The sequence below is a fragment of the Diadema setosum genome, chromosome 11, assembly GCF_964275005.1.
Source record: "Diadema setosum chromosome 11, eeDiaSeto1, whole genome shotgun sequence".
NCBI classification, from domain to species: domain Eukaryota; kingdom Metazoa; phylum Echinodermata; class Echinoidea; order Diadematoida; family Diadematidae; genus Diadema; species Diadema setosum.
In genome coordinates this window covers 3,503,567-3,575,655 of record NC_092695.1, presented here as the reverse complement: position 1 = coordinate 3,575,655, position 72,089 = coordinate 3,503,567, and the positions used below count along the sequence as shown (strand labels likewise).

At 38.5% G+C, this 72,089-nt stretch overlaps 1 protein-coding gene across 1 annotated transcript; it reads left to right on the top strand.

Moving 5' to 3' along the window:
• The first annotated feature begins 13,435 nt into the window (after window positions 1-13,435).
• LOC140235218 (sushi, von Willebrand factor type A, EGF and pentraxin domain-containing protein 1-like) lies at window positions 13,436-67,045 on the top strand. The gene is made up of 30 exons (XM_072315250.1): window positions 13,436-13,893; window positions 14,814-15,034; window positions 15,636-15,788; window positions 18,709-18,861; window positions 20,581-20,769; window positions 21,982-22,188; window positions 24,208-24,402; window positions 43,630-43,872; window positions 44,965-45,210; window positions 48,566-48,775; window positions 49,668-49,972; window positions 50,720-50,903; window positions 52,108-52,263; window positions 52,964-53,125; window positions 53,779-53,940; window positions 54,313-54,567; window positions 54,884-55,038; window positions 55,619-55,898; window positions 56,582-56,852; window positions 57,455-57,665; window positions 58,251-58,401; window positions 59,160-59,366; window positions 59,985-60,113; window positions 60,834-60,956; window positions 61,786-61,823; window positions 62,695-62,793; window positions 63,681-63,732; window positions 64,404-64,923; window positions 65,649-65,953; window positions 66,861-67,045. Exons 1-30 carry the CDS (start codon window positions 13,436-13,438, stop codon window positions 67,043-67,045), a joined length of 6,225 nt encoding a protein of 2,074 aa, XP_072171351.1.
• The last annotated feature ends 5,044 nt before the right edge of the window (window positions 67,046-72,089 follow it).

Here is a 72,089-nt window from a genome sequence, read left to right as displayed (position 1 = left end):
TGTAGTTATTTTTCCTATTTACATGGACTACGCAATACTCTGCTCATTATATTGATCCATAATTAAAATCATCATTAGAAAATGGGCTTTAGAAAATGTGCTGCTCATTATATCTTTTACTGATATGCCTCTGGTATACTACATGTTTTGCGTAAATTAGATCTATCTTTAATTGGCCAAGAGATGAACACAAGACATAACCATTTGCAGATGAAACAAAAACCCAGCGTTAGTGCTTCAAAATAGTTCTAAAATGTGAGTTAGGGATAGAAAAAACCAAACAAAAATTTGAACCAATATAATCGATGTTAAGTATTGTTGATATAAAAAAATGTGTAAGATAGTTACAATAAAAAAAAATATAGACTAAACCGCCTACATTTATGGCTTATAGAGAAACAGTGATATCTCATTATATTTTAGGCTTTATTGCAAAAATTTAATATGGTAGGATGTTTTGTGATACAACTGATCTACAAGTATGAATTGAAAAGTGATATATTGATGAAAGATAAATGGGAACTTCATATCAAAGGAAAAGGTTAAGATATCATCCTTGCATTTGTTTATCTGGCTGTCTGTTTAGCGTGGATATTGTAATAAAATGCATCAATAGAAATATCAGCTTGCCATGCGTTCATTGTTTAATTGATTTTCACAGCATATAGAGAGAAAGAGAAGAGAGAGAGAGAGAGAGAGAAGGGGGGAGACAGACAGAGAGAAAGACACACACACACATAGAGATAAAATAACCTTTTCTGGAATTTGATGGTCCGACATCAATTTTCACTGGCCCCGGGCCACCGGAGCCGCCGTTTATGTCGAGCCTTCCAATATTATCATACGAATACTCTCATCACTTGTGCAGTAGACGCCCGTTATAACGAAGTGCTCGGGACCAGCAGTTTTCTTTCGTTGTATCGAAATTTTGTTACAAACAAACAAATAAAAAAATTTTAAAAAGAGCTGATAATGTTAGAGTCTAAATTTCTACTTAGTTTTAAACGAATATTCGTTATAGCCGTGTTTGTTAGAATGGGAGTGCACTGTAATCGCAAAGAGCTTCTAGCCATGTGTACTGGCAGAATATCCTTCTCATATTCTGCGTAGAGTATTTGGATTTGTCAAACAGAATGATTTTACCACCATAACTTTTGGCAACCGCACTAATAAAAAGTACAAACTTTTCCAACTTTTTTTTTTTTTTTTGGGGGGGGGGGGGGAGGGGGGCAGGTGTCCCGGAAATGTTCTATAGGGTACATCAATAGACCCATGCTTTTGGCCAAGTAATGTCATGATTATTCTCACTTTTGTTTTTATGATATAACCCATTGTTCATTTGGCATTTAGCAAGTTACTTTACAATCCACGGATTATGATGGTCTTCACAGAATCCAGCAATTAATACACCGAAATATTGATGACACTAGCGCCATTGTTTGTTTGTGTTTTTTTTTTTCTTTTATATAAGAGTGGCGTAGTCAACTGTTTTTGGGAGCATGATACATTGTAATAACTGTGAATTAAAGAAAGTGCATCTCTACAGTCGAAATAACAGTATACACTGGAGAAAATAGTGCATTTTCCGGAGCATCTCTATATTATTCAAAACAGACAAAACTATCAATTATAGAGAAAAAAAGAAAGAAATAAAGGGATTCGGGTCTACCATTACTTCCCCACAGTCTAAAAGTGAAGTGGAAGAATGGTTGAGGAGGCGAAACTAGAAAATTCCAAATCACTTTGGATCTTTTAAACAGCGTAATGTTCATGTCAAGGAAATGTGCGTTTTTTTTTGTTTTTTTTTAAATGACATAACTGTAAAATATTGTTCTTATTGCATACATCTTGTATGCACAAGTATGTTTATGGAGAACATGGCATAATGTTAAACCTATTGCACAAAAACAGCAGATACAACACAGCTTAAGTATTCTATGCGCGCGCATTGACATCCCTGAGAAAAACACAAAAACTGGGAGGAAAAAAACCCACAAGCTTACAATGACGTCGTAAATTGTAATGCCTCATGTAAGTTAGTGTTTTCACCTCCACGAAACCATGAAACACAGGGTCTCCTTGTGCAACGTGCTTCACTTCTGACAACATAAAGATCCTTACTATATGAGTGCCCTAATCTTGCTTTTTCATCAATAACGATTTCTGTGAACCTCTTGGTCGGTCTTGGCGAACGTTTTACCTAGGGGGCAAAACCCCATTTTGGGGGGAAATCAGACATGGGCTGTTGTAAAAGGTTGTTGGGTGTCAGAATGTTCGGGGGATCATTCTTTACAACTTCTAGGTGGACTACCTGAAAATTATGCTGCTGGTTAAAAATGGCGGCCATTTTTTCAAAATGGCCGCCATGTGTAAGTAATACTGATATATTTAGCAAATAACTTTTGAAAAATAACTTTAATCAACATGTGTGTGGTATCAAATTAAAGAGAATTAAATTATCTACAAGAATATACCCCATTTGAGTGGTTTCAAGGCAGTTTGCATAAAAATTTCTCTACCAAAATCATTTTTTTTACTAATTTTTCCACATTATGTAAATTTTGCAAAATTACTATTTTGTTCATATTCCAAATATTATAGCAACTACAGATCTCAAAGTTGGTAGAAAACTGTCTTTATATATGGTTAACAATGTGTGAAAATTACAATTTCATCGCTTTCCTAGGTGAAAAGTTATGATGTTCCAAAGTGGACACTTTATATAAGATAAAATGGCAATTTTCTAGGTTTTCTGTTGCATATGCATACAGTGTATGTACAACTTTCGTTGGCCTTTGGATATCGAATAAAATGTGCCTGCAGTGATCCGCTCCATTAAGAAATAAATATTTTGAGCTCTGACTGTAATTAACATGGCCAAGATAGTATTATGTCAAGAAGTATGTATTTCACGAAACCATTAGTGTAACATGGTCTACGTAAGTGTGCACAATATGAGGGTGATCAGGCATGTACAATATACATAATGTTCAGCTGAAATCGGAACCTAATTTGCCCAGTTCAGATGTTATCTGAGCAAAGGGTCGTTATTTCACAAAATGATCTATGTATCGTGGTCCATATGTGTGCAATATATGGGGGTAATGTATTCTCAAAGATATCTTAGCGATGTATTTCTGACCTTTGACCCACATTTGCACAGCCAAGATGACTTCTGAGCAATAACTAGTTATCTAATAAAATCATTATGGGTCTATATAAATGTATGTGTGTAAAATATGAAGGGGATCATATTTACCAAGATAACAGATATAATATCTGTGACCTTTGACCCAAATTTCGACTGCCCATATGATGTCCTAGCAAATTGTTGTTATTTCAGCTGACGATCCATGTATCATGGTCTATATGTGTGTAAAATATGGGGTGATACGTATCATATACTGACGAAGACAAAGAATGAAGTATTAATTGACCTTTTACCATTCTTTGCACTGCCAGGATGGCATCTAAGAAAAAAAAGTTTTTATTTTGTGAAATGATTCTTGCAACCATGGTCTTTGCTCGTGCAAAAATATGGGAGAAATAAGGCATGTATTTACCAAGATACAGGATAAAACATTTTTTGACCTTTGACCCTAATTCATACAGCCAAGATGGTATCCGATGAAGTAAAAGTAGTTGTTATCTCATAAGATGATGTACATGTATATGACATGGACAGTGTACAAGCCATGCAGCAGGTTCAAACTGATGGTGTGCAGGCCTACATTTCAGAGACCATGAACAAATACTGCACATTTCCCCATGTAGATGTATTTGGATTGGACAATCAGGGTTATCCAACAAGACCGACATTCATGAGTCATACAGCCCACGAGTCCTACACTAGGCAAATAAAGCTCATGAGAGTGACACTTATAGGTAAAAACAGCTCACGAGTTCGACAGACACAACACAAAGTTTAATGGGTCAGTCTCGTGGGCCTTGTTTGCTAGTGTAATTCATGGACTGTATGACTTCTGGGCGGTATAACTTGTAGGCTGTATGACTCTGTGGGCTGTATAACTCTAGGTTGTATGACTCGTGAGTGTCGGTCTTGTGATGAGCACCATGACAATCTTGACTGGAAGAAAAAGACATTTTAGAGGGTGGGAGTTTTAATGCCACTACTGCCATTGTCACTGAAAACCAGGACAAACACTCAGAGAATGTCCGGGAAGGTACTAAACTGTCCAATCCGCATTCACACAAAAGAAAGACACTCTTTGATGATGAAGAGCAACCCTTTTACAAATGCCATATCTCAGGTAAAGACATCTAGGTCACTTCAACATATAGAGAAACTGGAGAGTTTGATGACATCTTCAGATATGCAGGTCGATAGAGTTTTGCTTGTGTGGCGCCTCGGAGGAATGAACACATCTTTGCGATTATGAACTGGTACAGACGAATGGAGAAGTAGAACTTCCTGGTTTTTCTGCCTTCTGCGCTGATCTCTATCCACAAAGAATATAAAGTACTATTGGCTATCTACCTTTGACCCCATCTTTCCGAATGGATCCGGCTGTTCTAAAGGAGAAAATGACGCGACTTGTCAGGTATCACAATCGGCCATCAACATTTAATAATCACAGGATATCAGGCTACAAATGTGTATATATGAACTTGCAGTCGCCATCACAATCAAGCATCGTGGATAGTTCTTGCTACTGGGCGGCTTTCATCTAGCTCACAACTACGTGAAAGCAGTTTGCAAGATAATCAGGGAAGCAGATGTAGAAGATCTTCTTAATTGCTGCTGGTCTATGCCAGGAAGAGACCCGCAAGAAGATGTTTGGTGAAGAAGCTGACTATTACCAGGCCATACATGCCCTGAGAATCCTGAGCGAAGCTATGTGGTGTTTGTACTGGGAAGCATTCGAAGCATGGATGCATGATAGGGAAACCAGCCACAGGTAGAATCTATCCTGAAGATGCTGTTTGACAAGGACTTTGCAACCTCCAAGAAGTTAGACATGATTTAGAAATCCAAAGAGCAGTAATAAGCCCTGCAGGAACAGATGTTTTTCCAAGAAGCCGTGATTGAACAACCAACTGCAATCTTCTGGACCACCTTCTCGGAGATGTTAGACATTCTTCACAGGTTTAAGCCCAATCTGCTACCAGCGAGAGACTGACTGGGTAGGACATCTCTGTGAATCATCACAAATGCTACCTTACCACCAAGGAGCAAGGCACTACAAATATGAACATGGTCTTTGTCTCTCTATCAGAATATATCTGACTGAGAGGAAGAAACTACCTGTAACAGCCTCAGATGTTAATAAAGCATTAATGGTATAGGTGCATCATTTGTAGCCTCAGATGTTAATAAAGCATTAATGGTAGGTGCATCATTTGTAGGGAGGAGAATGGGTGCAAGTCACAATAGTGTATCTCATGTCATGCTTCTGGAACAACCCTCAGTGCACATGCCAAGGAAGGAAGTGTCTGAATGGCATCACACTAAGCCATGCAGCACAGATGAGTGGGTTTACACAAAACCATTCATTAATTGCTGTCTCTGAAGAGCTGAAATCTATGCTATACATCTTCATTCTTACAGCCCCCACCACGAATCAAGTGTAAATCAAGTTTAATGGATGAAGACCTGGCGATCAAGGTAATGGCAGCAGTTGAGACAAATCTGTTCAGTGCAATTACAACTTCCCGGTATAACAAAGCGTAACAACTGGACAATGCACCGATTCCAACGTAAAGGACAGTCTGGTTAGAGTGAAACAAATTGGTCTAGAGGCATTTTCTCAATCACTGACTAGTGATGAGAAGAAAACAAGTATTATGAAGCTGAGCACATTCAACACATATAACAAGACTCCAAAGAAGTCTGTGGATAAAACAGCAGCATCAGGTCAGAGTAACGAAATAAGTGACCATTTGCTTTAATACATATGATTCTGCATTATTGTCAGTGGCTGAGAATTAAGACTTTGTTGACTTCATTGGGAATCACGAATGGAGTGAATACCCACTATCTCTCTTCAAGGATGATAGCAGCACGAGAACAGGCACCAAGTCAAGCCGTGTCAAAGTTCTAATAAAGGACACTGTAGTGACCAGCAGTGCCCCAACTCGACAGAAAGACAGCAGTAGTCTTTGATGCCACGTATGCCATTTGACGTTGGTCTTTTCATAAAGATGACATTTTCAGAACCATTGCTGACAGAACGATACAAATTCCTGCTGCTGAATGATGTACCTGCTGGTACCGAATTCATACACTTCTGCTGTGACAAATGCAGTGGGCCATTACCACCTTTAAGTCTGCTGAGCAAGAACACAGGTCAAAACCTGCTGAGACATAGGAAATCAATGATCATTACATGGTCCCTGACACACAAGATTTCTTTGTAGTGGCAGCAAATGAGGCTAAACTCCTAAATTTCCTTTGTGAGAAATGGTCTTCACTCTGCTGTTAGCCCGCCTCATATCTACCTAGGTGGTGGCTAAGTTCACAGAAGAAGCGAGAAGCATGTTAATCGCAAAAGAGTCTGTTATGAATGTCCCTGCTCTGGAATCAACACAAAAGGATGCTGATACAATTAAGGGTAATACTGCACACTTTGTACAGTGCCCCGAATGACAGAGTTAAAAGAGTTGTTATCCATGTGAATGATACAGACATTATAATTTCTAATAGTATATGTCTACACTCTGGTGCAAAATATGTAAAAGATCTACCTAAACTATGGATGAGGACAACTCAGGATGCATATTTACAGATCTATGATTTGGTATTTATGGCACTTGGAACTTCACAGTGTTGTGCAATGCCTGTCATCCATAGTCTAAAGGTATAACCTTGAAAGCCAGTGCAAATAAATCATGTGGCGGAGCAAGGCCTGTCTGTATAAAGGTAGAAAATGCCCTTGTGGCTGATATGAAAGTGCTAACTTCAGAGCATTATAATTTTTCAATGAGATATGCAATGAACCTGTAATTTTAACAGAATACTGCCCATATGTATGGACTGTTTTCCAGAAAGTTTGAATTCTCTAGGACAGATGATTTTTGAAATATGACAATTTGCAGTTTTGCAGAATTCAAATTCTTCGAAAAAATTGTAATAAAAATTATATTTTGGCCGCAAATTTTTATGTAAAATATTACCAAACCAATCAAGTGAGGTATCATCCTGTAGCAAATTCAATTATCTTTAATATGATACCTCGCACATGGTGGTTAAATGTAAGAATCAAAAGTTATTTGTAAAAAATATGAATATTAGTTAAACATGGAGGCCATTTTGAAAAAATGGCCGCCATTTTTTTCCAGCAGCATATTGTCAAGGTAGTCCACCTAGAAGTTGTTCAGGAGGGTCTTCTGAACACATTGATACCAAACAACCTTTTACAACAGCCCATGTCTGGTAAACCTGTCTTGCCCCCTGGGTATTTTACAATACGTCAAAAAGGAAGGAAGCTTATTCTGTTCCTTTTCCTGTTATACAGTCGTGCCAAATTTACAGAGGAAAAGGAAAGAATTACACCCAACCATGGATAATGATTTATCTGTTTATGTACAATAACGGAAATTTTGCTCCGACATAATTGGTCAACACGCAGCCATTTCATCTGCGGTTTCCTGATTCTGGTTATCCTCTGTGTCGGTATAGTTTACTTAAGGGTAAATGAGAAAAATGCAACTGCCATTTAGCTTATCGACATTGCGCTGAGCATTGGTGAATATAACATACTGGCTATTCCGTCGTTAAAAGTCTGTTTATTTTCATGTATACACATATTGCTGAGAATAACACCTCTGATTAATATATTGTACAAAATTTAATGTTTGTATGATGTTATTGCTGTTAATTATGATACAACCTAGCTACTGGCAAATGCAAGAAAAGCCATAGAACCATCTTACTGTAGTACTAATAACGTACACATCGCTGCCTCATCATTAAAGAATAAACAAAAACTTTTGTTATCCTATGACTGCTGCGCCTGCTGCTATTTCATACTTCGCCTATCCTGCATTGATTGCCTTTTGGCCAATTAGTAATGGCACAGGCATGTGACAGGACTCGTTATAGACGAGCATCCAATCTACCAAATCAAAGAACCTACTGTTAAAAAAAAGAGAGAGAGAAAAAAAAAACAGAAAAGAGAAATAAAAATTGTGCATTTTCTGAAGCATCTATATATTCAAAATAGACAAAACTGTATTACAGATAATAAAAAAAAAAGAAGAAGAAAGAACTTAGATAGAGGGATTAGGTCTAACATTACTTCCCCACAATCTATAACTCAAGACTGGTTGGGCAGGCAAACTAGGCAATTCCAAATCCTCTTTGTCTCCCTTTAAACAGCGTGATGTTCACATCAAGAAAACGTGCCCTTTTGTTTATTAATGGCATAACTGTAAAATATCTTTCTTATTACATGCAACTTGTCTGCACGAGTATGTTTGAAGAGAACATGGCATAATGTATAACCTCTTGCACAAAAACCGCAGATACAACACATCATAAAATGTATTCTATGCGCTGCGCGCGCATTGACATACCTGAGAAAAAAAAAAACCCACAAAAACTGGGAGGAAAAAAGAAACACAAGCTTACTAATGACGTCATAAATTGTAATGCCTCATGTAAGTTAGTGTTTTCACCTTCACGAAACCATGAAACACAGGGTCTCCTTGTGCAATATGTGCCCCACATCTGACAACATAAAGATCCTATACCTTATGGCCCGAATTCTCAAAGGTGGAATAACTTTATTGCACCGCTTATTCCGCCGATTTATTACGCCTCTTATGCAAATCAGGCCCTCGTGACGTAAAATGACGCGATTTATTCCCCGGAATCTATTCTCAAAGGTGGAATAACTTATTCCCCGGACATTGCCGGAATAACTATTCCGCGGAATAGTTATTCCAGCTTTGAGAATTCGGGCCTACGAGTACAATGTATCCTAATCTCCCTCTTTCATAATAATGATTTCTGTGAAGAAGCTCTTGGTCTGTCTTGGCGAACGTTCTGCAAAAAGGAAGGAAACTTATTCTGTTCCTCTCTTATTATACAATCGTGCCAAATTTACAGAGGAAAAGGAAAGAACATACAACCATGGAGAAGGATTTATCTGTTTATGTACAATAACGGAAATTTTGCTCCGACATATTCTTGGTCGATAACACGCAGCCATTTCATCTGCAGTTTCCCTATTCTGGTTATCCTGTGTGTTGGCAGTTTACTTAAAGGTTAATGAGAAAAATGCAACTACCATTTTATTTCAGCTCATCGACATTGCACTGAGCATTGGTGAATGTAATATACCGGCTGTTCCCTCATTAAAAGTCTGTTTATTTTCACGTGTGTGCGCATATTGCTGAGAATAACACCTCGAATTAGATATGTTGTACAAAATTTAATGCTTGTATGATGTTATTGCTGTTAACTATGATACAACCTAGCTGGTGGCAAATGCAAGAAAAGCCATAGAACTATATATTACTGTAGTCCTGATAACGTACACATCACTGCATCATCATTAAATCATTTAAATCTTCATTTCTATGATGACTGGAGTGACTTTGGGAGTAAGAAATCTGATAGTATCAGTTTATTCATTGTGCATTGTCTTTAAATGAGCATTTTGTTTCATTTTACTTATGGAAATTAATGTGTGATGATTTCAGAATTGTATGTGTCATATAACATATATTTTAATGATGTATTACTTATTATGTTAAAAAATATGTAACCTAATTGTTATCAATGTGTAATCATTGAAAGCAGTAACTGACGAGGCTACCCTGATTAAATAAAAATAAATAAATATAAATAAAGAATAAACAAAAACTTTTCATCCTAGTGCTGCGCCTGCTGCTATTTCATACTTCTCCTATCCTGCAGCGATGACCTTTTTGGGTTGGTAGTATAATGCAGTGGCGGATCCAGTGGGGGGCGCAACCGGCGCACCCCCCTTATTTTTCGTTAAAAACAAAAGAAATATAGGTTTCCCGGCCATTTTCGCACTTTTGTCAGTCCATTTGATAAAAGGTTCATTCAATTTAGCGAAAATCCTTGTCACTGCACATTCTGTCATTAAAAATTGCAACTTGTTCATTCAATTTAGCGTTTCGAGCAATGAAATTCGCACATGTGTCTTTCGAATTCGTAAAGCGGGCATTCAAATTGGCACGTGCTCTTCAGTCATTCAAATTCGCCCGCACTGGCGGAAAATGGTATTTCTGTCATTCAATTTCGCGTATGGGCAGTCAAATTCAAAACATGTTCATTCAAATTGGCGTAATGTTATTTTTATTTTGAAAATGTGAGAACCGTGATTTATACGTATTTAAATGTGAATTTTTGTTTCATCCACAAACTGTTAAGTCTATAGTAAAGGTATCTTTGACCATGAATGACTCAGGTTGGTTGTTCTGTAACGCCCCTCTTCTTTCATACATGTTATCAGAACTATACATGCACCAGTACCATATATTCACTTCACTTTCTTATGTCCAGTCATGGCAGCACGAGTTAGATACAGGCGTATCTCTCAAGAAGACAGGGAAAGAATCATAGAAGCATTTGAGGGTAATAACCTTGACAAATTGATGGCCAGAGCTGATCCAAGAACTTTATTCCTAATGACGATTACCGCAATATAGCACCCACCAAATGAAAATAATGAAACCTATAGATGAAAGAAATAATCACGATGTAAATTGAAACCTCCTTCTCCCAATTAATGTCAAAACAAACTTAAGATTATTGTATCTGTGAATGAAATAATGCTATCGAACATTTTAAACAGATACACATACATCCTATTTTGAAATTGCTGTTGCAAAGATGATATCAGAATAAAGAATGGATACGAAAATATGAAATGTTATGCTGCTTGCAAACAATACCTATGATGAATGAAAATCAAAAAAAAAAAAAAGGAATGAAAGCATATACGTGTCTGCTAAATTGACTGCAGTAAATGCAAAATGGGATGCTCAAGAATGAATTCGAATGAACGAGCGCAGCGTTTACGTGATCACGTGACTACATGTATATCATGCTAAATTGAATGAACGATTTTCGAAATGGTGCTTGTCTTACGAATTTGAACTGAAAAAGTACTGATTTGAATGATGTTAAAGGTAATTTGAATGCTCCCAAATGAATTTGAATGAAAAGATTATAAAAATTGAAATACCCAACAGGACATCTAAGCTAAATTGTGCTAAATTGAATGCAGCAATTAGGAATTGGACTGAAAAAAGTGCGAAATTGGCCGGGAAAAATTATAAAAAGAAAAAAAAAATGAAATGAAACCCGGAGGTGGCACCAGAAATATCAGTTGCTCATCCCTCCCCCCCCCCCCCTTTACAGAATTCCTGGATCCGCCCCTGTAATGGCACATGATTCGTTGTGACGAGCATCAAATCTACCAAATCAAAGAACCCGCTGTTAAAACAAGGGAAAAAGAAAGAAAAACAACAAAAAGAGACAGGATATCACTGTATGGTAACACTGTATAGTAGTGTCGTGTGCGTGTGTGTGTATGTGTGTGTAGGCCTACATATTTGTGAGTTTTGTGTCCAATTGTTTCAATGGGCAAACTTTTTACATAATCACCGACTTGCACACATGTACTTGCGTAATCAGGGTTCAAATCGAAGTCAATTTGTCGATAACATCCGCTTGCTGTATAGGATTTTCCCTATTCCCTCCCCAAAAGAGGTGTCTATAAGTCCATATAGTTAAAACCCACCGCCCTTTGCTCTATGATGTGTTACGTAATTGCCAATAAGAGAAAAAGTTGAATGAGTTGAATTACATGATGCGTCTACGACACAGCTACGCATTTTAAGGTCATTAATCTTGCTCTCCAGATGCTCTACCACCATGCTGACCAGTTTATCCGTTTTTACGTGCGCATAACTTGCATTTATCGGTTTAGTTCATTATTCCGAAAGTTCGTTATAGTTCGAAAATCAAATGAGGTTTATCATTCCCAAGGTTTGTTAATCCGAAAATTAAATAAAGTTCGTAAATCTGAACAAAAATGTGCATATTAATGAACCTTCCGCATTTCTAGCTTTATTTCTTTTTCGGATTGACGAACCTTCAGAATAGAAGAACATTATTTCATTTTCGGACTGACGAACCTTTGGGATAACGGAACTTCGGAATAACGAACTGTAACCGCATTTATGACCACTGATACTCCGTCACTCTTTAAATGCTGAAAACTAACTGTTACCGTAGAACTGTGCATTTGTAAGTTATTACACGGCAGGGGATAATACTTCAACATTCAATAAAGGAATAGGATTGCAGTTACAATACCATTGCCTTTTCTCTCGGATTCTCTTTTCGCATTCTCTTTACCTTTCTTGTAGAAAAGCAGGGAAAAAAAAAACTGGCAGAGGGTAACCTGTCAAACCGAGATTATTTTTGTGCCACAGTAGGAAGGAAATCAAAGATCGCAGCGTAAATCCTAATCATTTACACACACACAAAAAAAGGAAATTATCTGAGTTGTTACCTCCGATCACGAGATTTTTCAAGTATATTTCCGTCTTTGCCGTTTGTGTAAAGTTAATGCGAGAGAGTAATACAAAATTTTTACAATTTCTCCGGAGTAAGTCTTAACTTGTGAATTTGATTTGCAAGTCATGGTTCCCCAACTCATTTTGCTCTGACTCCCGTTCTATATGATACTACCCCTTCCATTATCCAGCATCTTGTTTTACAATTAATGGAAGCATCATTCTAATTGAGATAGCATTGCTAGAATGCATTCAAAGGCCTTTGCAAAAGTCATTGTTCCTCGTAGAGGGACTATTTTTAGGTATTAGAATATCTCTTCTGCTTCCCGAAAAAAAGCCCGAAGTATGTCTGACGCCTGCTGGAGACCTGTGGCTTAAACGACCAATGAAAATCCATATTAAAATTAAAGAGTATGCAAAAGTTCAAGGCTTCTTGTTTTATTTTTTGAAACAGCCAAAGATCTCGCCAATACAACAAGGAAGGAAATGAGCACTTTCACAGTTATCACAATTGTTTTTGTCTGTCACAGTGTATCCGTATTGCTATGGTACGTACCGGGATGCATTTGCAAGAGTACAAGAGTACGACCTCTGATCATATGCATGTATAAATAAACATGTTATAGAGAGCTTGCAGCATTCCCAGCTCAACTTTTTGGTAATGCTAGTAAGATTTTTCGGCAGCACATCAAAACATCGCCCAATGTCGAGTCGGCTAGATGCATTCTGACCGATGTCTGCCTGTACTGTAGCCAGACTCTGAGAGGTCTCACGAAGTATTGGCTGAGGGGTAACAGCTTTTCTATTCATTTGAATGGTTGAATCTACAGAAGAGGCAAGTTAAGATTATCTTGGCACAGATAAAAAAGGAGGTTCTTTTAAAAGTTTCAGTTTAGCTGGAAGCACGTTGATCATGCTACCCCGCGGTGTAATAGTCTTTGCATGCTTCCACTTGATAGCTCATTATCATGTGGCAGGGAACCAGGATCAGGTTACAAGAGAAGGGACAAGATTCCGAGATATGATGTTGTCGACCATTGGTGACGACCCCACCGATCTCGTCATCGTGCTCGACTCTTCTGGAAGCGTCGGAGTGACGGACTACGGCAGATCCGTCGAATTCGTCAAGACAGCTTCCCTGATATTACCAATACAACCAGCAAAGACAAGGGTTGCCATTGTTTCGTATTCGTCGTGTAATAAGATCCACACTTACGTCGATTACATCACGAGCCCAGTGGGCAAGCATAAATGCATCCTCGTCCAAGACATTCACTCAACTGTTCGGTATGATGGCGGTGGCACATGCACCAATAATGCTTTACAGACAGCGGGACAAGTACTATCCCAAGGACGTGGTGGTGTTAAGAAGTAAGCCTATACCAATAACAAATTCCCATTGTGTTATACATGCAGACCTTATACATTGTGTATTCAATAGTTTTAAACATGTATTATTTGTATCTATAGACCTAGGTGGGTTTTTTTTTTCACAAAATGGGTTTACTGCAGCAAGTTCCAACATTATGTTTTAACGTAGAGTGATCGGATCGCGGGGAAGGACAATCGAGGAGGGCTTGTGCCGAAAGGGTGGGTTGGGTGGTGGCGCGTCGCGTTAATGGGAACACCACCCTTCGTCCAAAGCCCCCCCCCCCCGGTTTTGCCGAAAGGGTGCGTTGGGAGCGTTGCCGGTCGCGTCGCGTTGACTGGAACCCCACCCTTCGTCCAAAGCCCCCCCCCCCCCCCCGGTTTTGCCGAAAGGGTGCGTTGGTACTTGTTCTCATGTAATATTAAAAGACGAGTTTTGAATTTATATTTAACCTTCAAACAACCATTTCAAAGAGGCTATCTTCCGGATCGGTTTACGCTCTATTACCACTTGGTCTACAGCCAGTTGGTCTAATAGACTGTTTAATATCAGTTGGTTTAATAACCAGTTGGTCTAGTCATCATTTCGTCCAATTACTGTTTGGTCTAATTGTTATTTGGTTTAATTACTATTTGCTCTACAGTCAATTCGTCTAATAATATGATAGCCAGAATCTTATTTGATTTTCGGACTATCGCAACTGCGAATAACGCCATAATTTTTTTTTTTTTTAAACAGTCAAATGTTTAGGGAAATTAAAGCTTTGTATTATGTTTTGTCTTTTTCGTTTGATGGAATAACTATGATTGAATGGAAGTGAGATGAATTGAATTGAACTTAGAATGTCTCGCCACTTGAATCAATTTTTTGTCACCTCTCCCCTCAACTCCCCCCCCCCCTCATTTTGTTTAAAAATTCTCAGGGTTATTATGCTGTCAACTGATGGAGCCTCAAATGACGGCGGATCTCCATTAGGCACGGCCCAGGGGCTAAAGGACCAAGGTATCACCATCTTTTCCATTGGACTGGGATCAGGTATTAACAAGGCAGAGCTGGAGGCAATAGCGACCTCTGTCGAGGACCATCTCTTCTATCTTGACAATCTTGGAGACGTGTCGAGATTCGGTGAAGTGATCAAGTCAGGTAATTAAACTTTCTCATGTCCACAGTATACACATGAGTTGTGTAATGTATTCAATTATGTTGTCTCCAATAAAAGGGGTATCTCACTGAGCAGCAAATGTTTGCGAACGCAAAGAATCTTATAGGTTTTGTCAGGGTTCATAAACAGTTGCTGTCAAGGTCGTAGATATTTGCAGTCAAATTCGCAAACAGTTTTACTCATGGTCGAAACTTGTTGCAAAGAAATTTAGAAAATGTTGAAAATTTCTTTGCGACAAGAAAAGTTTTTTTCGACAATGAAAACTTAAATACCATTTTCAGTGTAAGTCATGTCTTTTCTCTAGAAAAATTTAGTAAACGTAAAATAAGGATTGAAAACGGATATATATATTAATATAATTCTCATGTTCATTTTGCTTATATTCTTTTGTTTCCGTTTTCATTTTACAAGGTTCAAAACAACTCTGAACGTTCAGAATAACTTATTCAGAACAACTTGTTCAGGGCAACTACATAAACGTTCTGCTATAGACAATCGTATCGTGATATTATTGAGTTTAAATGAGTGGTATATGTCTGAACTGATGAAAAATACAGTATCCTAACTTATTTTTCTCGTCAGATGTGAAGGATGATGACTTCTTGCAACTGAGCGATAGTGCTTGTCCCTCGTCGTGTGGCCCAAACTCGGTGTGCGCTTGTGCTACAAAAAGCGGAGTCCAGGAGTGTGTATGCAATGCGGGATTCTACGATCATTTATCCACTGAATGTACTGGTAGGCATACTTTTATTCCAATTTCTTTGCAAGAAGGGCTCAGCATCTGCACTGTACAGAAGTGCCTCTATCCATCACACAAACGCCTCCACCCATCACACACACACTTTTTGCTAAAAAAGAACAACAAAAACTCTTCGAAGGTTCCCTCTGGAGATTCTTCTGGTCGGAAGGGGGAGGGGTGTAATGGATTTGTCAAGGAATATACAAGCCCAACATAAATTGACACGCAATGCATACGAAAAATTGATATCGGAAAAATAGCCAACAGAATGTCCTGTTCTATTATGAATCGATCACCTGTAAAGTATAGTACGAAAGTGTGTCCTCCCTGTTTACACAAGGTATGAACTGACCCACTTATAGTTTGTACTCATTTAAGATACAATGCCATCAATTTAGTCAACATTACTTCAGACTCTTTCTATTATTATGAATCCTTAAATGAAATCTGTATCCTTGCGCGTTGATTTCTAGTGCCAGCCCACCCAAAGATTTCCATAAAGATGTACCAACGCAGGGGCGGATCCAGGAATTTCGTAAAAGGGGGAGGGGGCGCAACGAATATTTTTGGTGCTAATTCCGGGTTTCATTTCACCTTTTTTTTTATTTCTCTGTTTAAAAAAAAAGAAAGAAAAGAGGGGTAGCGCGCCCCTTGCGCCCCATCTGGATCCACCACTGCAAAATCACAGGTGCACGACAAGAGTATAGACACTACTTTAATCTTATAAAGCCCAGGGGGGGGGGGGGGCACATTGTGCCCCCTACCATATTTTCGTTTGCCACCCCTACATCCTTTACCCGATTTCAACCAAATTTGGTGACTTTTCCTAAAATCTTATTGCAAACATTTTGATGTATAATTTTGCTATGTCCGATATTGCTGGTTGCCATGGCAACCGTAAACTGACAACCATGTTCGTCAGATTTTGCATGATTTTCTGTTCCAATTTCAGTTAACAATATAGTAATTAATGAAATGGGAGTTTCTTGGCTGTAATTTGCTGAAGGACCAAATGGTGAAGTAATTATGGTTGTGAATTTTTCTGAAATGGTTTTCTTATTATTTCCTTTATTTTTATGTGACATAGGCATCAAACAATAGATATAATAAAAATAATCGAAAATACAGCATTTTCCATAGACTACCCTTTTATTTTGTGTTATCGTCATACAAGCTTTACCTGTAATATCATTTGCTTATCATATTATCAATCTGCAAACTCAAAATTTCAATATTTTGGAAATATGAAATGTGATGCCAGTATATGCATCCATTCCAAGCAATACATCATAGGTTTCATATATATTTTTTTTAATTATTATTTTAGTTTTATTTCCACAGGGTAGTCTCATCAAGACCAGCAGGTCCTGCTCTTCCAGAGAGCCCTGCCCATGATAAAAATACATAAAAACATTCATCGTAACACAAAATTAACCTTCGTACATAATTGAACAGTAAAACATTAAAATCTACACACATGAATACTTATCATAATACAAACAATCAGAATCAAATAAAATCATCTCAATAGATGTCTTTACATAGAATAAAAGTGAAATGACCCATCCCCCCTCCCCCCCCCCCCCAAAAAAAAAAAAATCAGTACAAACCCACACGTCTACGTACGCACACACAATGCAGGCCATAGGCGCACACACACACACAAATGTACACACACATCCGCGCACACACACATGCATACACACACATACACACTCACACCCGCGCACACACACATGCACATACACACACACACACACACACGCACACACATACATCGTCCCATACCTTCTCACACTCCACTTCCAAGTGCATAGCGAACTCATTCATGATACATAATGTGCCTGTATAGGGGATGCACACACACAAGTGGGAAGGTGAGACCCGTGAGTACCCGTACGCCTACACTGTACGTACACACATGTGCTCGCGTGTTATACACAATAATATTCTATACATACAGTACGATAACTGTTATTCATGTGCGTGAATAAAATAGCAAGATTAAAAACAAAACAAAAATGTCAAACATCTATGATCTGTACTAAAAACCTTCATAAAACAAAGTGGTATGGGAAAATCACCTTCAGCATGCAAATACGGGTAAAACATAAGGATCAAGGCACCGCTACAGACAAAACAAACAAACAAACAAACTAACTAACTAACAAAAGAGGTACCCGCACTCCTTCCCGTGCAGGGTCACAGAAATAACTTATATGGTATGTGTGATTTCCATGCCACCTTACCCTGGCCTTAAAGCAAAAATAATAAAATCCGAAGTTGCTTTATATTGTAATGAATAGCGCCCCAATATGTTGACCTTGAGAAATTTCAACCATAACAATTAGTGAAGGTTGACTTGCTTTTCCTTTGTGGTAAATATTAAAATGATTGATATGAAATAAAAACATATGCGCGGGATAAAGAAATAAAAAAAACACATGATTTTATGATGAGTATGAGTTGCTCTATCCATGTGCCAAATATGACGGTCATACATCTGCTTTTAATAAAGAAGTTATATAGGGGGGCACAATGTGCCCCCCCCCCTCCCCCCTTGGGCCTGGAAGGGGTCAAAATAGCTTGGGCTTTATAGGGTTAAGAAGAGGAAGCATGGAACTTTGGACTTGCAGTCCTAAATCCTGTATGATGTAGAGCCATGCAGATCTTGTGTAAGACAAACTAATTTCAGGCAAACTGTTCCTGAGGTGGAGACTACTTTTTTTTCATATTACACTATATCTGGTTATGTCTAAACCAAACCGTTTCAACGACATGATAGTGGCTACTATGTGTTTCTAAATCCCGGAATACTAGGATTTTTTTATTTTATTATTATTTTTTTTTTTTTGTGACATGCCCCAAACTGTGGATATATACACCGTTTTGCTCTTGAATTGTTGGTTGTCACAGGTTGTCAGCGTGGAACCTACAAACCCACCAGAGGAAACATCGCCTGCGAATCATGCCCGACCCACTCGTCCACGAGCTCCACCGGCAGCACTAGCCGCGCAGACTGTGAATGTGACACAGGATACGAGGGAACCAGCAACGGTACTTGCGAAGGTCAGTATCCCCTTCGAGTTTAAAGGTAGGGAATCCCATTTGCATGCCTTAAATGAAGAGTTGTATAAATACAGTGGTATGTTGAAGAGAGTATCATTTTAAAAACTCCCATAAAGTATTGAAAGTGGAAGGTAACATTAAGTACATTTTTATTGACCGTTAGATTTTGAACTGAATTTTTTTCGGGGCTCACCGTAAATTCCAGTACATTACTAGGCTACCTTTGCAGACCCATGCACTGCATGTGTGTCCATCATGTATATTTTGTGAAGAAAGTTCATCAAAACTTACAAACATTTCTATATACATTCTTGCCACACACTCTATATGTTATTACATCAGCTCTTATACTTTTAGATTTGTGTTTATACTATAGATAAAAAATACAGAAGACTGCAACAAAAAGGCTTAAGTGCGGCTGACACACAGAACTACTGAGTAGTTGACTTCCAAATTTCCCAGAGTGGCCTAAACAAGTCCCCTGAGGTTCATATTTAATGTTTTGCTGCATTTTGGGAGGTATCCCCTACCTTTGATTTGTCTTTCTAGAATTACCAGATACGCTGTGTTGTTTTTTGAGAATATGTGTAAAGACGATGGTAAAACTTGCATCTCCAATGAAACATTTACATAGACAGTTATTGTAGATATATTTAGATATATGCTACGTAATTATAACAACGATATAATGATAACATACATGAATAGATCATTGTAGGGCCTACATGTCGTAGGTATACGTAGCTATATATTATGTATAATGTACTATACAATAATAAGTACGATGAAAGGAAGAGAATATTAAGCAGAGGAGTGAAGGTTGAGTTTGATTTATTTATCAGCTTTCTTCAATTTGTCTTCCTCAATAAGAACGGTATATTATATGCACGTATTATAGCATGCTTCACGTATGAAACATTCTTTAATATGCAGATTATTGTAGATACATGTACTATGTCAATACCGCTCTTTCTTGCTTTTGTTTTGTGTTTCTGTTTTCGCTTTGGATTTAGATTTTGTATTCCCGTGGAGCTATGCTGCTTGACGATGAAACATTGTAAAAAAAAAAATGTGATTTTTTAATCTTTTCAAAGGAATGATTTCTAAGTTTTCAAGAGTTTGTGCATCTCACAGTGCAAGGAGTACTTGACATCATTTATTGATATTGGGTTCCCAAGTCGAAAATCCATCAGAAACCGTTAGAAACCATTAGAAGTATTCTTAACACGTGTTCCTTCGAACAGTCGACCACATGTAGCGACACACGAATATAAGACGTCGATTATTAAAGGTTCCCTGAAATAAGGCATGTTGATTTGTGTTGATTCATGATACCATCAACATATCACTTTTGCCATGAAACAAATATCTAGAAACATTCCATAATATTTTTAACTATTTTTCTTCTATTTTCCTTCAGATTATTCGGGATACGCCCACAAAAGATCCTTCCAGACCAAAATACCTGTTGTGACCTCATCTGTCAATTATATTGCTAAAGTACTGATATGTTTAATAAAAGAGATTGGCGTGCATCTTCCCCTCGACTCAGCATAACTTGCATGTTCCCTCGCCATGTCTTTTGTTAGTCATATTAATATCACAGAAACATGCAAAAGTGATGTTGAGGGTAGCATAAATCAACACAAATTAACATGCATTTGTATTCCAGGGAACCTTTAATGAGCTTTCCTTTCCTTCTATGTACCAATCCCGCAGCTGTTCAATGTCCGGCCATTTCATTAAACCAAAATGGAGTCGCCATGATCTCATCCGACTGCCCGAATACGTACAGCAATACCACGTGTCAGTTCGAGTGTCTGACTGGCTACCGCGTCTCTGGAGGGTCGAACAGCTCTAGGTGCACGGAGACCGGGAACTGGTCTGATGACTTCTTGCAGTGTGAAAGTGAGTTGACAACATGGCATCGAAAATCGAACGAAAGTTGAGCATTTGGTTCGACTAAGTTTGAAAGAAGTGAATGAAGAACCATTTTCTTTTTAAAGAGTTCCGAGGCAAGAGAGAGAGAGAGAAAGAAAGAAAAAAAAAAAGAAGAAAGAGAATGGGCCGAATGCATAAAACAAGCAATTGCTTGTAAGCAATTGCTTCAAGCAAAAGCACAAGCTCGTTTAGCAAAAGGTCTAGCTCAAGCAATTCTTAAATCCATATGCATAAACTTTTGCTTGTGCTTATACCTTTTGCTTGTCCCGCGCAAGCAATTGCTTGCGTTTTCAACAAAAAGGACGTCACGCCTGTGCGAACACAAGAACAAAGGCGAGTGTGACGGCATGTATTTGAAAGGGCATGTGTGTACGGAAACATCTCCTGACATAGCAAAGGAGCTATGAAATGACACTCATAAATGCACACCCAGACCCACACACACATCTATACACACACACACGTACTGGCTGATTCCCATCACTGCTTATAGTAGCCCGGATGTTCCAGATCGCACGTGGAGCGAGGTCTCCTTGCTCTTCACCGACGTCAGAATCCTACCTGTTTTTCATCACATTTTGCGTGCTAACCACTGGACATTCCCGATGTTGAAACAAAAAGTTTCTTACACTACTTAGGAGTAATTTCTTCTAGATCTATACCACTCCTGCACAAGTTAGTGTGGTCTTTCTTTTTATGATATGAAAAATGATACTTAAAAGGGAACGTCCCAGTTAAGCAAAAGCTCAAGCTCATTTTACAGAGCTTGGAAAATCGTAAGCAATTGCTAGCAAGAACAAGCAAAAGGTATGCTTTATGCATACGTGTATAAGCAAATGCTTGGTCTCTAAGCAATTGCTTGCGGGCAGCAATCAATTGCTTTAGCTTGCTAGCAAAAGCTTCTGCTCGCAAGCAATTGCTTGTTTTTATGCATACGGATTCAAGTAAAAGGCTAGCACAAGCAATTGCTAGCGTTTATGCATTCGGCCCAATCTTGCAACAACATTTCACCAGAAATACGATATCCGATGTTGCTGTAATAATAATGTGCTTATCCTATTATTATGTCCTGTCCACGTCGGTATTTTGAGAGTTAAAATGTCATCTTCAAATTCGATATGTCATTATTTGTTTTCACTTGAATATATCATGCATTATATTGATTCTTGTGCACCCAAGGAATTACGTGTCCTGCGTTGACACCGCCACCAAACGCAGACGTCACATGTAGCCCCCCAAATGACTACAGGCTTGAAACAACGTGCAATATCACTTGTCATAATGGTTACGAGATGGTGGGATCGGCCATCAACCAAGGTACTGCAGAGTGTCAGCCACAGGGCGACACCAACGGTGCATGGTCTCGGCATGACTGGAAGTGTCAAAGTAAGTCATGTTTTTCTGAGGGACATTTTTCTTTTTTTAATAGTCTATCTGTCTATCTATCTTGATCTATCTATCTATCTATCTATCTATCTATCTATCTATCTATCTATCTATCTATCTACACGTATACATGGCTCGACTTTAGCGGTGGCCCGATGGTAAGGCCCAGGGCCATTAAAAATTGATGTCGGGCCACCATTTTTTTTTTTGTGTGTGTGTTATTTTGTTTTGGTATAGCTCGATCTGGCAGCTAAAATCCAAAATGATACTTTACATTTTCTATTATTTCTGGCCACTACATACACATATCTTTGTCGAGCCACTGAAATTTCATACTCAAAGATTTCAGTGGCCTAAATGGGCCTCCAGAGGAAAAAAAAAATATTGTCGGGGACCGATATATGTGGTGTGTCATCACGTTACCCGAGTCAGAGGTCATTAATAATAATGACAATGATACATACAATTTCTATAGCGCCGTTCTCCACTTTGATTAAATGCTCAAGGCGCTTTACATCAAAGCAAACAGACTGAAGATATAAAGTACATCACCGTAATAGAAGAAAATGAAGAAGCAGAAGAAAAAAAAAAAGACATGAAAGTCTGTCTTCAAAAGGCACTGGTCTTCAAAATGCACTGCTAAACAAATAGGATTTTAAATTACTCCTGAAAGATGTTATGGAGCTTGAGTCTTTCAGCTCACGAGGAATAAGTGAATTCAGCATGAGCGAAAGCTCGTTCCACCCCCCCCCCCCAAGATTTCCTAGAAAACGGAATATGGAAAAGACCTGAAGTTGAGGATCGAAGAGTTCGTGAAGGTTGGTATTGACGAAACAAATAAACATTGTAATCAGGAGCTGTTCCCTCAATAACGTGATAAACCAAAAGAAGTATCTTAAACCGAATACGCTCCTATACAGGCAACCAATGAAGACTCTTCAGGATAGGGGTGATATGACTGCGTTCACTTGACAAAGAAACAATACGTGCAGGGGAGAAATAGGTGTTAAGCCATCTTTGGCAATATATTAGTTACAGTGTTCTAATTCTCTCCTTGTTCTTTCCTTTGAATATGAATTTTACTCATAGAAAGAAGTGCAGATCATACAGGCCTATCAATTTAAAGCTTAAAGTCTATCCAAATCTGGCAAGTAAACAAACAACAAACAAACAAAACCGCATATACTTTCCCCGACATTAAATGGCTTCAGTGATGACGGATGACATTAGATATAACGATGAACATTTTGTGTTTGTCTTTCAGCTGAATGAGCCAAAAAAGAAAACTTACCAGTTGGTTTTCTTGTAAGACCACAATAACCGCTGTTAGATGTTATAGTCCATGGGCCATGCCAGATATTGGTACCACCTGAGGTGGCAAAATCTTTTTGGTGTCATATCTTGTTATTACAGCGTTATTCCGCACATTTCCTAGGCATACGTTCACATTTTGGAGCAAAATTTGACAACTTTTGCAGGCGTACCAGAACTTTGTTTGGGCTTTAATTAAGCATTGTCATAAGAATTGAAAACATTGATCTGTTTCTTGCTATATACTCCAAAGGTTGATGTAAGAATGCAAGATAATAGCAAGTGTTGTCACGTCTTTCTCCCTCTTTCTTTCTCTCTCTCTCTCTCTCTCTCTCTCTCTCTCTCTCTCTCTCTCTCTCTGTACCGATAACAATTACACTGTATCTACGTATACCTAGCTATACCTACCTATTTTATCTGTCTACATGTCTATCTATCTATCTATCTACCTATCCATTTATTTATCTATCTGCCTATCTATCTATCTATCTATCCATCTATCTATCTATCTATCTTTCTATCTATCAATCTGTCTGTCTAGCTATGCAGTATCCAATATACCGGTCTATTCATATCCTTTATAATTATGTGTGTCTGCTAAAGTCGCTGTGGTTTGCAGGAGAAAACATAAGAAGAAGAAGAAGATTCCATTTACTCCACATTGATTTTGTACCTCTTTGTGCACATTTTCTCCTCTTTCTTATAAAGAGAAAACTTGCCAACCCCTCGAAGTGGTGTATCCGATGCTCGTGGCTCCAGCGCTTTGCCAGAATATCTCCGAATACGGACAGGAGTGTACCTACGGGTGCGGGAATGGCTATAGTCTGAATAGCTCCGATGACACCAACAGGTGTACGGCAAGCGGAACCTGGTCGACCCCTTCCCCAAGAGCTGGGTGCATAGGTAGGCCACACAGAGTATAGTGCTCGCAGGGCAGCCGCCTTTGCGTAGGCCCTAGCTCCTTTCTTGACATGTAGTTGTCAGTCCTTAGTCATGAACAACTAACAAGCACAAACACAAAAACAAAAACAAAAAACAAACGAACGAACAAACAAACAACGCTGGAAGAATTTTCTTAATATGCAATCGAATCTTTCGTATAAATGCAATCGAATCATCCGTAGATGAAAAAGCAACATCAACAGACAACAAACAAGCGCACAAACAAACAAACATACAACCCCAAATTGAACTTGTGTCTTGTTTGCCAATATTGTTTGCGAGTTCACGTTTCATTTATTGTCCTCGTTAGTCAGATGTCATGTAAATTATACATAGTGTATCAATTCTCAAGTATATCTAAGTGTTTATTAATGTACATTACAGCAAAAACAAGATAACCATCTCATTAGTCACTGCAACGCTCGAAACCGCCAATCTGTGGTTTTTCTTTTCTTCATAGTTATGTTTTGCCATTTTTCCCATATAGAAAATATGATGATGTAATTTGATAGAGGTCAAATGTCAATAAAAGTACGTCAGAATCTGTGACATGCCCTTCTCTTGGTAAAGTCTTATTAGGCTCTAATAAACATAACTTATAATAGACAAAAAAAAAAAAGCATGAAGTGAGCTACTTTACATAATTTAGAAAGTTTTCGAAATGAGAGCAATATTGTTCTTCCAGGGAAGCATACGCCTTTACAGTCAGACCATTAAGTTATGTTACTCCCGCACGCACTGCGCACGGGGCTGCTTCGTGCGGCTGCGTGCGGTTTCGCACGGGTGCGTGCGGCTCCGTGCCATTTCATACGGCCTCGTGCGGGTGCGTGCGCTTCTGTACGCCCCCGTGCGACCCCGTGCGACCTCGTGCGCCTCCGTGCGGCTGCGTGCCAGTCAGTGCGCCTCCGTGCGGCTGCGTGCCACCGTCGAGTGCGGACCATCTGGCACGCTACCGTGCGAGGTGTTGGCACGGTACCGTGCGTGGTGCTGGCACGCTACCGTGCGAGTCCGTGCGAATCTAGCATCCTGCTAGTCCCGACACGGGACTCTTATCTTTTTTTCACTCTCTCATACGCCCTTATTGGCGGTATACGAAGGCAGTCTAGGCAGTGGACTAGCATCCTGCGTGCGAATCCATAGGAGGCCGTGCGTGCATGCATTGTAAATAATAATATCCCCTTCGTAAGTGTGTGCTCATGACTATGTGTGCGCCTGCGTGTCCATGTCTGTGGATCCGTGCCCATGCCTGTGTGCCTGCAAGCGATCGCGAGAAGACGATACGATGTACACACTGTACAATGTTCAATGAAAGCCCTTACAAGTCTGTGCAACTGCGTATTACATGTAAACACTCATGCCTGTCCAAAAATGGACGATTTTCTACATTGCAGAGATCACTTGCAATCTTTCTAAGAATATGGAGTACCATCACCGTGTGTACATGTATCTCTCCTTGCAAAGAAATTAGAAAAATTGTGTGGTTGTGTGTCTTTATCACTCGATAACTTGAACAGTGTAGAAATAATTATGGTAATAATGACAATTAACAACAACAGAGAAAAGCTATTGTATAATTACATCAAGGGAACCATTTGTTTATGATGATGATGATGATGTTGATGATCACTCAAAAGGTAATAATGAATGTACATTGTAGATGTTCCATATTGTTACATTATCAGTATGGTGTATTAGTATTTTTACTATTTTTGCCTCTCTTTAAAACTCACACACACACACACACACACATTCTTTGTCCTTTCTGATATTCCCCCAAAGCCTTGAAATATGTGTGGCGCTCCGACAAAATGAGTCATAAGTCGCACGGCGAGTTTTCCCGTAATGAGCCGCAAATGAAGGGGAAGCAGTGCTCGGGTCGAAATTTTTTTTTATACGGATTTTGATTCCTTGATGTTTTATCTGTTTGTACAGAAAATTTCAGCGTGTAAAAATGAGTACAAGTGTCCCAAATCACAGTTTTTCTGAGACAATTTTTTCGGTTACATTTTTTTCGAACGCTCGCCTTTGCGTTGCGTTTCGCACCTATTGTTCTTGCCCGATTGAGACTCCACCTCCGTTTCTAGGGTGTATGCTAATGAGGCATTGCTCTTGACCCCATTGAAGACAAAACAAAGCATGGTGCGCGCGGCGGTCAAGCGGTGAGGGCTTTAGAATTACGCAATAATAGTGAGCTGACCAAGGCTATCGATTGCATGACCAGCGAGTTTCGTTTGATACATGCCCTCCATTTCATGAAGTGGTGATTGATGTGACGCACAAATCGCGCTGAAAAAAATAATTCCAACGAACGATCACGCAGAATTTACGATACTTTATCTATGAGCTAATACAATGATCATAATAATCGAACTTGAAACCTCTGTATGCGAGTGTGTACTTTTACAACGGTTATTAATTGGCCTCATTAATGAATTCATTCAAATAATCATAACTTTCTTTCCCTGGTATGTGCCTTGCTGTTTAAAGTTCATCTCTGGAGATATAGTAGGGCCTATAAGTTGTCAATTACATGTATTCTCGTTTTTATTAAGTCGACAATTCGTGTGATAATTCGCCAAATTTATGTAATGCATACTATTGTTTCCCTGGTTAATAAAACTTATTGCCCTATTTCTTATGATGGTTTGGGCCGCGACGGCATGGAGAGAAATCGGAAGATAAACATTATTAATGCCCAAATACAATGTAGGTCGTGTTCCCTTTTGAGAATATTCTGACTCGTGTCATCTGTGTATTTTTTTAGAGGTAGGACCTATCTGAGAAAGGGACAGAAAGCTGTGTCGCTACTCAAAAGTGTGCTTCTTCATTTTGTTTTGTTTTTTAATCAGAATGTTTGTAATGATAGCTGTTTGTCGTGTATTGCGTGTAGCTGACATGTGAGAGGTCAAGTCTGCAAAAAATTTGGCTAACAGCTTTGCGAAGTAGCAGCGCTAATTGCCCATTGAATTGCGTATTCTGAGGAATTTCAAATGAAAGAACTCGGACGACACTGTTCACGCCTTGTATCCGAGTAAACCCCGCATCAACGAAGCCTTAAACAATGAAAGGTAAACTTCCTGCTTTCAAGGGGTGGATAAAGACGCAACCAGTATTCTTTCTTCGCCATTGATAGCAGAATCAGTGACTGAATGGAGCAACAGTGTTGGAGGATCGGCATTATGTCTGCTAATTTGTAAAAGAATTTTTCAGTCCCCTTTTGTCTTCAGAACCACAGTCAGGGACGCTAAGTTACTCTGTCTCCTACAAGCTGTTGTTACTATCTTAAAACGTGAATTTTATGAAAGGTTATAAGTGATCGCGGAATCAGTTCTTCTGCGTGACACATGCAGGCTTTTATAATAGCATACCAAGCTTAAATCGTTTACCTGTATAGAAAGGGCGGGGATACACACTTATCGCAATTATCCGGATTTGAGAGTAATACACTCTACTACTTTTCTTCATCTTTCCCTCAACAAAGACCATGGTAATTCAAAACAAACAAACAAACTAACTAACTAACTAACAAACAAGCAGTTGCATTATATCAGAACGTATACAAATTTTTGTGTTTCATGTATGTATAGGTCATCTCTTGATGTATAGTACGCATTTGTTGTCGTTTTTACAGTGTTTCCTAATAAATGCCTACAGCGAAAACCCAACACAACTTTTATCAAGGAGGAAAGGGAACTTACATCTAAATATAACATAGTTTACAGAAATCAGACATGTAAATAAGGCAATCATATACATCCGCACGGCCGATTATAATCTCTTACTTTGATTATCAAACATGATCGCCGGCATTTACGTGCTTTTTTCTAATTTTTTGAACTTTGCCTCATTTTCTCTTTTTTTTTAACAACTGCTCGAAACATTTAAAAATCGTAACACAGTCTGCTAACCCACAACATGATATTCCATTTGATTCGTCACTTATTGTTGGTCGGGTGACGCCAAATGTTGGAATCTCGAGATATAATACACGGCATTTTGTTTGTTGGTTTTCGTCTCATCGCTCAAAAGAATTTTGACTACGATTACAGTGAGGTATCATCTACAAGACATAACTGATAGTTTACAGTAGTGATCATCAATTCAGTAAGGATTAGTCAAGTCATGAATTCACTTTACCCATCATGTCTTTTCGAACTACGACATTGTTTGGGTAACCGCGCCTTTTTGTTCTCATAGTTCAAACTAATTCTTGACATAATCAAAACAAATAATTTTCTTTATATAATTTCTCAAAATACTCGAAAGATGGCCTAAGTCAAAACTTTCTACAAAGATTGCATACGGCAATCTTTACTAGCCTCAACAAGTTTTCTAGAGCTATCAGTTCCCCCTATGACGATGATTTCGATTGCGTTTTGAATTTGCATCGAACTACTTTCAAAACAGCTATTACCTTTATAGTTCGATTAATAAACCAGTCTTTTGAATTCATAACCAACATTCGTAATCGTAACCATACAGTAACATAATACTGCATGTCAATAAAAGTTGGAAAATGTAAATGCTATGTCAGTAGCGCAAAATAAATGAGTACCGATTATCTTCATACATTCTAATTCCTAAATGATGTCGCTACGAAAATGACGCATGGTTTGACGACTGCTTCTAGCAAATAAAAGTAAAAAGGAATGGGATATACTTCTAATGATAGTACCACGCCGTACAATGCATTTCACTGTATTTGGTAACGTTTGGTTACGTTTCTGTGCGCTTTACGTACGGAAAATAAAAGGCAGATTGATGCTATTAACATGCTTACACACAACGCATTCAAAAATGTTTTTTGAAATACACCGTGTGCAATATAATATTTTAGTATACGTTTTGAAACTTTGAATTTGCGAGTCCTTTATAAAGTTATAAGCAGGGTTATTACATTATCAAGCAAAAATTTAAGTATTTAGGGATTAGGATTTGCGCAGACGACTAACAGTGCTATATGTAGCGATCGTTCGCAACAGAGACAATCCTCTTCAGTAGATATACAATGTAATTCTGTCTTCATGAATTGAAAGAGAAACGAAAAGAAGTCAACTTTTTAACTTCATGTAGCTTTCTCACCAATTGAACTTGATTTGATCCGCCATGCATGATATTGCTGTGTGTTCCATTAATTCTATTAAATTATTTAATCGGCGTTCTTGTTTTTTTATGCAGAATATCACAAGTAAGTTTAATTCATTGAAGTTCATAATGTTTGTACATATGGCGCGTTCGTAGTTTCGTATTTTCATTTTTATAATATATCATTTGTCCATTATCTGATTCTGACCACGAAAATATGGTGACTGTTTAAATGCGGAGCATGTACTGGAAAAATGTAATGTCTCCTGTCAGTATAGACAAACAAATTTCTAGTCTATCCCCGCTTTAAATGGAAATGAAAAAAAAAAACCAAGTTCGACTTTCAGTAGATTTCAACCGTTTTGTATAGTGCCTGATTCATGTAATGGACACAATTCTTTAGCACATAAGCAATCACACAACTTTCGGGAATAGATGTATGTCTTAATGATTGTATCTCATGGAAGAAAACTCGTCTCCTTGCCTGAATTTTAGCTTCTTCCTGTTCAAGCTTGCGTGAAAGAAATGGTTGAACATCAATCGCAATCATTAAGAGAGGCACATCCTTAAAAAATAAGCACAGGAGTACTGTTTTCTGTATGTTCCGTAGAGCTGTAAAATGCAGCTCTATGGTATGTTCACAGGTATTCTGTTGTAAACGCGGTGCGCTTAGTCTTTATTCTAGACGGCGAAGGGAATATCCAAAGCTTATGATACAGTGTATATCCTTTTATCTAAAAACAACAACAACAACCAAAAAAAAAAAAAAAAAAAAAGATTCCTCTTGAATTTTACCGTATTTTGCAATTATCTATCATTTTCCGGCAAAAACGCTAGTGTGAAAACGCTAACACCACGCCGATGTCGCTTTATTTTCATCCAACAAAAAAGGATAATGCAAAAACAATGGACCGGTACATTACAATGCATTATGATGAATAATATTGTAAATAAACAGAGTGATTTTTGTTTAAAATTGATTTATTTGTTTAGAGGGTAGTATAAAAATAGTATAGATAATCCCTTATATGAGGAACTTTAGATATGATAACGGTACATTGGTCCAGATAAAGACTAAGCGCACCGCGTGACAGCTGTGGACATCATAACCCTTTGGATATTCCCTTCGCTGCCTTGAATAAAGACTAAGCGCATCGCGTTTACAACAGAACACCTGTGGACGTACGGAAGACAGTGCTCTTCTTTTTATAGCGGTTAGTTTCGATTCAGAAGTATAGGGATATAAAAACGAGACCAAATTGGTTTAAAAAAAAATCATTTTTTATGACTAAGCTACTCATTTGGAAATGCTATCATAGCTTCATAAGCATATCTCTGCCCGACAAACAAACTGACACCAAAAAGGTTTTGCCACCTCAGGTGGTACCAACAACCCATTTTTCGGGTCTTGGCCCATGGACTATAAATTGAAGTGTGTTCATGCTACATTTGAAGGGATAGCATATAGCGAAGGGAAAACAAACCTGAATGGCCATCTTCAGGAAGCTATTTTTTGTTGGCGATTATGAATTACTTAACTATGAAATTGAAATAAAAACATACAGAAAAACGACTGCAAAATCTTTGCATAATGGGCCATTATTTATAATCTAGTTTCCATTACTTTTCTTTTATGATACATTTCCTTCGATTAGTGCTCCTTTATTCTTTCCCATTACATTTCATCACTTTCCTTTCCAGCTATCCACTTCATTCCCGCCTACAAACGTATACAGATATTTTGCCCGTATATACAATCTCAAAATATATTGCCATAACATAGATAGGCAAACCTGACCGGATGTAACATTACATTTCGATTGCTAAAGTGTGATCGGATTACCATCCATCAAAAAGAATTTAGAAGACCATCATATTTCTCTCCCCCCCCCCACCCTCTTTGATCTCTCTCCCTCTCTTTCCAGTTATCCAATTCTTTGATTGAATAATATCATTAGTGAAGATCACTTCTCGATGATGCTTTGCCTGTATTATATATATATATATATATATATATATATATATATATACAACAATATCTAATATATGTACATTCATCAAACAACATTTAGAAGACCAGCCTATTTTTCTCCCTCTCTCTTTCTCTCCCTTTCAATCTTTCTTCTCATCGCATAGATTCCAGTGTTTCGCCTGAAGACCGGAAGACCTCATAAATGTTCTATCAAATATACAAATTCCACAAAACAATAGTCTTTCCGGTTAGTGATGAGTTTTCATCATAATAATATTATAACAAATAACTTCTGTCTTATCACTATGTGAAATCTTATTTCATGTGATTCGTAATGAGCAATACTTCTTGGCAGTAGAGTTTTAAGTCAATTATAACATTGTACATACAATTGGCAGCATTTAACCCCTACTGTTGAATCACAAATGTGCTCGTTGATCTCTTTTATTTATCCCATGGAAACCTTAAGTCATATCTGTAGGCAGACATAATGGATAATTCCAGAAAGCAAACTTCTTATACAAAAAAAAAAAGAAGAAACTTCTGTGTGGATGGCAGGTACCGCAATAGCATGGATTTTTTCAGATTTAGTTATCATAAGTTGTCAAAGAAAGCAAGAAAGATGCAATGATTTATTTGAATATTGAAAATCCCATCAGGCTCTTGTCAACATTATGAAAGGGATAATTGCTGAAACAAAACCGAGAAACTAACTCAAATGAAAGATTGGTCTGCGAAACTCAACTTCGATGTTGCTTGAAGTTGTTTTTTTTTTTCCTTTCTCTCATACCTATGAATGACAGTCTGATTATGTCATTTACAGGTCGTTCAAATAATCTACTTGGCCAACAAACCAAATAGAGGATATTCTGTATAACATTCATGCAACGCGAGAGCCGATGGTTATTGCCTTTATGGGGTCCTATATATTCATCATGGTGAAACACAGCCTAACATATGCGAATGTTTTACGCAAGAATACTTTGAATAGACCAGGTGGCCAGAGTATCAGGTTACATTGTACCTCATTGAATAGACAGGATGTTGATATAAAGACATTCCTGGACGCGCTCGTAGAAAAGTCGGGGATTATGAGCATAATAGAGAAGTTCAAAGGCCGATTACAGACGGTCTCTTTTTTTCTGCACCGGTCCATAGAATGCATTTGCCTTCGTAGAAATAGTCAAGGCGCTAATTCCTGTAAGAGGCTTAATTAAGGAGTTCGTTCAACCCACCCCGCAGAAAAGGTTTGACCAGACAAGGTGGTAGATGGGACCTCAATGAACATCCCCAGGTAGTATGTGGTTCCAAATAATTATTGTGGTGTCAGTAGAATTTTACTGGCCACTTTTCATCATGATTTGTTGGAACAAACGTAAAAGAGTCTGCACACGCCAAGACTATTACACGCACCACTAGCACTGCTACAGGCGCCAGTGCCAATGCTGCGTGTAGTAGTCTCAGCGTGCATATACTTTTTCTTCGATAAACAAGGGTTTTGCCTGCAAACTAACTTTTCACGCCAAGCTGGGTTCGGTGTATTGTAGTTTCTAGCTGTTTTTATTTCGTCTTTATTTCAAGAGTTCAAGCAAGCCGAGTGAGAGCGCATACCCGGTGATTGTGACGACCGAATCGCAATCACTGGGTGTGTGCTCTCATTCCACTTAGCGCAATATATACAGCGGGCTTCTGCATAATACACAAGCTGCAACTCAGAGAAATAAAGACGAAAAAACGGCTGGAAATTAAGACTAGGGTCGGTAAACGCTTGTCGCTATTTGGGGCACTGAAAACGACAAACTCACACAGTTTTTACATTTATTTAATGAAGAATTCATCAACACTGCATAAAACTTTATATGTACATGTTGCTAGAGATGTCATCCATACAGTGGGATTCATTGTAAGTATAATATTGTGCATGGTTACCATGGTAACCGGATGCCTAAAGGTGACTGGTAACCCCCAAATGCCTCCTGCTGCTGCAAACATTGTTTTTTTTTTAAATCTTATAGATGCAATAAAAAAAAACAATTTTTTTTTATTGACTTTCGTTAAAAAAGTTTTCCCTGTTGCCATGGCAACAAGTATTATCCAATCAGAATTTAGTTGTCAGTAACTCAAAAACTAAAGCCCATAATTTCAAAAAGCTCAATAAGCATGTCCTTCTGCATAAAGTGTACGACATCAGGTATTATGTGAAGAATATTTTGAAGCATTCTCAAGTTACAGCAAAATTTGTAAGCAAAGGCATAATAAACAGCCATTGAAAGAAAGATATCATTTTCAAATAGTAAAATGCATGAAAAAGTAGCATCCGTCGTACTTTCAACACAAATTTGACTTCAAAGCATAGGCAAATGTATATAGTTTTTAATAATGTATGGACACAAATTTCCCTTAAAAATAAGATGAATACAGAAAGCAAAGCCAATATTCTATAGTAGCTCTTTCGAGTATTTACAGAGCGATGGTTATTCAAAACAATCCTGGAAAAGAGCAGAGGAAAGCAATTGATTGTTTATGTTCTTAACGGAAGTTTATTCAAGAATACCGATAAATTCCTTTCTAAAGAAGGAGTATACACGTGCGATGGATTAGCCATCAAAGAATTAAGCGTACCTTTGTGTTCGTTAGCTATTGTAAAAAAAATAAATAAAAAAAAAAAAAAAAAATATATATATATATATATATATATATATATATATATATATATAGAATGAAATGAAATATCATGATATGTAAATTTTATTCAAAGCGTGCAGTAATGAATTAATGCTGAGGAGAGAATGAGGGAAAAATCTTGGGCGTCTTTTTCCTTTTTATCCAGACTAATTTTACAGTGTAGAGCTCATCTACAATGAATGATGTGCACGAAAGGCAAAAGAAACAAACCTGTCTAAATTCCAGATATTTTTGGGAGTTACCAATCACCTGTAGGCATCCGGTTACCATGGTAACCATGCACAATTTCATACCTTACAATGTATCCCATTGTATTGCTGACATCTCTAGCAACATGCACATATATAGTTTGAAGGCGTTTCGATGAATCCTTCATGAAATAAATGCAAAAACTGTGATAATTTTGTCATTTTCAGTGCCCCAATAGCAACAAGCGTTACCGACCCTAGTCTTAATTTCTAGCTGTTTTTATTTCGCCTTTATTTCTCTGAGTTACAGCCTGTGTATTGTGCAGAAGCCCGCTGTATTGCGCTAAGCCGAGTGAGGGTGCGTGCTCAATGATTGCCACAAAAATCGGTTCGGGCGTCACAATCGCTGGGTATGCACTCTCACTTGGCTTGCTTCAACTTGGAGAAATAAAGACGAAATAAAAACGTCTGGAAACTACACTACACCGACCCCAGCTTAGCGTGAAAAGTTAGTTTGCAGGCAAAAACCGATGTTTGTCGCGGAAAAAGTCTTTGTACGCTAAGACTATAACAGGCACCACTGGCATTGGCGCCTGTAGCAGTGCTAGTGGTACGTGTATTAGTCTTACTGTGCGCAGACGCTTCCTCAAAGAATATGGTCATGTCGCAACTAAAATGGCCTGTAAAATTTCATTGATACCACAATTTGATATCACATACTACCTAGGGGTGTTCCAGAGGGTCCAACCGACCACCCCATGCAGTCAAACCTTTTCTGCGGGGTGGGTTGAACGAAGTCAGTTTTTCTGGGTCGCTGCGCCTGGACTAAAAGCGCTCCAAATTTGTGAAAAGTGATTCAGTTTTGTGAGAGATGGACCTGTGATAACCCATCGCTTCAATTGAACACTTTGTTTAGGAGCAAGGTATTTTGGGCAATAAAAGCATGAAATGTTCTTGTCTTATCTCATGTGTATCGATGAAATCAAATGTTTTCATGCTGCTATTGAAGTGGTTTATTCACTTATCGTGCCAGCGTAACATAATTATATGTAGAGCTTACACATTGTCGTAAGCAGGAGATAAAAAAAAAACAAACATCGTCGCTGCAGGATAGGTCGGTATATTAACAGTTTTCGTCTCGATAGGTTTGTAATCTTGGCAAAATATATATACATATACATAGATTAAGAAATATAAACATACATTATATATATATATATATATATATATATATATATATATATATATATATATACATATATATATACATACATAAATATATATAGATATTGGTAGAATCGTTTCTTTATTCAAGAAAATGTTTTACATTACACCACCGGTCTAGTTATCCCAAGGTTTCTTTGAAAATGCTGCAAGCATCAAAATATCAAACATCGTAATTTTTATATACAATTTCCCGTGAATGCTAAGCGTATGAGAGAAAGAGATAGAAAAGAACAAAAAACTTCTGCCATATGTCTTGTTTCTCGCTTTATTGCAGCGTATGTCATTGTCGAAGTATAAATGCTATGATAAATGTTGGTAACAACCACATGAGAACTTGCACATTCGATTCCCAACAACCATTAAATCATTGGGGTCCGTAAAAAAAAAGGTTACATAATACATACGAAGCACCTCATTATAATGTATTCGATGGACCGGTGCAGAAAAAACTGGCTGTCTGTAATCGGCCTTTGAACATCTCTATTATGCTCATAATCCCCGACTTTTCAGATGGCGGCTACGAGCGCGTCCAGGGATGTTTTTGTATCAACATTCTGACTATTCATGGAGGTACAATGTAACCTGATACTCTGGCCACCTGGTCTATTCAAAGTATTCTTGCGTAATACACGCGCGTAATTATGTTAGGCTGTGTTTCACCATGATGAATATATAGGACCCCATAGTAGCAATATCGGCTCTTGCGTTGTATGAATGCTATACAGGGATCCTCCATTTGGTTCGTTGGTCAAGTATATAGATTCTTTTAACGATCTTATAAGCAGGCTGTCATTCATAAGTACGACAGAAAAACAAACAACAACTTCAAGCAACATCGAAGTTGAGTTTCGCGAACTAATCTTCCATTTGAGTTGGTTTCTCGGTTTTGTTTCAACAATTTTTATAATGTTGACAAAAGCCTGATGGGATGTTCAATATTCAATTAAATCATTGCACCTTTCTCGCAATCTTTGACAACTAATGATGACTAAACCTGTGAAATCCACGATTTATTTATTTATTTATCTATTTTTTTTTTTTTTTTTTTTTGTATAGAGACGTTTTCTTTTTGAATTTATCTATCATGACTGCCTCCAGATTTCGACCATGATTATATGACTTAGGTTTCCATGGGATCAATAAAGGAGATCAACGAGCGCATTTGTAGGTTTCCTGTCGGGTTTAATGTTGCAAAGTTTATGTGCAATCACGATTCACTTACAACCCTATATACACCGTAATGTCGGGATGAGATATTGTTCACTACACATCAAGTGAGATTAAATCTTACACAGTGATTATCACTGTGTAATATATCATATCACTGTGATATGATATATATGATAAAAGTCATCAGCAAACGGGATAGATTATTGTTTTGTCTATGTGTGTGTGTGTGTGTGTGTGCGTGTGTGTGTGTGTGTGAGAGAGAGAGAGACATGAGAAAGGGTGGAGAATATATATATATATATATATATATATATATATATATATATAATTATATATTCACTTACAACTATATGATCTTATAAAACACATGTTCAAGTCAGTTGACGGAACATTAAAGCTCTTCCGGTCTGCATATGAAACATCGGAGTCTATGCGATAAGAAGAAAGATTGAGAGATAGAGAGAGAAAAATAAAATAGACTGGTCTTCTAAATTTTGTTCGATGAATGGTAATCTTAACACACTTTTGCAAACGAAATGAAATATTATACACGGTTAGGTTTGCCTATAATCTGTGTTATGGTGATATCTTATTAGATTATACATAATAATACGGGCAAAGTATCTTGGATAAGTGATCGCCACCATCGATGAGGATATTCAATCTAGACGACTAATTGAAGATGATGAGAATAAAGAAGACATAGTGGATAGCTGGAAAGGAAAGTAATGTGATGCAATGAGATAAAAATGAAGGAGCACGAATCGAGGCAAATGTATTACAAAGGAAGAGAAAATGGCATATTCGAGTGTTCAAAATGGTTTAACATTATGCGAAGATTTCATAGTCATTTTTTTTTCTGTGTGTGTGTGTGTACGTTTGTCTTCTAATTTTACAGTTATGTAATTCAAACTCGTCGACAAAATAAAATAAAAAAAAAGATAGCGCCATGAATATGTTCATAATTCAATGTCAGTTTCCTCTCACTATATCCTATCACTTCAAAAAAACGTATTCAAATTAGAATGCCCGTAGACAATTCAAATTCGTCTCCATGTGAGAGAGCGTCTTTTCAAACAGGGTCGCAGGTGACCATTCCCGAATTCGACGCAGAAGTTAATTCAATTTAGCAACAACAAAAAAAGGCTGGCCATCGCGTATACTCCAGCAGCTGTAGAAGAAGCCGACATGATCATAGCAGTATGACAAGCACAAGCCACACAGGCTTGAAGGCCTAAAATTATTACATCACTTGAGAAAATAAGGAAAAGGCAATATCTTTGTTGAAATAAACAACATTTCTCCTGGCATTCTTCAATCTCTCATAACAGACGTTTAATTTTGCTGAATTGTTCTTCTCTTATGTCATGAGTGTAAAACAATATTTGTTTAATTGTTTATACAGTACCAGTCATCCCCCGATAAAAGACAAGAAAGAAATGAAGAACTAATCTCATTCAATAAGCATAATGTATAAAGGAAATGAGCATTTGCTGCAATCGTTTATGAATATGAAAATGCTGCAATGTGCATGAGTGCGCGAAGTCTAATGGAATGAAAAAATGTAGTCCTACCTAAATGCATATATATATATATATATATATATCGTGATGCGCTCCGTCGGAATGAGTCAAAAGTCGCAAAAAATGAGATCGTAGTTATGCCTATTATGTGAATTCTACAGACACTAAGCTTTACACTGATATGTAATACAACTCATTTGGACATCCTTATGGATCATAGAAACGAATATTATCTACGCTTATGATGTCAGTCCATTTTCTAAATAACGGAGAAAATCGCTCTTAAAGTTCGGGCTATGTTCAAGCTAACAACCTGTTTCTTTCACTATAGACGAAACAATACAACAGTCCTGCTTAGCGACGGCGTTTACGCTCAATCGCACGCACTACCGTATACGGCATAGCTTGGATGTGTAAGATAATGACCCAATCGCAGGACAGGTCTATCATTAACTATTCTAACCAATACGGCAGCCCGAATGTAAACTGAAGTGCGTTTGTGTCCGTGCCGCTGCCGCCGCATGAATGAGTCGGTAAGCGTTGTGTCCGCTGCGGTGACTTAGTTGCCGCAAGTTTTTAACTCACAAACAATAGGAAACAGTAGAAAGAAAGAAAGAAAGGCACGCAATGCGTATTACAACAAGCGTCTTTTAGCGAGGGCCTTGATCGCTTCCATTCTCCTCCCATATTGTTGTCAATGGAAACTAAAGGAGATGCGTTTAGCAAGTACCAATACCTATAGTCCATGGGCCAAGACCCGAACAATGGGTTGTTGGTACCACTCGAGGTGGCAAAACCTTTTTGGTGTCATTTTGTTTGTCGGACATAGATACGCTTATCAACCTATGATAGCATTTCCAAATGAGTAGCTTAGTCATAATAAATGAATTTTTAACCAATTTGGTTTCGTTTTTATATCCCTATACTTCTGAATCGAAAGTAACCGCTATACAAAGAAGAGCACTGCCTTCTGTATGTCCACAGGTGTTCTGTTGTAAACGCGATGCGCTTAGTCTTTATTCAAGGCAGCGAAGGGAATATCCAAAGGGTTATGATGTCCACAGCTGTCACGCGGTGCAATGCGCTTAGTCTTTATCTAGAACAATGTACCGTTATCATATCTAAAGTTCCTAATAAAAGGGATTATCTATACTGTTTTTATACCACCCTCTCAACAAATACATCAATTATAAACAAAAATCACTCTGTTCATTTACAACATTATCAATTATAATGTATTGTAGTGTACCGGTACATTGTTTTTGCATAATATTTCATTGTTTGAATGGAAATAAAGCGACATTGGCATGGTATTAGCGTTTTCACCGTAGCGTTTTCAGCGGAAAATGATAAATAATTGCTTTGTTGTTGTTGTTGTTTTTAGATAAAGGGATATACACTGTTTTATAAGCTCTGGATATTCCCTTCGCCGTCTTGAATATTAAACTAAGCGCCGTGGATATCATAACCCTTGGATATTCCCTTCGCTGCCTTGAGTAAAGACTAAGCGCACCGCGTTTACAACAGAACACCTGTGAACATACAGAAGACAGTACTCTTCTTTGTATAGCGGTTGGTCTCGATTCAGAAGTAGAGGGATATAACAACGAGACCAAATTGGTTTAAAATTAATTTACTATGACTAAGCTACTCATTTGGAAATGCTATCATAGCTTGATAGGCATATCTATGCCCGACAAACAAAATGACACCAAAAAGGTATTGCCACCTCAGATGGTACCAATATCTGGCCTGGCCCATGGACTACTAGAGTGAATAGAACCTGAGAACCCATTGTAGGCGGGGATTCAAAAGACAGCATCAATTGAGGAAGTTAATGAAGTTAATTAACGATAGTCGTCATTTCAGATCGTGTTCTTTGCGTGTACTAAAAACCCTCTAATAATGCACATGGTCGTAATGTTGCAGAGCATCAACGACTGCTTTCGTGCCTGCTCTGCTGCAGCTGTATACAGCCGTAACATTCTGAATTCCCGCCATATTAGGCACATTTCCCTTATAGGCGTTGCGTCCACATTATCTTTTATCGCGCTTGCCAAAGCTGCACATAATTTATACTATACGTATCAGAAGCAAATGTTGATGTATAGGCCTAACAGCTTCATGTTGTTGTTTTTTTATAATTATGATTGTATCATATTAATTTAAAATTATAGTGCTTCTTATTCTCGGTCACTTTTATGATACCATAGCATATAAAGAACCATTAACTTGTAGCTTAAACCTATTTTTATTTTTGTTTATTTTTTTTTTTTTTTTTTACAGAACACCACATTTACAGTTGCAATCTTTCTGCATTTGAGAAGTTGAGTATAGACCGATAGTCATATTCATTATTATATTCGGAATTAATGCTTCAAAGGCCGTCGTCGTATCGTTTTGCATTCACAAATCTTATACTGAATTAGTGATTGCTTGATTACTTTCGGGTAGAGGAACCACGGGAAAAGGAACGCATTTATCTGTTTATTTTTTTTTTCTTAAAAGCTAATAGCGAACCATATGAATTGTGTGATCTATGAACCTTCAGAATAATCAATAACCCCCCCCCCCCCAACAAAAGGAAGCATTTCGTAGTGCGTCTCAGTACTCCTGTGTTTGTTTTTAAGGATGTGGCTTCTCTTTATGATTGCGGTTGATGTTCAACTATTTCTTTCCCGCAAGCCCGGGGATAGACGACTAGAAATTAGTTTGTCTATACTGGTGGGAGACACTAGTGTTCCAGTACATACTCCGCATTTAAACAGTTGTCATATTTTCGTAGTCATAATCAGATAATGGACACGTGATATATTATAAAAATGAAAATACAAAACAACGAACACGTCATATGTACAAACATTATTAGCTTCAATGAATTATACTTACCTGAAATATTCTGCATAAAAAAAAAAAAAACACGCGTGCCAATTAAACAATATCAAATTAAACAATATCATAGAATTAATAGAACACACAGCGATATCATGCACGGCAGATCAAATCAAGTTCAGTTGGTGAGAAAGCTCATTGAAGTTATAAAGTTGACTTATTTACGTTTTCCTTTCTATTTATGAAAACAGAATTATATTGTATACCTATTGAAGCGGATTGTCTCTGTTGCAAACTATTGCCAAAGATAGCATTGTTAATCTTCTGAGCAAATCCGAATCCTTAAAGTACTGTAATTTTTGCTTGAATTGATAATGTAATAACCCATATGACTTTATAAAGGACTCGCAAATTTAAAGTTTCAAACCGAATACTAAAACATTACATTGTACACGGTCTATTTCAAAAAATCATTTGAATGCGTTGTGTTAGCATTTAATAACATCAATCTGCCTTTTATTTTCCGTACGTAAAGCGCACAAAAACGTAACCGACATTACCAAATACAGTGGAATGCCTTGCACGGCGTGATATTATCATTAGAAGTATATCCCATTCCTTTTACTTTTCTTTGCTTGAAGCAGTAGTCAAACCATGTGTCATTTTCGAAGCGACATCACTTGGGAATTAGAATGTATGAAGATGATCGTTACTCGTGTATTTCGCGCTATTATTATAGCATTTGCATTTTCCAACTGTTATTGACAGTATTTTGTTACTGTATGCTTACGATTACGAATGTCGGTTATCAATTCAAAAGACTAGTTCATCAATCGAACTATAAAGGTAATAGTTGTGTTGAAAGTAGTTCGGTACAAGTTCAAAACGCGATCGAAGTCATCGTCACAGGGTGAACTAATAGCTCTCTAAAAAAACTTGTTTAGGCCGTAAAGATTGGCGTATGCAATCTTTGTAGAAAGTTTTGACTGAGGCCATCTTTTGAGTATTTTGAGAAATTATATGAAGATTTTTTTTTTAATTATGTAAAGAATTAGTTTGATTTTGACTATGAGAATAAAAAGGCGCGGTTACCTCAATCATGTCGTAGTTCGATTAGGCATGATGGGTAAAGTGAATTCATGACTTGTTGAGAGAGAGGCCAAGCAAGAGGCAATAGGCTACTTGTACATAATGCCCACCGACAGACACAAACACAGATTATCACAGCTAGTAGACGCTTATAATTGACCATGTCAGTTACGCTGGGGTCGCTCATAACACACAAAGGGCCTCCATGGAACACGTCAATTTCTATATGTGGGACAGTACAATATTTTCGCGATTTCGTGCCGAGTAAAGGAATGATATCCTTATGATTTCAGCTGGCGCTCGCTGCTGACCCATCTAATCATCACGTTACACCTTAGGTATCATCCTATAGCTGGATAATAATTTTCCTTTTACATGGTATGCGTTCGTTAGTGCCCTACAATGAAAAAGAAGACTCTTAGGGGAATTTTAGACGAGTATGTGAACCCATTATTTCCGGGACATCGGTAATGAATTAGCCATGCACGAAGTCGATGACCTTTCATGTCTCTTGGAAAATTTAAACAATATTGCATTCAGGTTTTAACCTTAACCTGTCAAATAAAATAAAAAAAATCATGTGAAAACGTAATTCAGTGATCATGATCTGCGGGGTCAACTCGAGGTCACCCGTGCGAGAACTTGGATATTCTAGACGGGGTTTTTCGGCTTGCCGACTGACTGGCAATAAGCAAGCAAGGGTTTGAAGCTCCTTGGCGCAAGTAACAAGCCTTTCGTATTGTCGGGAATCGTCTCATTTCACGCTTGCGCTGAAACTGTCGGCCGGGGAATGGCGCATGGACTCGCACGCGGTACACCTGATACACACGTACCGTGTAAGCACTGCGGGAACCAGGGAGGTGAGAGGGATCATGCGGGAACCAAGCACTGGCGGCACGGGGCCGTGCGAAATCGCACCCAAAAGCCGCACTGGTCCGTGCGCCCGACCCGCACGGGACCGTGCGCCAGACCCGCACGGGTCCGTGCGACAGCGTGCGAGGGAGTATGGATCCGCACGCAGGCGTGCGGATCTGCACGGGGGCGTGCAGATCCGCACGGAGGTGCACGACTACGCACGGGCGCGTACAGGGGCGCACGGAGCCATACGCTCCCGTGCGAGATCGCACGAACCTGCACGCAGCCGCACGAAGCGACCCCGTGCGCAGTGCGTGCGGGAGTAACATAACATAATGGTCTGACTGTATATACAGAATCTTCAGTTGCTAAAGGGTCATAAGGTCACTGCACCCCTTCTTCGATCAAAGGGACTGGTGAAAACCGTTTCATCTCATTGAATCCGTCAAACTGTTTCAACAGTTCCATCTGTTTTGCTCTTTCTCTCCCTCCTTCCACTAAAAATCTAGCATGTAACTTTCCAAGTTAATTAATGCGAGTGATTTTGCCTCGATTTCCGTAGATACCGAACCACCTAGCATAACGTGTCCTGAAGATATTACCGGCACTACTGACATGCACTTACCAACTCGACTTGTAAACTGGACTGATCCAGCGGCCTCTGATAACAGTGGAGCGCCTCCAACGTTAACAGCGAGCCACGAGGCACCCCAAGACTTTCCCATTGGGGTGACCGTTGTCACGTACAATGCGACTGACATGGCAGGGGAGACGAGCCAGTGCTCCTTCACAGTTTATATTACAGGTTTGAGCTCGAGCGATTGATGCGTAGAAGTATATCATGACAATAGTATTATGCCATAAAGACTATAAGGACATAAGAAGAAAATTAAAATTGCTGAAATAGGTGCCAAGTCTAATTCATAACGGAAGACGCCGTAAGAAGTCGCCACTTTTTAGTTTTAGCAGTAGATTACCTTTTAATGCGATGCCTTGTGGTTGCAATCGTTTGACCAAAATTCAGTTTCTAATTTGACATGAAATTTGAGTGATATCAGGTCGTGTCTCACATTCAATTCTCTGTTGGGTTGTGCACTGCCATCTTCACAGAAGGTGGTTAAAGGGGATGGCTAGTAAGTGATCAGTGGGCATCAGTGGGAATGCTGAGGGATGATTGTTCCAATCCTTGTGGGATTCATTTAAGAGTACATTATATGTCTATTGTTGTGTGAAATACTTCAGAATGGTCTTATATTCAAGTAATGTGCAGTTTAATGTTTCCAGGTAAGCATGCCTGTACAGTGACGGGGCGATCATTAACAGGCCGTGAACGATCGCCCCGTCACTGTACAGGCATACTAACCTGGAATCATTAGGAAACATTAAACAACAGTAGATATATAATGTACTCTTAAATGAATCCCACAAGGACTGGAACAACCATCCCTTAGCATTCCCACTGATTCCCACTGATCGGTTACTAGCCATCCCCTTTAACCCACCTTGGACCAACATTTTTTTTTTTTTTTTTTTTTTTTTACGTTTTGGAATTTCACCTGAATTGTCATATTTATATAAGTACACTGCACTAGCAAGTTATTTGAGATAACCCCATGAAACGCTTCTATTATGTTTCTACTGTTCTGTTGTTACATGTCCCATGATAAAAGAGTATTATGGAAATATCGACAGGGAAACTACTCCTGCTTTCTCCTTGCCCAGTACATAGTGAATATTATGTATTGATTGTATGTGATAGTTCTGATTGTAACTGACAAACTTGCAATCAATTGTACCTCTATGAAGGATCTACGAGTAGGTTACGGATAATGGCTCTAAGCGGTCCTGTAAAATGTATAAAAACATCACCTCTGACTGTGCATGTATTTAATCCTAGACGAAGAAAGGCCTAGGGTAAGACGATGCCCCACTGACATCACAGTAAATACGTCTTCGACGCACGCCAACGTCACCTGGGATGAACCGGAATTTGTCGACAACGCCGGAAATGATACAATCGTTATCGACAAATACAATGCAACACCTGGGTCGCCATTTCCGCTGGGTGACACAAACGTCGTTTATACAGCTACAGACCCGTCTGCAAACAACAACACTTGTGAATTCACGATAACAGTAACACGTGAGTGTTTGTTGAGTGAAATGAGATTAGTTGAAATAAGATAATATCAGGTGGCTGTTGAAAACAAAGCGAAGTGAGTAAAATGCTTATAATCAAGACCCGTCTGCAAACAACAACACTTGTGAATTCACGATAACAGTAACACGTGAGTGTTTGTTGAGTGAAATGAGAGCTGTGATTAGTTGCAATAAGATTTGGGTTTTCCCGCCCAATTTCATGACATTTGCATTCGAATTACTAGCAAGGCGTTCAAATTCAAGCAATTTTGGTCACTGCTCTACTCTCACGGTTCATTTTAATTCTTTGAATATTCAATTTCATTTCATGTCATTCCTTTTAGATTTGATTTCATTCAATTTAGAGAGAAATTTATTCAATTTAACGTCTCAAAGTTGGCATCGATTTCGCGCCAGCTGGATAGACGTTCAAATTCACGCCAAATACCAGTTTCATTTTTTTTTTTTTTTTTTTTTTTTTTAAGAACACAACTTCGCATTTTCAACGTTTGAATTCAATCAACATACAAAACTTACGGGCCTTTTTTTTTTTCACTGTCATATATATTGGATGACACAATCTCATTTTCATTTCAAAGTCTCATTTAATCATCTTAATTGTACTGTATGCATTTCTTTCCCATCGACCTCTCTTTCATTTTCAATTCATCCCTAACATTATGGATATAACATTTAGGAAATAACCATATCCCAGAATATCTTAGGCATGTTAGAGGTCCTATGTACGTCAAAATCCTTATTGAGCCATTTTGATTCCATTCATTAGTTCCCCGTGTCCATCTGGAAGTTGCCGCAATCGGATCAGCTGTAGATAGACCTATTTCACCAAAGGGTTATATCGTCAGTTTTGCTGGTTGTCAAGGCCATGCTTCCATCCACTAATTCTGTCTGTATTCGAGATGTTCACGCATACTCTGTAATGTAACAGTGGCTAAAATTGTGTATGAATAAAGTGTAATGCATGCATGTGTCTGTAAGTGGTTTATGACGAATTAATAGCTAGTATGAGCAAGGTATGAGTAAAAAAAAAAAAAACACACATTTCAAGGTGTATAAAGTTTTTATATTTAAAGAGCTGAGTAACTACAAAGAATGAAAGAAACAACGAAAAAGACTGCCCACACCTTGTAATTGTTTGCCCTATCGTGAATTTGAATTCCTTAACGCTCTCCACGGCGGTGCTGATGCGAATTCAAATACGTTGCACTTGCATTTTTAATTTGAATGCCCTTTTTACACCATTGTGTGAGAAACTCATGAAATCGCATACTGATGAAATTAATTTGAATGAACTGGGTTCCTTTTTGAATGTCGATCTTGGTGATCATTCAAATTCATTCGAACTTAAATGACCGCATTGCTAAATCGAATGCAAATCTGATAAAACTGGGCGGGAAAACCTAAAATATCAGGTGGCTGTTGAAAACAAAGCGAAGTGAGTTAAATACTCATAATCGAGACCCAGGGAACGAAAAGCTTTCAGTCCTCTTTGAAAACTATAGGCAATGAATAAGGTACTTTGCCTCCTCCTCACTCACTTATTGTACAGCTCAGGTAGATTGTTTTAAAGGAAACCAAAACCCCAAGGAGCAATGTGGATTGAATGAAAGCAGCAACAGTGGAACACTCAGTGAAAGTCTGAGGAAAATCGGACAATCGATGCAAAAGTTATTATAGTTTTTAAACTTTTGGTGTTGTAATGACTAGATAAGGAGACTGCCATATTTCATGACGTCATGTGTGGACAACAACATAAAGAAAATATAAATAGAATTCCCTAAAAATCATTAAAAAAAAACCACATTCATTCAACTTGATACTGACATAATTATGTTAAGGGTAGCAATTATTCCCCTGCTTTCTGAAAGTAGTTTAGTGAAGTGCTCTTTCATTACGCTAGAAAAGCGAAAGCATGCTGAAATTTCCTTATATTTTCTTTATACTGTTGTGCACACATGATGTTATAGGGCTCACACGGGTAAATAATTCCCCATGGAGGCGTGTTTTAGAATTAAGAATTGAAAAAATTCCGTAAAATACCTGGGAGAAATAAGGTCTTTCATCTTCACTAACCTAGATAAGTGAGATATACCCTTTCATACATCAAATTTTCAAGGCGGGTTCTTCCGCTAAAACTCTGTCCAAGGGTCCGCAAAGCCAGACTACGAGTTCTTTTCAATCAAAAAAAAAAAAATATATATATATTTTTTTTCTGTACATGCACCCAATGAAATATAGTCCCTTTAAATTCCAGGAGAAACGCTTTCATCTTCCAAACAAAATGCAGTTTGTATAGGAATTCATACTCAATATCTGCAGCTATTCAGTTTTTTGCCAAACTGCATTATTGACTTTTAATTAATTTTTTTCTTCATTTATTTTGGTATCTTTGGTACAATTTTGTGAAGGGGTTTGGGACATTCCATTTTATCTACAGGTGTGAGCCCTATAAACTGAAGCAGTCTCCTTATCCAGTGGTTCCAACACCCAAAATTTAAAAATTCATAACTTTTGCATCGATTGTCCGATTTTTCTCAAACTTTCACTGACGTGCTCTACTAATTTTGCTGCTTTCACTTAAACCACATTTCCCTTTAGCCTTTGGTTTCGTTTAAGGGATAGTCTTGTCTGTCTTTCAATTCATAATAACAATAGTGGTTATTTGTACAGCGCACAGGTCCAGTTTCGGCGCTCATGGTGCTTCAAGAACACAAAAATACATAATACATACAAAACGTGATGACAGGGACGAAGATAACAAACGAAAAAAAAAAAAACCCACAAACAAACAAACAAACAAACACTTGATGCCAGTGATAAGGAACACACTTTCCTGAGCACTGTGGATTGCAGTTATTGTAATCCTCAATGTGAGAGGAACTTCAGTTTGGATTGGAATGTTTCTGTCAGTGACTGAAGTCTGCGTCATATCATAGGCAAACAGGCTCGCGTAACTGCAGACGTTTAAGAGGAAGAGAGATAGAGGGGGGGGGGGGAGAGAAAAAGAAAGAAAGAAAGAAACAATGCTTCTGTAAGACGAATGTCTTCATGTGTAAATTCGTATTCTTATCGACTCATATGGGCTATGGGATTTCATTTGGCACTGTGGATGGCCTACAAATCCTGATTGAAACATCAATTCCACTGATAAAATTTCACTATTCTAAGCCATTCGAGTTTCATATAGTGATAAAAGTAACTGAAAGAAGAGTTCCTAAATAATAATTGGTTTTGACGTATGCGTTGCGAAAGTCACAAAACGAAAGCTAATTAAATGTATTGTATTTCTCCCTCACTGCAACATATATACCGTTTGCTAATCCTATATTTCTTCGTAGAACATTCCTGTGAGTACTACCCTCCTCCTCTGGACGGGGCCCTGACATGTCACGAAGCAGGGGAAAACACTTTCTGCTCGGTCCTGTGTAACAAGTACTACACGTTCGCCGGCGTCCCGGAATCTATATACATCTGTGACGCCACGAAGGAATGGGTGACTGGTGTATCTACGCTGCGGCCGGCATATATGCCATGGCCCGATTGCACTGGTGAGTGGTTCCTGAATTCGGTCCTAGAGAAATGAGAGACTTGCTTGATGTTAATGATTTAACTTTATTAAAGTTTATCACTAGTGATATTGGTCAGATGCAGGTTTGGATGATGATGTCACGCGTTCGAACCTCCCAATTTGCTTGTCCATTTCGTTTGCAAACTGGAAAGAAATTTACTCGGTGTCTGCAAACAACACTTCAGTAACTCCTTTTCGGATATCCCAGCAAGTTCAAACCGTTTTTCATCAAATAAACTTTGGATTCCTCTTAGAATTGTGTGCTCTTTAGAATTTCATAAAGTAGTTTCTAAGTATCTCGCAAAAAGTTAAAAGCTGAATCCTCACTATATACTATCCCTTATAAACTAAGTTTATTACACAATCAATTTCATTGGAAGTGAAGGGAATTGCTGAAAAGCAGGGCAGTTAGTTTGCATAGTCCCCTTTTTCATACCTCAGAAGGTGACAGTTATAGTATCTCCGTGTTTCTGATAAACGACCTAACTTGGCTCTTGAAAAAAAACAAAAAACAATAACATGGGAATCAAATTGGAAGAAACAAATTTAGGTATTATACTAGTACATACAAAGAAATCTTTCAACCCAAATGTTTTGTCGTTGTGATCATAAAACGTCTAATTTTTTCATTTCAGAGCGTTTTAACGGCAGATCAGAACTTAATTGCAATGATTTGCAAACCCATGAATTAAAGAATATTTCATATTTAAGAATATATTTAATTTTCTCCGTTAGGAAACTGAAAATCTTAAGTAGATCGATTGGTTGCGGAACCAGTGAAACTATCCTTCTACACACAATACAATAATCATTAAGGTATGCCGTTCCTGCCATAAACTCATTCCCTTCGCAACAACCATTTCCCTTTTCAGTCATACCGCCTGATGCCGGTCGAAACACTTCCAAAGGGGTCCGCTTCTATGCTGGTCCTTGCGACCCTGAAAACAGGAAAATTCGAAGCAAGTTCTTGAAGTACTTCGAATCACTCGTGCGTGAGTCTTCGAACGGTATAATCTCTTGCGACGCTAGCGCGGGGTGCGACATCCAAGGTCTCCAAGTCACCTGCAATGAGGCGGGGAACCGTCGGCGTAGGCAGGTGGGCGGTGAGGGTGTCCTCACTGTCACATTCACTGCTTCAGTTGTAGCTCCGCCACAAGACACAGATACCTTTGATCAGGTAAGCCAAAGAAAATAGTCCGCAGATATCAAAGAGTCCGCAGATATCAAAGAGTCACGTAAGTCGAAGAGACATGTAGAAAAGACAATTCAGATTCTATATTATATATAATACATATGTAAATTGATTGCGTTTCCGGTTTCAAAATATCACAGATCTTCACACTTTCCTAAAAGGGATACCTTGACGCATAATAATGTCGGTTATTAAATTCTACAAAAACTAAAGGATAAATTTGATACAAATAGCGTGTTCACTCACAATTCTTGAAAGGATGAGTCAAGATAGGGGGAAATGGGGCTTCTTTTACCCTGTGCAGCCGAAAGTTACGCTGTGACACTCTCGTAACCCCCTTCATAAAAAGGCATCGCGACACGTTCGATGTTATCCGTGCACGATAATGGTGCAAAGAAAAAGATGTGATTTTGAATCTTCATTTCAGATTTGCACGTGATTATTTGGGGATGATATCTTGAGTCACCAGCATGTCTAAATTTAATAGGCTTTTCACCAAGAATATTAAGATAAAGTCCAATCATTAGTCTTCATGTGTGTTTCAAACTTGGCAACTTATTCATAATTCACGAAATATAATACTGAACTGTAGTAAGACATTTAATGTTTATTAGGATGGAGTAGGCTAAAACAAACAAACAAGCAAACAAACAAACAAACAAACAAACAAACAATTGTCATCAGCTAGACATCACAAGATTGATATTGCATGCATCAATTAATCTATTATAGAGTGGGGTGCCACCTGAAGGTATTGCACTGGATGCATACATCGATTCGATAAGAGACGTGCTCACTGATGGGGACATCTCCATTGACGGTACGAACTTCACGCTGGATGCAACGAGCTTCGACGTTGACGATGACTACGTTGTGTCGTGTGAGCCTGGGGAAATCTTGGTGGACGATCTTTGTTGTGAGTAGCGTGACTCCCAAGGCCTGTATCTGTACATTATTCCATAGCATGCTGGAAAGAATACAGTCTCCCACAGTGTGAGAAACACTACAGTGTAATCACCGTGTGGGCGGGCACAGTGTGAAATCTCTTCACACTGTTAAATTCAAGAGTTGTGAACACAATGTGAGTCACCAATTCACAGTGTAAAACAAAGCATACCAGATGAACACTCTGTAAAACCACACCACAGTTTAAAATTATCTTAACACTGTTAAATTCGAATGTTTTCACATATAGTCGACTATTATGAACACATTGTGAACACACTGTGGGACACTGTGTTCGTTCCAGTAGGGTTGTCATTAACGATTGATATGCAAACAGACGGAAGTTATGAAAGAAATGAGAAACATGGGCATTGGACTGAAACTTAAATACAATGTTCTGCGTTGGTACAGTGTTAGGGGAAGGGGTGATGACTATTTTGACTGATAACCGAAGAACCACCAACACGCAGCATTGCGAGAAACCTTGCCTAAGTTTTCACAACCTTTTACCACCAGTCCTCTTCTGTTCACCAAAATACTTCAAGTAAAACTGGGTCGCCTGCATTCTTAGTTTACTTTGACTTCAGCGCCAAAATTTACTTCATTCCGGATGTAAACTCCATCTTAAAATGTCAAGATCCCTCACGAATACATTGGACATGAGCCAACGCCTTAAATTACTTACCCTTTAACCCGTTCCGTACGGGAACCTAGTGGCCTGTGTATTAAGTCTATGGGGATTTCAGAATTCAGTATGGAATGGGTTAAGCCGTGGCTTAATTTCAACCAGGGCTTACATGTACATAAGACTCCTCCGAGGATATGAGCACAGAGATAATGTATGGGAGATCCGAACTTTGTCGTCTTGTGTGCATTTTGATTGATAAACAAAGAATTGTATTCAACTCATATGGTTTGGACTTTGATAGTATTGCACTGTGACATAAGAGAGCATTTTTTACGGTGTCAAATTCTCGATGTATAGACCTTCAACAAAACAAGGTGATTAAATCCATAAATTTCTTACTCCCAAGGACTTCAATAATCAAAGAACGCGTTACTTTGTACGTTACCGCACGTCAAGAGACAATCTCGAGTAATGTGAATTTGATATAACCTTGCCTTTCCTCCTCTATTTTTCTTGATTTTCCTCATAAATATTACCCTGGAACTAGTGCAATGTCCTCCTGGAACTGGACAGAGTGACAATAGGTGCGAGAGATGTCCAGTGGGAACATACCAGGACGAATACGGACAAGTCCAGTGCAAGAATTGTCCCCATGGCACGTCCACTGTGTCACGCGGAAGCAGATCTTCAGACAGATGTAGAGGTCAGTATGTCCATTATCCTGAAGAGCATTACAATATCATAAGCTTTCGCGTTTTCCTTGGAGACTTGTCCAATCCTGTACTCCCCGATTTCAGCACGATGTCCCGGCGTGCCCCTTACCGACGCTTTATAAACATATTTTCTTTGTGTCGTTTAGTATAATGCAAAACTCATATAAGTATAGAATAGACGTTTATAAATATGTTTTCAGTATGTCTTCTGCATTAACCCCAGTCGGCATGGATTTGTCAAGAAAACAGAAATAAAAGTATTATGTAAGATGATTCGAAATTATCATTTGGAGTGGGATCTGTTAAAGTGAAAAAAAAACTACACGCACAGTTTGATACATCAGGGTCCCGTTTCATAAAACTTGTTATCAATAAAAACTGACATATTTCTATGAAAATTTGCTCTCAAGCAATCAGATGCAAGGATTTCAGTAGCTTATAACAACCATCGTAACTTGCTGTTGACAACAAGTTTTATGAAACTGGGCCAAGGAAGGGTGTGTTATTTTGTTTGGAATGTCAATTTTGTATGTATGTATGTATGTATGTATGTGTATATGCGTGTGTGTGAGTTTAGTATCCATATATCAAATGATATATTAATTAATATTAAGTTTAATCCTTTCAGAACGTTAAGCCGAAGTTGAAAATCAAAAGTGAGCAGTCCCTGGCTTATTTTACCCTTCGCAGCTCTCTGTGAACCAGGGACTTACTCGGCCTCAGGAGTGAAATCCTGCGTAGCGTGTGGCGAGGGCTTCTATCAGCCGGAGTTTGGGAGTAAATCGTGTCTACCTTGTCCAGAAGGTTTCACCACCTGGACCATTGGTTCTGCGTCCACAGACGAATGCACAAGTAAATCCACCAAGCTTCGAAAAGGCTCTACGTTGTGTTTATTAATTGTAGATCTCCCCTCGATCTGGTGGAATCGTTTTTTATCTTTATGTCCTCTCATTATCTGAATGTCGTAAAACTTGTAATGAAACTACTATAATGATTTAATAATATTTCTGAACACGTTTCTAATGTTTCTCCGTCAAGCGAAGAACAAACTCGGTGAGATATTCCAGTTCTGAAAAACGTCTTCGCACGTATACAGTCCAGTGGCGGATCCAGAGGGGGGTGCAACCGGCGCACGCCCCCCCCCTTTATTTTTCGTTAAAAACAAAAGAAATAAAAAGAAAAAATGAAATGAAACCCGGAAGTGGCACCAGAAATATTAGTTACGCCCCCCCCCCCCCCATTACAGAATTCCTGGATCCGCCCCTGCAGTCAAACATGTCTGTAACGACAATCCTCCAGAGACGAAGAAGTGGCCCTTATAGACAGGTGGCCGCTAAAGAGAGGATCTTATACACGACTCTTCGGGGCGGGGTTGTTTTTAGTGACCGTATACGGAAGGTGACCCCTGTAGACAGGTGGCCGATATGGCATGTTTTATGACTGTGTAAAAGCTCGTGTGGAAGTGTTCGCGTATAATGTGTCCATTTGTGGTCATCTTTCGACAGATCCATGTCCGAAGGGTTACGTGTCTTACACCGGATTCAAACCATGCACACCGTGTCCACGGGGATTCTACCAGCCGGATATCCAACAATCCCAGTGCATCATTTGTCCCGCGGGAATGTATACACATGAGACTGGTGCGCACGCCATTGAATACTGTCAAGGTGAGTTCCTGAGGAGATATTCCAATCATGTCGGAATGAATGGTTGCAGTGAGAACGAAAGAGCATAAAATTACGGGGGGGGGGGATGGGGATAGAAAAATGACTGAGAAAAACGTCACTATAGTGAATCCAAATTAAGACGAAATGTAGACTTAGGCTATAAGCCTATACGGTTACATCTCAATCCGAATCAAATTAAGTACAGACTTCGTTTGAAATATCTTCTCCTGGTCTTAAACTCTTTCCACATTTTCTATTAAACACTCTAATAAAGACCCGCTCCCTCCCTTCCCCTCCTCCTCCTCCTCCGACCCCCTTCTCTCTCTCTCTCTCTTAATCTATCTTTCTGGTTCGTACGCTTTTGGCATGCAGTGATCGATGAATGTGAATTGAACCAACCATGTGGTCCCGAATCGACCTGCGTGGACCTTACTCATGGCTATCGCTGCGACTGTGCACCGGGATACGCGGGCGAGCACTGCGAGGTTGACATCGACGAATGCAGCAACAACGACGCTTGCCTGAACGGTGGCCGTTGCGAGGACCTCGTCGGGGGCTATCGGTGTGAATGTCCGACGGGGTACGCAGGGGCCAACTGCCAGATAAACGTTGACGACTGCATAGATGGTAGGTGATGACGATGATTTGTGTCGTTGAATGACTTACAAAACAAACAATAAAAGAATCGTTCACAAGCCTTTCCCATGACTTCGAAAACGTGTGTCGTTGGAAGCGCAGCTAGTGTCCTTGATCGTACAGTTTTTCACTCTTGCAATGCAGGCTTCTTCAGCTGTTCGTGTTTAACATTCTTGTAATCCTCGCAACGATAGGTCCAGTGGAAGGTATCTGGGCATATTCCGTTATCTTCACTCATGCAGGTGAGTTAGTAAGATATTATTCTGCAAATGCAGTAAATGGGTTTATTACATCAATTGTACTGCAGCCGACTGTCGCTTTGGCGCTACATGCATCGATGGCCTGAACTCCTACACATGTCAGTGTCAAGACGGTTTTGCAGGAGAACACTGCGAGATTAACCTGTACGACTGCGCATCGAATCCTTGTCAGAATGGTGCATCCTGTATAGATCTGCAGTCGGTAAGCACGTTGATCGTTACCTGCTATTCCCACTCCCGTTTGTCATCCGTTCGGAAGTGGTTTCCCCTCTGTATCCTATCCTGACATTACCAATGTGCATTAATGAATATATTCATGCACTTGTCTTTTTCAATGCATCATTTTATCATTTCATTCATTCCTTTGTTTTTAATCCCAAAATAACTGTTTGAAAAGCCACAACATACTCATCTTACTGAGACACCTATCGCAGAGTCCGCTCTCAAGTGATCGTGTACTTTAATTTGTAAATAGGTATCTGTAGAGTTTCCGGGAATTTGATGATAATGTGATAACCATTAATTGACAAATGATTAGGCAAGGCACACAGTGTGAGAAATGATAGGTGTGTGTTGATGAAATAAGAAAGTCGGTCTTCTGGTCAGAATAGATTATTGTGTAGGATGAAAAAAGTGTCCAGAAGGTTCCGAGAACACACCTGATGTGAGCTGTTCGATAATATCCCTGTCTAGCCAGCTATTTCAGGCTTAATGAAGTGAACATTCTTCTGCGCCCATTGTCTATGCCACTTCATCCACATTCTCCGTCGTCATGGTTACAGGATTTCTCCTGCTGCTGTCTCCCGGGATACACTGGTCGTTTTTGCGAGGAGATAAAGGACTACTGTGCTTCAGCTCCGTGTTACGGGGGTGCCACCTGTTCCTCTACCACCATTAACTACGAATGTGCCTGTCCACCAGGTTTCACTGGTCGCGACTGCGATGTTGACATCAATGAGTGCAATGTCGTCAGTTGCGAAAATGGCGGCACTTGTAAAGATCTCATCAACGGATTTCAGTGCGCTTGTCCTCTCGGTTTCATCGGAGAGCAATGTGAACAAGGTATACTTCGGCATCACCATTCGTCAAGTCCTGGGAAGTTACTCGCAATATCATTCGGTTGTGTTCTAAACCCTGCCATGCACATTCAACAAAACTAATATCTCATTTGTATAATATATCATTTTTTTCGTTGTTGTTGTTTTTTTTTAGATCTTTGACGTAACAATTTTTCCTGACAACTTATTCGATGTGCTGATCTCCAAGGTTTGACATCATAATCTCTACCAATCTGTACCAGAAAGGAATTCAGAATTCAGTGTAATAACCTGAAGTAGGCAATCATGAAGTCCCATTACAAGTGGAATTGCCCGACGTTTTATACAGTGTAGTATATAGAGTATTCTTTTACATGATTGTCGTAAGTCCATGCTTTACTCAAAAAAAAATGTTCACTTGCAAAATGTTTATCGCGATATGTATTGAAGGAATGGGGGCGATATCTTTTTGCTTCTTCATTTCCCAATGTTATAATTGGAAACACGTCTGATGATATTTCAAAGACCCAAGCAAGCCATTACAGCAGTAAAATCGTATCATATGTCAACCGGGATTACTTTTGTTTCAAATATGTGCATTGACAGTTTTGATAAGTAATGATTGACAGTTTTGATACGTTCATATGAAGAACTACTCCATGTTTGAGCTATTTGTTTGTTGGTTTATTTTGTGTGTATTGTCTGTAGTGCTGTCGTCGGATTTCGATCTCTCGTTTCCGTCGGCCAGAACGACAGATCGAGCCGAATTAGAGGGCGTCCTACCAGATCTCTTCGAATTCACTCTCTCTTTCTGGATGACAACGTCCGACCAAGAGAACTACGGCACTCCAGTTTCCTACGCAGTGAGAGGTCAAAACGATGAGGAAGATATGGACAACGCCCTCACGCTTCAAGATTATAACAACCTCGTTCTCTTCGTGAATGGCGAGGCAGCTTTCACGTATGTACAAGCAAATAGGTGAGTGCAAGTTCTTCAATAAACACTATTAAAATGAATCCTAAAAGTGCCCGAAAAGTGAGGGTGATCCTTCCTTTGGTATGATTTCAGTCGGCAGTGAGCACAAAATCATTGCTTCATTTGTCATTAAGTGATTAAATGACTTCACTTTTTGATTGCATCATGGTCTCCATATTCTGTGAATGGAATTGTTCTTACCTTATTCAATTGTTCTTACAAAGCTGAAGGTTAGATAGATCCCAGAAAAGCATTTTCGAAATGGCGCTATACCAGGAGGTTATATCAAATGACATATTGTCGAGATAGAGAGGTTTTATCTCAACATTTTGTTTAAGTTTGTTTATATAATCAAGCAGGATGCTTTTCTCGGTTGGTGTAAGTCAAAATTGAGGTGATTTGGGTCAATTCATTGATCAAAGAACACTCATTGAAAAGGTGTTCTCACTGGTAGAAGTGATAGTGGGCTGAAGCAAGATATTCAGTGTCATTGGCAGATCTTTCGGAGGGGACATGAAGCCATCCGTCGTGTTACGCGCCAAACCATCTCGACGTTTTCTAATCAACACCCAAAGTCAGCTTCTAAGTCATCTTTCTTTTCTCAGAGACAGCAACTGGCGCTTTATAACAGTGACATGGACCAGCGAGACGGGCGCGTGGGCAATCTACGTCGACGGACGCCGAGAAAATTCAGGTTCGGATTTGTCCCGCGGGAACCTGATCAGGGGGCGGGGCATGTTTGTGGTTGGCCAGGAGCAGGATAGCTACGCGGGATCCTACGTCTCGAGGGAATCCTTCATCGGGACAATAACACAGGTCAGGAATATGTTTCTTAATCCTCTGCGTGTGTGACAATAATTTCTTATCAGAAGGTGTGTGTGTGTGTGTAATATTTGTGCATATTTTACTCATTCGGACAGATAGGGTTACTGAAAGGTCTCCCAACCGTCTAATGATTTTATTGTGCAGTGATTGCAATTACCATAGACACAAAAGGAAACCTTGCGACAGCTTGCGAACAGGCTGAGCAGTCTTGGTTCTATTTTGCATGATAGCCAAATCTAGCTATTATCGTGTTTCTCTTTTCATTTATCCCATGTAAAGTCATTTTACTAAAACTCATAAACTGACCTACAATGTATCAACAGACGAATTTTTACCTACTATGAAGTGAAAATGAATAGATGATGGAATGCATTCCTCAAACGAATTACTACGTCGGTCGATTTTTTGTTTTCAGTGCTCAGAAATAGTTCACTTCAGGAAACCATAAGTTAATTCCAACCAAGGCGGTCGGCGAGTTTGCAATCTGTTTTGATTTACGAGATGAACATCTCATTCGAATAATCATACCACTTCGGATGAATTCAGCAAACTTTTGATCTGATATGTTACTTTCAGGTGAATGTGTGGGACTACGCGATGAACCCGGACGAGGTTTTGGACGTACATGCCTCGTGCACGCACTCTGGCAACGCCATTTCATGGTCTCAGTTGTCTACAGGTATTAAGGGTCAAATCACAGCGCGCACTCCATCCGTGCAATGCGGTGGTAAGTTTGGGCTGTGCTGCAGATGATTTTAGTTTGTTTGATTTCAAATACTTAAGCTACGGTTTGTTTGTTTGTTTTGTTTTGTTTTGTTTTGTTTTTTGCGGGAGAGGGTCTATATGGAGTGTTTTCACTTCCGTCATTATAGATACATGCATAATACACTGTGATCGGCCCTATGTCAGGATAACATGGAATTGGAATTAGGGCCTAATGTACCATGAATTATACTAAAACAGAGTCCAAAGATATCTAATTACAGATCGCTATCACACGCATAAATGTGACCATCTTGAAGACAGCAAGTAACATCATTTAAACAGAGAATATGTCTGGACATTGTAGACTTATTTATACATGGAATTAAGTAAAACACATTTCTGCTTGTAGTCCTCATTAGCAACGGATTAATTTATTCTTAACAGAAGTAGCAACTACAAAACTAAGATCGATATTTTTTTTCTTTAAACCACTTTGATAGTTTTTATTAATGATTACTTTGAAAACACAAGCGCACAAAAACGGAGGAAAACTTCACCAAACATCATTGCTCATTTCTTTTCCACTTGAAGACGTCGGAGGCGACGTTGGAATACGGATAATCTCATCAAAATCTGACAAGTGGACGTCGGATGATAAATATTATGACATTGTAACTTTGTGCAGGCAACACGATGTAATTATGCTAATAATTAGATGGACATTCTAATGTGGCTTATCAATCAATTATTGATTCGTTGTTGTTATTTTTGTTGCGGTAGCAATCGACATGTGTGACGCCTCATACTGCATGAACGGAGGAACCTGTGTGGAGAATCAGTCCGGACGTTACTGCGTGTGCTCTCAGGGATGGTATGGTCCGCGATGTGAGACCGAGGCCGTACCGTGTGCGCTAGGCATCCAGTGTTTGAACGGCGGGAGTTGCATGGGACAAAATGGTGTTTGCGCATGCCCGATAGGAGTGGAAGGTAATTGTGAGGTGCTCCTCCAAATGCACATTAACGTATTTACTTTTATTCTTGTTGTTATTGTTTTGTCTCTGTGCGTTTATCATGTAAAGAAAAGGATACCTCTACAAGGAAAGCGGAGGTACGATCTTTGGTTCTACTTAAAAATACTGCTTATGTATGGCAAGCCAAATGTGTCATATTTGTATAAATAACCTTGGTTTATCGACTGATGGACCGGTTGATGAACCGATTTTTCTTTTAACCTATGGCTTGCCACACGGCAGATATCCTACAAAAACGATAAATAATTGTTTTAACTTGATATTTATGGCCACCCCCCCCCCATGTCTCATAATCGAGAAAGTTTTTCGATTATGGGACATTTGGCTTACCATACTTGTGTGTGTCTGTGTGTGTGTCTGTGTATGCGCGCGGGCACGATTTCAAACAATGATAACGTCGGAATCTTGTGCATGGTCACTGATTCTTGTATTAGCAAAGAAAAAGAAAGAAAAATGATTAAAAAGTTACCCGTCCTGGCAATGGGTGTGGGCGCTGTGTAATGGCACGATCATCTAAGCATAGGCCTAATATGATTCCCTATCTTTTGTTCCATTGTCTTTCTATTTCTAAAAGGACCCAACTGCGAAGATGTTGTTGGTTGTGACAGTCTACAGTGCCAAAATGGCGGCAAATGCTCCACTAATATGGGCAAACTAGTTTGTGCCTGTAGCAGTGGCTTCACAGGCCGACGTTGCCAATTTGGTGAGTGTATCTAAATATCTTTCCTTTTTTCTCTTTTTCGTTTCTTTCTATGATTGTGGTTTTTTTTCCTCTAAGCGTAGTCGCAGTTTACCGAGAATTGAGTAGAATTTGTCATTTTTGGATATTATGTTAGATTATATATACACTTGCAGTATTAGATTATCATATTTGTCTTTCATAATAAAAGAAAGTTTCATTCATTTCGTACATATCAATGACCACTAGTTTTGCTGAAAGGTATACCATAATTTATATCTGAACAAGTCCTCAGATGACCTGTATACAAATTGTCACCGTTTTTTTCGTATAATTACAAAATATGAAAACGTAGAAGTTGTGCCCTTAGCCTCAGTGTTATTGTTGTTGTTGCTGCTGCAATAAGCTAGCTATGGGCATGATGATAAGGGGGGGGGGGGGGTGTATAGAATATTATTTTCCAAGTGTAATGTATTTGCGTTCAAAACAATGAGAAAGTTATGAGCCGTTGACAGCGGCTGCTTCGGACAGTGTTCTTGCAAGAAATGTCGCCAGTCGGTGAAAACGTGTGAAATTTGAATCTATATTAGTTTCTTATTCAAATGTTAAAAAAATCCTGTATTCTGTATTTGTGATTTTTTTTTTCTATTTAGCAAAGTCGGTATGATCATTGTGTGTGACTGTCTTCATATTTCTTGTGTTTGACGCACAATTCACAATCTCATTGCTTTTCAAATCTTATAGATGTGAACGAGTGCTCGATGGATAATGGAGGGTGCGATCACATCTGTCAGAACTCTTTTGGTTCATTCTCCTGTTCGTGCAATGGGGGATATGCTCTTCAAGAAGATGACAAAACGTGCAATGGTAAGAGGATTATATATTTGGTGGAATAAGCTTCCCTATTCTTATCCTTATCTTCCTCTACCTCCTCATTTCCTTCTTTCAAAACGTTGCGTAATGACTTTGGATTAATACCCGCAATAATGAAATACATCAAATGGGAATGAAACCCAGATTTAAGTGTGAATTGAGTATATACGAAAATATTTGCAAAAGGCATCAGTGAAGTTTGAGAGAAATTGGAAAATCAGTTCACAAGTTATGGATTTTAAAAGTTTCAGTACCGCGACGACTTGACAAGAAAACTACCAAAAGTTGTGATGGCACAGCAGGACAAAGACAAAGTGCTCTTCCATTTTGCTATAACAAAAAGAAAATTGCCGAATATTCGTTATATTTTCTTTATGTTGTTCTCCATGTGTGACGAAACAAATTCTTAGTGTTTTCTTATCCAGCGAAGGGTATACTGAATTTTTTAAAAAATCATAACTTTTGAAATGGTTTTTCGATTTTCTTCAAACTTTCCTTGTGTGTTCTGCCATTATTTTTGCTTTTATTCCACAAACTGATAAATTCAAGTGTCTTTCCCCTTTAATCAGTCATTGATCCCATGTACATAGATAGATGCAAAATATTGTAACAAGTGTGAGCTTAACAAAGATGTCCCTTGAGGTGCAACATCATCAAATGATGAAAAAGCAAACGGAACATGACAATGAATGCATGAATTAATGATGATAATGATAATAATATGAATACCATGATGAATATGAAAAATCGATAAATGTTGATTGGGCAATTTGTCCGTAAGTTGCAACGAAATAATATTTTGTGTGTTCACTTACCTTCACAGATATCAGTTTCTGCGAGTACAAAGGGACATTTTATGCCGTGAGTATCACCACATCTTCTGACCACGAGATGACCACATGAAGGTTTTAAGATCATAAAAAAGGCTGACAATTATTTGAAGTATTTCAAACAATATACCACAAGCTGATTTTACCGTATAGAATAAAATGAAGTGGCAGAAATATTGTGATGAAAACATTTGGCTTGAATGCTGGGACAAAGAGGGGCCCTACATTATGACGATTATTTCTTTTTATTTGTGTCCCTCCACTTTTCGTACCTTACATGATTGTTCTCCTTTGTGATTTATTGTAATGTTTCGTTATAACAATGCTGGCGTATCATCATGTTTTTGCAATAATTGTACAATATGTTCCTTTCACAATGCACCGTTTACATTATTCTTTTGTCAAGAAAGTGAAGTGTATAATCATGTACCGCCGATGATTGCAAATAAATTTGAATTGAAATTAATTGAATGATTATAAAAAGTAATTATAACAATAGATACGTTCTACGAGAGAAATCAAATAATATATTTACTCAAATGTTTTCAAATTCCAGAAATCTCTACCGCTACCAAAATACGGTAGCCAGAAAATTACATTTTCAGACAAGGCCTGTAATAGATTACTCGTAATAAAGAGTTTTGCCATGTTACATACGCGGCGTATGAAGAACTTTAATACTCCGCGTCTTATGCATACAACTGAACTTCATGTACCAGTTCGGGTAGCACACTAATCTGAAGCAACAATCCTTTCAAGTAGCACGGTTGCAGATTAAGGGGCAACAGGTTAGCCATTTCTTGTTTGTTTGTTTTTATTTACCATTTCTTGTTTGTTTGGTTTTTTATTTACCATTTCTTCTTTGTTTATTTGTTTGTTTATTTTACTCTCTCCTGTCACAGAGAGGAAACACGTGGGAAGACGCGTGTGATGAATGTATTTGTCAAAACGGGAGAGCGCAATGTTCACCGAAAACTTGTCCAGTATTGAACTGCAACACGGTAGGTTGACCTGTACAAACGTGTGTCGCTGTGTATGTATTGTTGTAACAGGCATCTCCCCTTTGGCTTAAAGTGTTGATAGACGTACTTATTGAAACTATATCATAATACCTAAAATACAGTAATATTTTAATATTACAATGATTATGCATGTCGTTTGTGCATTTGTAAAGAAAAAGTCTAAACGTAAGGACGCAATATGCTTATCTACACACAGTGATTGCACGTGTTCGTATGTGTGTATAACATCAAGTTTCTGCCTTCACTTGACATAATTAGGCCATTCGTAAATAAAGAATACAACAACCCTAGAAGATGTAGCACTTAGAAAATTATGCGTCATATAGCAGTAGAATTTTGAAATGTGGTAGTGGTAGTGAGGGAATTTAAACTTCTGCTGGCATCACGAAACGCTCTGTATTAGTAGACACTCAAAAGCTTAGTAGACACTCAAAAGCTTGCCTGCTTTTGTCTTTGAATCAGGCAAGTCGCTTAATTCACCGCCATGAAAATGCACAATTGGTTATTATTATGTGCAATGGAAATCAAAAGGAAGGCGTGAATATTTTTATTGATGTCAATTAAGCATTAGTGTTCCGACAAAGTCACTCACACATCCTGTTTGATAACAACCTGAGCCTGTTAGCGTTTTGAAGTTGCCAATCAGGAACTCGACCTCTCTGGATGACACCAATGTAAACCAATGACTCAATCAAAGTGTAAACTAGATGACAAACCTTTTTATGCTGCTACATAAAGAAAAGAAAACAAAATTGAGTCGAGTTCTTCTGTGATGATTATACATTTTGTAAAGCACTGGAAATACCCCGTAACTCTAAAGGCACTATTGCGATGTTTTTATTTTGTTTTTTTCTTGTCTGACACAGGATGAAACCGAGATCTGGCTGCCTGGCGCATGTTGTCCCACATGTCTACCAGGTATTATTTTTCCTTCTCAATCTCTCATTTAGAAGGTAACGGCAACGAACCCGAGACGAGTTAATAATATCCTCCTCTCTGCATCTTCTTTGCCTATCGGTCTTTCATGACGTCACAAAGTATTCTAATAATCTTTTCTGATTGTGGAGTTGTTTCTCATGTTCGTTTTCTGCCTACCTCCGCTTTTCATCCCTACCCCTCCTATAAGTCATTTAACTCATTCGACATACCTTCCATGTCTTTCTTGTTTTGTTTTGTTTCATTTCACACTGAGAAAATAGCTGGATAGCCCATATTCGGCGGCACTAGTTCATACCGGATTTTGCACCGTGCTCTTTCCGAGGAATTTTATGAATTGGGATCTTGTAAGTAATGAGTTGTGACTCTCTCACGGACGGGACCTCCATCTTATGCCCTATCCGAGGGCGAGGGACAGAGTGTTTTCGCGCTCTTACTTAAAGGGGACGGGATGGAAGCATATGAAATTGTTCAGTTAGATTCGACAATCGAACCTGGGTCCTTTGGATCTGGAGGCAGACGCTCTACTGGCTGAGACAAGTATTGTCTCTTGTGTTTTCTCTATAAGTGTATCTATACATTCACATTAAATATCTAGTAATGTCCATCTTGGATATACACTAAAACACCATTTCTACATTATGTGTCGACAGAAACTAAAACATGTTCACTGGATACAGCTGGCAATCACACCACCTTTGACGGGTATAGATTCGAGGCGTCGGGCAAATGCCGCTACGTCCTCACGCAGGACTGCGGAGGCACTGCCAACTTCGAGGTGCACGTTCAGCACGAACCAACCAGCGGGGAAGCTCCTATGAAATTGACGCTCTATATCTACGTCGACTGTGTAGAGATTACAATAAGTCCTGACGGTACCGTGAACGTCTTCAATGAAACTCTGGCTTTGCCGTATGTGCACGACAGTCCAGAGAATGTGAGGATTGAAAACATCGGTGAGAATGATATCTTGGTGACGACGAACAAAGGTCTGTTTGTTGAATGGTCATCCACGGAGGTTCGGGTGCGCCTTTCGACCCAGTACAGGTCAACGGCCTGCGGATTGTGCGGAAACATGAATGGGCAGGAGGCCGACGACGAACTGACGCGAGAGTTTATCAAGTCAAAGAAAATAAAGACCCTCCTTCATGGCTGGAGGGTGGACGGAAACAAGTAAGCACAGTTCATGACAGTTTAGATGTGGTCATTATCACATTATGGCTATTATGCCTTGTTTAAAGGCACAATTTACCATTTGCAGATGAAACAAAAGCCCAGCATTAAATAGTTTTAAAATGTGAGTTCGGTAGGGATAGAGACAACCACTGTAAAAATTTGAATCGGTAAAATCGATATTAAGTATTGTTAAATATACAAGATGTGAACAATAGTTATAATGAAAATGTTTCCAGACTAATGAGTTATTGAGAAAATCTATATCTCCTTATATTTTGGGATTTATCACGAAAATCTTATATTATAGGATGTTTTGTGGTACAACAGACCTACACATATGCATTAAATGTCATTTCTTGACAATTTTTTTAAATCACTGTTCCCAAAGGTAAACGGGACCTTTAAGCAGTGATGCAGGTCATTGTGCAAAAAAAAAAAAAAAAAAAAAAAAAATAGGTAGCAATTATGAACGAAGGAGGACACAAAGGTTTTGTAAGCTGTATAATTGTAACAATAAAAAGCACAATACAAGCGTCTACTTACGTGTTATTGATCAGTGATTGTCAGTTGCTGCTGAAGATAGAAATGTCCCTTAACTTTAAAAACTCCGAAGAATGGAGAACTGTGAAATATAGCAATATTCTAACTAGGTACGAGGCCAACTCGATGCACGATCCTTCATTCAGGAATTATTACTAACAGCCGTTCGGTTGCTTTCGCAGGTACTGCAAGAAGCGAGAAGCAGAGAACGAGTCAGGTATTCTCTTCGGAAAGATCGAGGCAGAATCGTGTTCCACTTACGCTCAATTTAAGGAGGCCAGGAAAAAATGCCAGATATTTAAAAAGAAAAAGTTTGTTGCGTGCTACAAGCACGTCGACCCAATCCCATACTACAAGCTTTGCCTGGAAGACACCTGTACCTGTGGCGTAACTGAATCATGCTACTGCGAGCCTATCTCAGCCTACGTCAACGAGTGCCAACGCAACGGAGTTACGATTAAGTCATGGAAAGAGCAGACATCGTGCTGTAAGTTTAAATACGTTTCGTTACTACAATTCAGTTCTTTTTAGATTCATTCATTTCATCTGAATTATTTTTTTTTTTCTGTTTCACACTCCAGGCAAAAGCGTCACACAGTCATGACATTGATAATAATATGACGTTAATATTGAGACAATCATATGTTACCAATGCAATACCACCAACAGTAACGAAAAGCAAAACAACAAACTTCCATGAAGTGACGTTTTATCGAGTTGGGAAAGAGTAAGTGGCAGTAAGATAAAAAGTGGAACAAAGGTTCCTTGTGGAAAAAAAAAAAAAAAAAACACCAAAGCTTGTTTGGAAAACGCTCCGTGGACAAAAGAAAAAAAAAATAGAACAAAAGACAGGCAAAAACTTTAAAAACGGAAAGTGTAATAAACGATCTCGTCGAAATTTTAAACCTTTAAAGCTGACTGAGGCATGATAACAAAAGCGAAAAATATACATCTCATTGTTTTTGCACGCATTTATATGCGTTCTACCGAATAAGATCTTACATTATTGAAGAATACTGTGAAAATTGTCGAATTTAATCGTGAAATTCTTGCAAAAAAGTTAAGTCGACAAAATGCACTAATATAGGCTTACATCAACTGATTATTACTATAAACTAACCGCACAGAAAGCTGTCTTGAAGTGTTTATCAATGTTTATTGCCGTTTTAGAAAGCTCTTTATGAAGACCAAATTTGAATATAAATTGCATTGCATATCAATACTTATGTATCTGCTCTTGCCTATTTCAACATTTGGCGTTCATCACCATAATTATGATACAAGAAATACGAAAATGCATGAAATAAAACTACGTGTCTATGCAAAGCAGGTTGGTGTTTTCAGAACCTAAGTAAACAATGATTCTTTTTCACAAAACTTCTTCCTCATTCAAGATATCACCTGTCACCATTCTGAAGTGTATGATGACTGTGGGCCACCATGCCGACCGACGTGCGAGGATCCAGAAGGCCAAACTTGTACGCCTTCGCAGGTGGTATGCAAGGCTGGATGTCAGTGTAAGGCCGGGCGTGTTTTGCACGACGGTCAGTGCATCAGAACCGATGATTGCCCGTCGTAATCGATATCACTCTAGCCACCGGGTCAATGATATCGAATCTGAAATATGCTCACTGCAGTGGCAACAGAATACACGTTTTCAAACATGTTGTCACATGCCATCTGGGAAAAAAAATCATGAGGAAAAGCAGATGGAAAAAGATGGAAATATCTTAAATCTTTGTGAAATGAGTTGTTAACGATTATTAACCACCATGTATGGAAAAGCTATATTTGATGTAATCTTGCACAATTCTTTAGTGATCTGGCTTTAACTTCTACTAAAAACAGGTCGTGGATGATAGCAAAGTATGATTAGAAAGTTTGGTGATATATACAACTTAGTTCTATCTTCTTCGTATCTTTTGTGTTAATGTGTGTGTGTGTGTGTGTGTGTGTGTGTGTCCGTGAGTATATGTGTTTGTGTTTGTGTTCAAGGTTCAAGAATGTCAGTTTATGTGACACCTTCTTCCTGTCTTGTTGGGAGAGTTAGGGAGGGTTCAAGGTGTGTGATTATTTCTGGAAGACTATGATTTAATGTCTGTTACGGAAGTGTGTAGGCAATATCTTTTTTTGTGTGTGTAAACAATGTTTGTTAACAAGCTGCGGTGTATATGACCCTAAACCTGATGTATAGTGTTAACTTTTCCTTTCCTATTGTGTAAAGCACTCTATGACATTCCTATGTTGTTATTGTTAAAACTATCACAAGTAACACCAGGAGTATTATTACAGAGACAAATCCCAAATTCTAAATGCTGCAAGATTTGTCTTATGCTTACCTTGTACCGTATTCCTTTTGAACAAATGGAATGCGAGTGTCCACCATTATGAAATATATTTGCGGCATGTATACCAAAGAAAATAGAAAAAGGGGAAAAATAAATGCTGTACTGGTTTAATTCTTTGCAATAAACGGTGGCGTCGAGTACACGAAATTCAGGATGCGAAGAAGTTGTATGTGATTATCCATGAACTAAAAAGTAAATATAGATATAGGGGTAGTCCAATCATGTATGATAATTGGTGTTGAGTTAGATTTTAAAACCACTAATAATGATCACGCTGGGGGCGCTGTGGTATAGTGAATAAGACTCCCGACTCCTGATCGGAGGAGCCGAGTTCGAATCCCGCCCAGTGCTTACGTCCTTGGACAAGATGTTTTTACCCACTATATCCCTCTCGACCCAGGTGTATAAATGGGAACCTGGAAACGGTAGGGAAATAATAGTAGCAGGACCCTCTGGTAGAGCAGTGGCAACACTGAAGAGGCTACCCTGGGTAGATAAGACCTTATTATTAATCATTATTGTTACTATCACTGAATTCCTTGTAAGCATGATATTATGATCTCACGTTTTGTCAAAATTTCGTTACACTCCTAGTATTTCTGGAAAATTCGTCAGTGAGAGGAGTCTCGCCACCTATAAAAACTAAAAAACAAAAACAAAAACCAACCACTGCGTGAACAGTTTCTTCCACTGCAAAAGTAGACGTTGGAGCATGCGTTTTCTGACACCTATTCAATATTCTTTATTTTTCCCTTCTGTGCGACGCTCGAAGTGTGTATGCAGGTGTGCGTGATTACTTGTATGCAATCAACTCAGATTAGGGATGTTGCAGAGAGATGCAACAGTAGCATTTACAATGCATAAACAAATAAAGGTTTATACCTTGAATGTCGAAACAATTATCATCATTGGAAAAAATAGAATTATAAAAAAAACCGGATGACTTTGTGTTGTATTTCAAAATCTTGTTGTGAATATTAGTCTTCCATGTCTAAAAATAAGCTTATGCAGCTGTATACTATAATTTTCTCATACATTATATGTTTGTAAACTGTATGTATATGTACTGTATGTATGATGTTTTCATTTTTGGCCTATCTGGACCCCACTGTCGAAAATAAAACTGAATTGAATCGAATCGTATTTGTTCATGCTTCTATATATGAATACATATTCATATATTTATGATATGGTAGCCAACACAAATACAACGCAACTCAGCGCTCTTGGTGATGCCAGCACACCTGCGTATCTTGTCGAAATAATAAAAAGACAGTTTAGGTGCAGATGATTTTAGAAATAAACATAAATTACTCGAAGTGGGACTCGAACCAGGGACTTCACACTTGATGGTCAGTGGTCTTATCCACAGAGTCACAACGCTTCGGTGTGACATGTAAAAAGGTTGTATGGATGTAGATTTGTGTCACTATGCTCGCTGAGCCTTGAAGTGCTATTGACAGCGTTGGGTCTGTCGTAGCGCATTTAAACATTATTTACAAACAGAATATGTATTTGCGTGAATATTGGTCCGGACGAAATGGTATTGACAATATTATGTCTTTTTGTGTTAAGATATAAATAGTATCGGTATATTATAAAATGCATATATGATCATGACTATACTGTATATACGTATACATTAGGTAATCTGTAATAAGATCATTCGAAATGGTAAATCTCAACATGAAAACCTAGCTACGGTTTATTATGCGATTGTTTAATCGATACCAGTGATCGAGAGATTATTGTTTTGTTGGTCCGGGAGAGTAAAGCCTAGTCCTGTTGTATATGTGCCAGTGAGTTCTGCTTTGATGTGTTGTATTTATTCATGGTTTTATGTGTGTGTAACCATGCATGCAGCTTGAGTCATGAAGTTTTTCCATTTTATGGACAAGAAATGAAATGAAATGAACTTGTTTATTTCTGACCTGGTATTGGAGAATAATATGAAGAGAGAGTGTTTTTTTTTTTTTGCCTCCATAATCATATTTTTTTGCACGTTATTAGATGGATTATCTATTGGGATTAACAGTTGTTGTGAGACGCTTAATTGACTTTAGGAATTTTAATCATTTACACATGCACTGAACACGCTGTTAGAAAACACTCTATCTTATCTATCCTCAGTCAGTATAATCTAGAATAAAGTCAGGCTTGCACCATACTCGTTGTCAGCAAAACGCGCGCTATCGATCAAAAATCAACACACACATCTTCTTTTGAACACATCACGTTCAAGTTTCCTGATTATGCCTTCTCTCTTTAATTGTCTACTCGCTTTAACGCATTGTGTTTAAACGAGGTTACGAGGAGCTGGTTTACTTAAAGTGATGAGAACGTAACCGAGCATGTCGGGGACGACTGGTGACGTCACTGGCATGTCCTGTCAGTTTATGGAGAATACTGGTGACGTCACTGGCAAGGTATAGTTGCTTTAATTCTTCCAATCTCATTGCACAGTTAAGGAAGCAATTGAGTATCTGAATATAAGAACGACCCAAGTCTATTAAAGACCATTTCGAGTAAACTTAAAAAAACTTCATATCTTTTTTATTTGTCCAATGATATTCTATTTAACTGTGATGGGAAGGCAACATTGTATATACAAATTAGAACATACATTATTATGACAATTAACATTTACATTAATTGTGGAGAGGCCATTTTGAGTGATGGACTTGGGTCGTTCTTTGAATCATATACATTGTACATGATATTCTGCTATAGAGATGAGAGAAGGATGAGACAGGGCGCTATAATATGAATGCAAGAATGACCCAAGTCCTTCATTCTTACATTCATGTAAGATTTTCAATCATTCATTTCAGGCACTTCCGGGGTTAATTAGGATTTATCATTTATACACAAGATGAGTCCATGCATAAGCTACAGTTTCCCATGTCAAACTGAATATGGCAAAAAATTGGACTTGGTTCGTTCTTATATTCAGATCTTCAATTGCTAGGAGTCAGGTAGGCAAACGGCGGCTATTTTCTCCCTGCTAGTGCTAGTACAGTGGCTTTATGATAATCTGCCTGCGATCGAATGGCGCAGGTTCGGGCGCGGGTTTGAACCCCATGCAGTGATGGGAATGGAGAATGGAGTCACAACTGTCTTATTTCCTTAGAACCCATGTTCGAAGCCGCCACTGAAAATATTTGAAGTAGGAGTGAGCAAAAATTGATCTGCCTCGGAAATAAGAAGACAGAGAAATACATTTGTATTGATTCGTATTTCATTGCATAATAACCAGCACCTTTCTAAGGAAGATATGCTTTTATGGTATTTGGTTTTGGTAATTACTTTTCACTATGCCTCTACTAGTACTTTAAGATTGGCGATATACATAATGAAATAATGATGATAAAGACACGGGCCATGCACGAATATTAATTGCGCAAAGAATTTATGAAACAAAAATCAAAATTACTCGACTGGGCATGCTAGGGCACGGATCTGATGTAGTAATTGATAAAGAACCATACTTACATTAATATCAGTTTTATTTTTCTGAATTAAGCTGAAAGGGGATAAAATTGGCTTTCCAGGAGGGTACAGTTTCAAACTCTTTCACGTGATACAACCCTGATATATACTTTTATCTGGGCATGTTGGATCTTTGTTTTATATGTTTTTAGCATCAGGTGAAATGTCATGCTATTTAATGAGTAAACAAGCAAAACATAGAAGACAATGTTTTAGAGTTCAAAAAGAATCTTCAGATTGCTCGGAAAGTCGGCGTCTTCAAACCCCAATCATCAAAGGCACTCATGCACCTGTGTAATTCTTTTGTCCATCCATATAAAAGTGACAGCTCTTTGAATAATTAAAGCCAGTTGGAACTCCAGCTCTTGAATGTCCTTGGCCTTACAGAGGAATCATGCTGTCCCCTCTATTGTAGAGGCAAAAATGCTGCGTGCCAGGCCTCTAGGACAAACACGAGTCTGGGTGCCAAAGCCACTTTTTGGGCCTAACCTTGCTTTACCGTCCACCCAATGCTTTTTGATGGTTTTACCCTATTTCGGGGGTGCTGAATCCGAATCTGGATGATGCAACTCTTGCATCCTTGAGGGTTTTGAGATATTCAAGATGGCCGCCAAAATGGCCGCCAAAACCGAACTAAATGGTGTGAAATTGAAAATAATTGATGATCCTACCCTATTTGGAAGGTGCTGAATCCGAATCTGGATGATGCATCTCATGCATCCATGAAGTTTTTGAAATATTCAAGATGGCCGCCAATTAAAACCAGAAATTCCCATGTATTTCCTT

Excerpts from the sequence above, each read along its gene's own strand:
- LOC140235218 (XM_072315250.1), top strand. The coding sequence starts at position 13,436 with ATGCTACCCCGCGGTGTAATAGTCTTTGCATGCTTCCACTTGATAGCT. Across the intron at positions 58,402-59,159 it reads TCCATCCGTGCAATGCGGTG|CAATCGACATGTGTGACGCC; the intron begins GTAAGTTTGGGC and ends TTGTTGCGGTAG. Across the intron at positions 59,367-59,984 it reads ATGCCCGATAGGAGTGGAAG|GACCCAACTGCGAAGATGTT; the intron begins GTAATTGTGAGG and ends TATTTCTAAAAG.